The 55,024-nt window shown below is 40.8% G+C and overlaps 2 protein-coding genes across 13 annotated transcripts; one reads left to right on the top strand and one right to left on the bottom strand.

Annotated features, from left to right (window-relative positions):
* The first annotated feature begins 1,347 nt into the window (after window positions 1-1,347).
* On the top strand, window positions 1,348-13,272 carry fhl1a (four and a half LIM domains 1a). 2 transcript variants are annotated; one of them, XM_029511733.1, is made up of 6 exons: window positions 1,348-1,483; window positions 9,899-10,080; window positions 10,450-10,627; window positions 11,442-11,611; window positions 11,713-11,899; window positions 12,486-13,272. In XM_029511733.1, the coding sequence occupies exons 2-6, from the start codon at window positions 9,925-9,927 to the stop codon at window positions 12,638-12,640; spliced, it is 846 nt and encodes a 281-aa protein (XP_029367593.1). In that variant the 5' UTR covers window positions 1,348-1,483; window positions 9,899-9,924; the 3' UTR covers window positions 12,641-13,272. The 2 variants fall into 2 exon arrangements, with proteins under 2 accessions (XP_029367593.1, XP_029367591.1); XM_029511731.1 differs by lacking the exon at window positions 1,348-1,483 and adding an exon at window positions 7,019-7,172.
* Window positions 13,273-15,962: 2,690 nt separating this feature from the next.
* Window positions 15,963-38,825, bottom strand: map7d3 (MAP7 domain containing 3). 11 transcript variants are annotated; one of them, XM_029511720.1, is made up of 20 exons: window positions 38,702-38,825; window positions 31,923-32,024; window positions 31,513-31,593; window positions 31,010-31,173; window positions 30,491-30,602; window positions 29,755-29,838; window positions 28,932-29,039; window positions 28,029-28,130; window positions 27,483-27,581; window positions 25,406-25,531; window positions 23,498-23,637; window positions 20,284-20,402; window positions 19,973-20,193; window positions 18,521-18,650; window positions 18,006-18,291; window positions 17,825-17,878; window positions 17,668-17,731; window positions 17,311-17,494; window positions 16,206-16,498; window positions 15,963-16,120 (listed from the first exon to the last, which is right to left on the bottom strand). In XM_029511720.1, exons 1-20 carry the CDS (start codon window positions 38,745-38,747, stop codon window positions 16,113-16,115), a joined length of 2,523 nt encoding a protein of 840 aa, XP_029367580.1. In that variant the 5' UTR covers window positions 38,748-38,825; the 3' UTR covers window positions 15,963-16,112. The 11 variants fall into 11 exon arrangements, with proteins under 11 accessions (XP_029367580.1, XP_029367581.1, XP_029367583.1 ...); XM_029511721.1 differs by having other exon boundaries at window positions 23,498-23,613; XM_029511723.1 differs by lacking the exon at window positions 25,406-25,531.
* Window positions 38,826-55,024: the final 16,199 nt, after the last annotated feature.

The following is a 55,024-nucleotide window of genomic DNA, read 5'->3' as shown; positions in this document are numbered from 1 at the left end:
TTATCTATTATTTCTCCAGTAGAACACAATAAAATGATCATGAATTGTCACACACTGAGGATTTAATGAACAACAAAAAGAAATGTTTGGATATTTGATATCACAGATTTCATTCATCTCTCCCTGGTGGTGGTGGTGTTAATGTGAAAAGCCACGCCCAGTGCAGCTGAGCTGATGGAGCTTTTTCCCCTTCAGGCCTGATTTGTACCAGATATCAGGTAACATGTTCCTAATATGGACACAACTCCCTCCAGTACGCTCAAGAATGTCAGTGTAGTGGAGCAACTGTCCGGAGAGGAAATGGTAGTTTTAAAAAGTCACTTAGTTCAGACTCTCTCTCTCTCTCTCTCTCTCTCTCTCTCTCCAACTGTGTGTCCTGAACATGTTTCCCACTCATTCGTGACATTTCCGAGAATTGCTATTTTTGAGACCAAAACTCTTTTGCAACGTGCTCTGACTTGAATTCATCCTGGCACCTTCTTTACTTGGTTAAATGCTGCTTTGATAAAACGAAAGGTGGCCTTTGTGTGGACAGTAGAGTTTGAGACGGCAGCTCATCAGCACTGATGTAAAGTAACAACAGTCTTGATGTGATGATGCTAATGCACGCAGGTATCCCGTACTTGCTGTTGTATAAAGGATTAACAAGTTGATGCATGTTCAGACAACTTATTTGCCTGATGTTTAAGTAACGGTGGCACTTTTAACATGATAAAATTGGCCGCACCACCATAAAATCCTCCTTTAGCCTCTCCATCCTCCTCGGCTCAGAAAGGTGCATCCTTGCCTTCATCTGATTCTCATCCCTGCAGATGGATACACTTTGGATATAATTCAAACTGCGATGCAAAAAGCTGTTTTGTCTCAGTCACACGCCTGATATATGGGAGCTGGCATCTGTGTTGTATAACAGGAACGGCTAATGAGCATTAAATCATGGATTTGTAATTATAATGGATTAACTTTGAGGGTTAAGTTTGGAGGCTCCAAGTATTTACTTTGTGCTTAAGAATGAGTCATCTTGGTGTAATTCCTCAAGTCACTACCAAAGAAGGAGATGATTGAGGCCAACACAGAAGTTGGATAAAATGTGTGAACTTGACGCGGGACTCTTTATTCTGTAAAAAGGCAGCGATGAATGCACAATATGGGTGGAATAAGAGATTATCTCACTGGAGGTCTGACTGCAGACGTGCCTTCTACACAAAAAGGTCATTTTTTAAGTCTCAGGATAGAGAAAAGTCTACGGCCAACAAGAACTCTACAAGAAGAACTTGTAAATTCCTCGTTGAGGTCATTGTTTGTGAGTGCTTACAGAGGTTTGGCTCAGGTCCTGCATGTTCTCTCTCCCTCTCTCTCTCTCTCTCTCTCTCTCTCTGTCCTTTAAAGCTGCCTTGCCTCCTCAGATTTTACCTCTGGACAAACTGGCCGGACACACACTGCTGCTGTCGACTTTGAGGCACTTCATCAGTCCGTCTGTGAGGTGAGTCCAAGACGCAGCCGCTTCACATCCAACAGGTAGCACCGGGATGTTGATGTCCACTTCAGCGCTTTCATCGTGTCATTGCAGCTCCTGTCTAATCGGATTTACAACATTTGAGTCAGTAACATTAGTGGGTTTAACCAAAAACTGCTAAAAAAAAATAAAAATAAAAAAGTTTGTTTGCACCGTACAGGACTCTGGTTTTGCGCTGCGCGTCAGGTGATGCGCTTTTTTTGGCACAGCACCAGCGCGTCTTCTTCTTTTTTTTTTTTTAAGACATCCGTATGAATCTAAATTTTGCCATCAAACTCACTCACTTTTTCATGTTTTGTGAAGCAGCTCAGCTTTTGAACGTTCAGTATCAGGAATAAAGTTTCCTTTCCCATTTCCTGCCGATCCGCACTTCGATCTGAATTGAAATTGAGGATTAGAGCCACAGGAAGAGCTTGTAAACTCCCAGCTGAGGTCATTGTTGAGAAGTTTTCCACTGATGCTGCTCCCTCTCTAATGGAGGGCAGGACACAAAGGTGGCCCGCTCCTCCCTTTGGCTTTTGGGCCTCTGCCAAGCCAGATGTATGATGTCATTTTAGGAGACCTGGATCAGAGTCCTCTTTCTGCCACTCCGGCCCTCCTTCGGGCTCCAGCATGACTTCACCACACTTCAGAGCCCACAAAAACTTCATGCTTGACCGAGACATGAACGAACCCACTTTCACTGGTCTTTCCTTAGTGCACCATTTTAGAAATCACTTTCAAGGCAACGACAGGCTTTTACGTTTTAAAATTTTGATGTAATATTGGCACAAAGGTGCTGTCCAAGTCCACAGTTGGAGATTATACATTCATATAGAGCTCAGGATGTGTATAATTTATAAAAGCTTCAATGAAGTTGTCAAGTCAGTGCCTGTGAGGTCTCCTCATCAGGCCTCCAGCAGGATATTTACCGCGCTCAGATGGCTGAGAGCTTCTGTGACTGCAGTTTACTCAGGCAGAGACATGCCAGGAGGGCTGTTTCATCATCTCTTTTATTCTTTCAAATGAAGCTGAGAGACGGAGAGGATGCGTCTGTGTGTGGATGACTGAGTCGATGAAACACACTCAACAGCTCGGCGCAAGATGCCTAAATAGGCAATGCTGGCTGTTTGTCTGCAGGACAAAGTGGAGGCAGAATCGTCTCGTCTGGATGCTGAGCTCTTCCGGCCTCAGCTGAACAGCACATGATGACTCTCTGAGTAAAAGAGAAAGAGAAATGAAACAGATACGGGGAAAAGACAGAGAGATGTACGGGGGGAGAATGTGAGGTGTTTTTGTTTTTTTTTTTTTTTTTTTTTTGGATCGTTACTCTTTTGGGGCACCACCAGCGTTAAAAATGTCCCCTTTAGTATCAACATCTACTGGGTTCGCTGAATTTGGCTAACTTTTCTTTTTTTTTTAACTTCTGTTTAACACATTTAAAGTGCTATTTCTCTTTTTTTTTTAATCCTTGTGTCCTTTTTTTCAACACAAACTTTAGATAAATCTATAAGTATGTCTATCCTGGCAGTCTAATAAAGCAAACAGATGCCAGGAAGACATAACCATCTATACAAATATTTAGCAATAATCACTCCAAATATGACGGCTAGAGCACACAATACTACACAAAAATACAATATGTAATGTCACAAATAAAACTACAATACAGTCTATGGACATGTGGCTTTAATCTGGACTTTTGTGGCTTTTTCATTTTGACGTCTGAGAAACTTGTGTAAAGCCTCATATCAGAACCAAGAGCTGGTTTCTAAGTACATAACATTCTCTTACGGACGGCGAAATGTGCTCAGATTTCAAACTGTGAATGAACAAATTCATTTGTAGCAAAAGTATGCATCATAAAATGTTTTTGAGCATGTTGTTGTTGTAGCTGCTCAGGGTGGAGCGAATTTAAACAGCTCTAGAATTCGTTGGAGCTCCGACTATAACAAACCATACTTTAGAAAAGAAGACTAAACTTCATACTTGGAAGTAAATCTTCTCTCTGTGTCCATTTTTTTTGCTTTATGGTCAAACTGCACAGGCTAACGAGGACATGGCCTAAGTAACTGAGACGTCATTGTGTCTGCTCCATGTTCCCGCTCAGTTACTCCAGTTCAGTCCCACTGAAACCTCTTCTTCTTCCCTTCTGATGATACTGATGATATTTACCGGTGCGTCTTCCATCAGTCAGCGTATGTTCTTCTCTTCTCCCGTTCTTGTTCTCTCTCCATCCCTCTACTGACCCCCCCCCTCCCTCCTTCACATTCACTCTCACTGCCTCTGCCTCTCTCCCTGCCCCCCCCCCCCCAATCCGCCCATCTCTCCCTCTTTCAACCCAACCAGTCGAGGCAGATAGCCCCCCCGAGCCTGGTTCTGCCCCGGGTTCCTGCCTCTTAAAGAAAGTTTCTCCTTGCCACCGCACTTGGAGGGATCTGCTGGGTCTCTTTAACAACTCCACAAAGACTTTGGTCAGTGTGTAAAGCGCCCGGATGTAACTTTGTCATGATTTCATTTGATTTGATTCATTGTTGGGAGACAAAGGCACGAAGATTTTGGTCATCGTTATGTGCAAACAGAAAGCGTAACTTGGTTTTCACATACTGCCTTCAGTGCGAGTGAAGCATCTCTTGAGAGCAGCACGCTCTGTCCATGAATACTTTCATTTTGGTTTGTCGGTCCGTGCTGTGGCTGGAGTCATGTGAAACCGAAGTGCTGCTGGCCTACAATGAGGGCTTTATCTGCAAGTGCTTGTATGAATGTGTTTGTGTTTTGGCAGCACTCCTTTCCAAGCCACATCCTTCCAGCAGGAGTGTTGCTGTGTTGATAGGCCTCCCCTCATAGCTCTTTGTCCACATATATTTGACCTCCATGTGTCTGGGTCCTGCAGCCACACGTTGGTTACTTCAGCTGTTTTCTGACCTTATGTCCACAGTGTAAATCAGCTCAGCTCTGCCTGTGGACTTCTGGCAGCTTGTGTCTTGTTGCTGTGTATTTCTCCGTGTCCACGGTGAGTCATTGTTCCCTTGACAGAGATAGTGTGGTCGAGTCTGCCACTTGTCTGTTTCCCTGCTAACCAGATTTGGAGGGTGACAGAGACGCACGGATCTGCAGGGCGAAAGGTCACGTTGGAAAACAAGCTCTCAGACACACAAGCTAACAGTAACAGGGACAGTGAGGACGGTGCCGCTGCCCGTTCCGGCGATTCAGCGATATCTGCTCTTATTTTTTTAAGTCAGACTTAAAATAAAAAAAAAATTAAAAAAAAAAAATACTGTTTTTATCGTGCTGCACAATCTTAAATCCCCCCAATTCATGACCTGCAGTGTATTTCCTGATAATCAGGGTTTGTCTGTTTTCATGCTAAGGACACATTTAAAGTTTTAAAGTTTTAAAAAGGAAACTCAGTAACAATACCAGCTACACAATTTACATAACTGGGAGAAAAGATTTTTATAGATTAATTTTTTGTCCCGATGATCAGGAGTTATTTTTGCTCCCTTAAATGTGTGGGCTTTAGAGATGGCAAGCGGGGAGGAGGACACTAGATACTGGCTGTATTATTTTTCCGTCCTGGTGCACTTATCAAGATCACCCTGAGACATTTATTATACACCACACAGTGTGAAGCCAAATGCACTCTGTATTAGTGCTGTAACTAAAGCAGAACAGGAAGGCAGTTCATAAACAAGCATGGCCTGGGTTTATTTAAATAAGCATTTGTTACAATAGTATGATAAACATGTAATAAATAACCTTAAGTGGGTTTTTGTTTTTGTTTTTTTTAAGAAAGATTACATTTTTATTGCCAAGTTTTTCTTCATCTAATTATTTCACCACTTAACTTTTGGCTTAAATATCAAACATCAGACCTTTATATTTTAAAGTTTATTATTGACTAGTACAAGAAACTTTCCATCCACTCCACTTGTTCATTCAGTTCCAGTATCACTTTGAGTTAAATGATTGATGGTAAATCTGCAGATTTATGATGAATTCGATTAAAATTAAATTGCCATAATCACATTATTTCTGCGTGATGCGAGGTTTACATATTAATTCAAAGCTGTCATTGATATATTGGAGAGGAGTTCATTATTATGCCATCTCTTAATTGCTTGTTATGAAAGGGTCTTTCCAGTGTTTTGCACAAGTGTTCGGGAATGAATCGCCGTGCAGAGATTTTAAATTAAAATCATCAAAAATCAAAGCATTTGGAATTGAAACAACCCAAATTTAAAGAGGATTTTAAAGATAAAGAGAAAGAGCTGCTGTTGGTTGGGTTAGGTAGGCTGGGACTGGGAGTCGGGGCGCCTTCCTGCACATTAATTAGTCTCAGGGGCTTCCTAACAATTCGGTGATAGATTATAAAAGGGGAGAGATGTAATGTGTGTTCCATGTTAACGGACCAAATCAAATCTGTAATTACAGCCAGATGTCATTTAAACATCTGAACACAAACGCACACAGACACACACACCAGCTAGCTCAGTATACTGATTTGTTTGGTGTCTAATAGAAGAGGAAGGCTATTTAATACAGTTAAAAGATAAGTCTCCCTACCGCTCATTCTCTTTCTCCTCCGGAGAGTAAAATATTATTGTTCTCACCGAGGTCAATGAGTTTACTGTGAGGCAGATTAAGTGATTTATTTCTAGTTTCCTGAGGCTCTCGGTTTTCGCCAATTGCCCTAATGATCCCATATTTCTGTATTTAAGCTCATCTGACTCTAAAGGCCAAAACCAATCAGAGTTAAGTGTCCTCTCTAGTGCCACAATAGCCTTACTGTGGAATAGATCATGGTCATGTTGATTATGATGGTTTTGATCCCAACATGGAAATAGAGATAATGATAATTAACTGAATCTAATCATTATTATTCTAAATTTGGAAAAAAAAAAAAAAAAAATTGCATAATGTCTTCAAGTGTCGCACAAAGCTGCACTGTTTTAGTTCACTTGTGCAGATAGATTGTGATTATGATGAGTGTTAGCTGCTCACAACCAGACAGCGGGGCATCTAAAGAGCCAAACAGTTCCCAAGATGGTGGTGGAGACCAAAGAAAGAGCTAAGAGATAGTGATTTCTGGACTTAGTCTCACTAAATGGCCAGGAGCACATTCCCAAATGAATGTGGCTATAAATTTTCCGGGACGGGAAAATACAGTTACAGTTGTGAAGCGTGAAATAACACGCCGATGCTCTTTGTCTGTCCTCAGTGTGAGTCATCGCTTGGAGTTGTGTTGTGAAGCGATCCAACATGTCATCTATAGACGTCCGGAGCAATAACAAAACTTTTTATTTCGGGGCAGTGGGAGTATCTTTCATCCCTCATGTTCATGTTTCAGAATCTTCAGACTGTGTTTTCCTTTTTTAACATCCTGATATTACACCAGTGGTATCTAATCTCACATAATCTATCGGAGGCCGTCTCATCCCCTCTGTGCATACCCTAAAAAGGACCTGAGGGGCAGAAGGTTGGATTTGGACGTGGGGCCGGGGTGTGTTTGGGTCACAGAGGGGTATATACAGGCCCCATAACTTAGTGAGATGTGCACTCTCAGGTTTTGACCTTTTGTGGATGCTACTGTATCCTTCGGCCTTTGTGTTGTCTTTCTTTTCTCCTTCTTCTCCCTCCTGACTGGAAGCAAACATGACTTTCTACAAACACTCAGGTAAAAATAAGACAATTAGCTTCAGCGATCAGGTGGAAGGTTTGAAACTGGTTTCCTGTTTGAGGCGAAAGTTCTGGAGGAATAGTGAATTTGCGAAAGGATTTTTTTAAGATGCTGTCTCTCGCCTGTGAAAATGCTTTTGTCGCTGAATTGTTTTCTAAGCTGAGAAAAACTGCCCCGTTTTCACCTTTTCGAAATCATACTTCCAGGTAGTTCCAGATAGATTTGAATTTTTTTATTTAGCTTGAAAAGTGAGACGATTTCCTCTACCTTTAAAGGAGAACTCCTTTCAGACATGTGAAAGGTTTGGGAGTTTTTGTTGATATTTCATTGAGCTGAAATTTGCTCAACAACCTCCTTCCTTTTATCTTTAAATCTGTACAGCTGATCCATCAGGGTCATGAGGGTCCAATTGCAGCTGACACTGGATGAGGGCACCACTAACTGGTTGCCAGTCTATCACAGGGCCAACATACCGTAGTCCACGGCCATTTTAGACTCACTAATTAAACTAAACATGTACGTCTTTTGACTGCGGGAGGAAGTTGGATTATGAAAGGAGTCTTAAACCAATTTTACGCATGCTTGATGACCAAATAATTTTAGATTCTAAAATGATAAAGATAATTTAGTGTTTTATAGTATTTATAATAAAAACTGGGGCACAGCGGTGCAGCAGTTTGCATGTCATCTAACAGACAGCTCTTGGTTTGAACCTGGGGAATTGGTTCAGCTTCTAATTTCTCAACGGTGTGAATATTTGCATCTCCATGTCTCGGCCGTATAAGACAGCTGAACTGTACAGTGGATACGTAATGTCAGCTGAGATTGAGTGCAACCTCCAGGGGGATAAGTGGTGGATGGAGGGATGACATTAAACGTGTGATCTTGGAGGGCAAATCTGTGTGAGCTTGCCCCCATTTTCTGTTTCTTGATGTGTAGTGGGGGGTAAAAGAGCAGCTAATTGTATTAACGTGTTCATTGTATTAAATTTCTTTTACATTGTTAAAATAATTTTTTCTATGCACAGTATCCAGATAATTTAATATTCTAATGTTCCATTAGAAATTATGATCTACAATAAAGACAGCTGGCTGCCGTAATTCGAGGGTTTCAAATCCAACTGTTGATTTGGCTGCTGCGCTCTCGGGGTCAGTCTGTCTTCGATCCACTTTATCCAGTTTCTGACTCACCTCTCAAACTGGCTTCACTGACCTTTCCGGCTAAAGCGGACTTGACCGCTGGGATTTGTGGCTCTCTCTCGCGTTGGCACATGCTGTGCCTGTTTGACAGCGAGCAGCTGTCACCCTGTTCGTAACAAAAGATTAAAGCCCTGGACACATCTCAACTGGAACCACAATAGGAACAAAGTCCCAGTAGCCAACACTCGCCATCCTTCCCCGCTGGGTGGGCCTTGGGAAGGTCAATGTACTTTATATAGACAGTCTGAGTCTAAAATAGATCTTGCTCAGTGATGGGGGTATGTGTATTTTGTACGTTTTGAGGGGATGGAGTGTGTTGGATTTTGCTGCCAGGAAATGGAGGTCGGTGGGCGGACTGGGGAGTGCCCGGCCTCGGTCCAGTCTTTATTCCTGCTGCACAGCTGCCGACAGTTCTCCTCCACAACCCTCTCTCATCAGTCCGTCCACGCTCTGCAGGGACACATACCTCGCTCTGGGAGGCTCATATCTTTCACATGGCTGCGGAGCACATCCCACTTAAATAGCTGCAGTCCCCTGTCATAAATATTTGCCTTGTTCCTATGGTTACTGGGAGAAAATGCCATTCCACCCATTCCATCCATCGCTCGTGTTGTCCTAACCGGATTTAATGATAGGTGTCACGCTGAATAAATTGCTTTTTCTAAAGTACACACAGTGTTCAGCTGCTCATTGTGACATCCTGTGAGAACGAGAGGGGGGCTTTAAAGTGATGCAGATAAGGCGCCCCACCCTGCGCACAGTTGTTCCAGGAAAAGGCTCAGTCCGCTCCCAGTGGATGCCGCCTGAGATGGGAGAGCAGGAATGTTGATGAATGAAGGAGCAGAGCAAACTTAGTTTAGGGTGTTTACAGTAAGAGCCAATAAAACGGCCTACTCCAAATGCAGTGTGGGCCAGACTCGTGTGGTGGCAGTAAAGGAGCTGAGAGGAACGAGCCAGTCCAAAAATATGAGCTAAGATTTTGTCAGTCTTTTTTTTTTTTTTTTTCTCTCACATCAGTCTCGTTCCCCCTCATCAATTTGGTATGCTGCTGTTACTGATGCATCCCACTGTGTCTCACAGGGACAGCAGAAAACCCTGAAATGTGCTTCCTCCACTTCAGACTTCAGTCTCTGTTTGCATTTGTTTTATTTCTAAGGTCACATCGACAGTACAGTATCTGCCGCCGGCATAATTCTGGAGTCCTAAATGTGTGGGATTTGTTTTGTTTTGTTTTGTTTTTTTTGTTTTTTTGCTCATCTTGAACTTTGTCCCTCATTTCTTTTGTTCATATTTCCCCCGCACTGCAAAGCACTTTGAACCAAGTGTATGACGTTTCACATGCTCACCTAGATGAAGAAAGGATTTCAGATGTTGCTGAACAGGACCTTTTGGCTCTGGCTTGTTTTGCTCACAGACTCTCTGATGTGATATCAAAGGCAACACTGTCCCCATCTGGCCTCTAATGGAAAAAATCCCCCTTCACGATGGACAGACTCTGTCTCACAGTCTCTTGTGCTTCCACAGGTCCCAGGAGTTATCTCACCTCCACCATGACCGACCGCTTCGACTGCTACTACTGCCGCGACAACCTGCACGGGAAGAAGTACGTGAAGAAGGACGAGAAGCACGTGTGCACCAAGTGTTTCGAAAAGCTCTGTGCCAACACCTGTGCCGAGTGTAAACGCCCCATTGGTGCCGATTCCAAGGTGATACACGAGTGAGCGAGTGATGGAGAATAGATGAATGAGTGAAGGTCTCAAATGAGCACACAGCAGCCTGTTCTTCCAAACCACATTCACCACTCAGCCACAGTCAGTTAAATGTGTGAAAGACTTAGTTGTTGCCATCAATGGGGTTTAAATGCTTTGTATGGCATTTCCACCATTCGAATCCCCCCAAAACTCCCTCTTGGCTCACCACATCCCAGTTCGCTTTGATTCCTGCCACATGGGCCTGTTGTTGTAGTTTGGCCCCGAGCCTTTGTCCACATGATGAGTAAACAAAGTCCACTTTAATGAGTGCTCAGTGTCAGTGAGGGCCCCTCTGCTCACCCTGCGCCTCCTGTCTGTGCTCAGGAGCTGCACCATAAGAACCGCTACTGGCACGAGGACTGTTTCCGCTGTGCCAAGTGCTACAAGCCTTTGGCCAGCGAGCCGTTCAGCGCACGGGATGATGGCAAGATAATGTGTGGCAAGTGCGGCTCCCGGGAGGACGGCAATCGGTGTCAGGGCTGCTATAAGGTTGTCATGCCAGGTGGGTTTGCTTTCATACTTTTGTGTTCTAAAGACTCTGGAAGTCTTTTTTGTCTGCTGGTTGATTACTGATCGATTATGGGCCTGAGTACAGATGACTTTATGGTTTATGGGTTTCTTTATGGGTAAGGTTTGACAAACACTTTCATATCTGTCAGAATTCAGATTTTTAATCAGAAAGTAACCGAAAATATGGTTGGCCTTTACTTTTGATGGCAAATATTGTCCATTGACTTCAAGTACACTCATTTCTGATGAAACAGATTAGTTGAGCATTTTTTTTGTGATTTTCAAGAAAGAAGCTGCAGATAGGTTCAGACTCATGTCAGGGATTCAGCTGTGAGGTTTTGAGATTTACCACATCTGTATTTGTGAATCTATTTGCTTTTTGTAGTGCTATTTTGCTGCTTTTGACCTCTTTTTTAAATCTCCTGATCTCTCTTTGGTATTGTTTTTCAAAACAAAGCAGTATTAAATTGAATTGAATTGTAGTGCTTAAATGTTAATTATTATTAGCCTAAGCCCCAAGAATAGACATCAGCAGGTAACCATTAAAACCTCCTCAACAAGAAGTGGCCTATGCAGGTGGATCATCCATTAAAAACTTATACTGTGGTTGTAAACTTTGAATCCAACGTTTCCTGCCAGACTCTGGGTTTGAACATTTCTCCCAGCATAAAGAACAAGATGAGACAAAGTGATAAAGTTAGACAGAGCAGAATAAAATCAATAACAGGAACATGTACTGTATGTGAAGAACGGACAGTTCTATTTACCTTCAGTTCAGATGGTTTTATTTTGTGTTTGTGTGTCAGGAGCCAAGAGCGTGGAGTACAAGAACAAGATGTGGCACGAGGAGTGCTTCACCTGCTTTGAATGCAAGCAGCCGATTCGCACGCAGAGTTTCCTGACCAAGGGCGACGACATGTACTGTGTCCCCTGCCATGACAAAAAGTTTGCAAAGAAATGCTTCCACTGCAAGCAGGTACAAGTTCAGCACCTTTGTTTTTGTGAAAATATTCAGCCGTTTGCTCGGAAAGCCGCCGCGCATCACCTGTTTGTCATCATGATCTGACTGTCTCTCAGCCCATCACCTCCGGAGGGATCAGCTACCAGGACCAGCCTTGGCACTCTGAGTGTTTTGTGTGCCACACCTGCCGCAAACCTCTGGCAGGAGCTCGCTTCACTTCCCACGAGAACAACATTTACTGCGTGGACTGCTACAAGACCGATGTGGCCAAGAAGTGCCACGGCTGCAAGAACCCCATCACAGGTTAGTGGGGATGGATAGTAAAACAGTAGTGGAACAAAATTTTGAAGTTCCTCTCTTCTTTAGGGTGACACCTGCACAGAGAAAATTACCTCCCCGTAGATCTGTAATGTTGAATGATTTCCTAATGGTCTCAAAAAATGCTTTCTGAAAAGAACAACTAAATACAAAGGGTTGAAACATCTGAAACAAATATGAACAAAGGTACCATTCAAACAAAAATTTCTTTTTTTCTGATAGTAAACAAGTAACGAAAAAGTGAGATGTAAAAAACTGAGAGATGCAAGAGGGATTTTAAGGTGATATAAATAAGTGAAGTGTATTTTTTCTGCTCTCTCTTTTAGAAAAAACATGCAATGCTGTAAAGTTTAACATCCTTTACAGCCATCAAAGAAAATATTTTGAATTCTCCAATACAGTGAAATGCCCAGGCACTGAAATGAAATCTATAAACCTGTTTAAATAAGCAAATAAAGAAGAAGACTGCCTGATTTCACATTTTAGTTTTCATTGTTTTGCCATTTAAGAGCAGTCTGGGATTCTGGATATATTGTAGAATCAGGGCAGTCCTCCTTTCTGTCCTCTGCAGGGTTCGGCCATGGCACCAACGTGGTGAATTACGAGGGCTACTCCTGGCACGAGTACTGCTTCAACTGCAAGAAGTGCAGCCTCTCTTTGGCCAACAAGCGCTTTGTCATCAACGCAGAGCTTGTCTACTGCCCTGACTGCGCCAAGAAGCTGTGAGCTGCACAATCAGCGGCTCAGATGATCACTGTTTAAAGTGGAGTTCCACCAAAACTGACTTTTAGACTGACGAAAAAAAAAAACAAAAGATATTTTCACATGAAAGGCCAATTTTGGGAATTTTTCAGAGTAGCAGAGCTCTTGTGAAAGAAATATTAGTTTCTGAATTTGCTTTGAAATTGTCACATCAGTCAGTTTTGGTGAAGTATCTCTTTAAGAAGTTGACATTGAAGGTGTTATTTCAACTAAATATGCACTAGCTTTGATTTCATTTATCTGCGTACACATTACTACAACTTGTTTTCGTGTCAGGATACTAACAGAATACATTTAGTGGGATGAGATTAAGCGCATCGGTCTACTGCAGGACTGTGTGCAGCCTTTTCAGTGCCTTACTGGAATCTGACAGAATGAAATGCTTTTCCGTGCATACTGCTGCTCATACATACCAGCCTCCATTAATAATCTATAATGAATGCTTGAATGAGCTGAAAATATTCAAAAATGTTTTGCATGAATTTAAATTTCAAATTAGGATTTTTGAGATTGATGCTGAAATACAATCTGCTCAAGTAATCAAGACTTGTGAAGTGAAGAATTTATGTAAAACAAGAATAAAAGACGAAGCCAAGTGGGAGCTGTTGCATCTTTACATGAAGAAATGCCATATAAAAATGTATACTTTTGCAAGACTTTATTGTTTTAACAGTTTGTATCATCTCAGTACACTTTAGATATATATTTACAGTACAGATTTTTTTTTTGTGGTCAGGTCATTGTTAGGTTTGTAAATCTTCCAGAGAAACGTTCATATTCACACCGTTGCCCTAGTTGGGTGGACTGATTGTCGAGGCTGAGGTAAAGACAAACTCTCTTCGTTAGCTGTAATACAATAAAAATACTAAATCTTAATTCTAAGGCACCGTTCTATCCTATTGTTATAAACAACATTGAGGACTCGTACTGAAGACCTCAAAAACGCAGCAGGAACCTGGAATAGATGTAGTTCCTCTTCAAGCAGCAGCTACAACAGCCCCCCCAACAGGTGCTACTCATGAGTGGGAAAGGCAAGTTTTTGGGTTTGGAACATCTCACTGGGGAGGGGGGGGGGGGGGGGAAACCCAACTTTGTTACAGATGATCACACAGCTCTCGTACAGGTCTGCACAGTAAAGCTACACCTCAGTAACCATTCCTTAAACACAGCACAGCATCTGTGACAGCGCAAATAGCCTTGTGTTTCTAGATGAATAGTGAATGAGAGCTAAAAGTGGGCAGCTTTGAGAGACATGGTAAATAATGAAGGACGGTTTATGAAGTCTGTTACAATTTTGAGCTTATTAATCAAAGCTAAGATCTAAAAGCAGACTAGTTTTTACGTAGAAAGAGATTTTAGCTAGCCAGGAGAAAACAAGGCCAAAACAAAAACAAACAAACAAAAAAAGGTCCCCAAACCTTTTGCTTATTCGAGCAGTTAGAATTTCAAAATCTCAAAACAGTTCGTTATAATAAAAAAAATGTAGATCCGACAGAAAACTATATGGGAAAACAAGTCTGTCCAACGTCAGACGTTGTTTGGTGGATATGCACTGCCTCATGCAAAATGAGCTGATATGCTGATGAGAAAAACATCCCCACATCATTTACCATTGCACAGAACATGTTTTGATTTATTTTTTATTTATTTATTTTAAAGTATGTTGAGACACAGAGACGTGTCTTCATGGGTCAGACTCGGGGGTGTGAGAGTTCTGTACACCATCGAAATGTCAGCTTTGTTTCGTCTGTGAGGGAGAGTCACAACTTGGGCCCGGAAATCGCACAAATATACACACAATCACATCTGCCACATTTCGGGAAAACATTTAGTGGGTCCCCGCTTGGCCCCTTGTTTTGCAGGTCTTAATGTAAATGTTAGCTTTCCAAAGCTAACATGACTCCCTCGTCAAAGGACAGGTGTCAACAGAAACTTTAAACTTAAAGCACATACACATTCACAGAGACTTCAATTATCCACATCCTGACACCACTCCCTCCTAAACATGGCTTCACTTGCCTAATACTGATTATATACACAATACAATAACACTTAAATATTATGTAGAAATGTATTTTCATATATAAACAAAGAGCCAGATTTCATATTATATATATATTAAAAAAAATATGTTGAAATGAATTTTGTGGATGCAGCAGCTGGTGTGATGGGAATTTTAGAAGACGGCTAGTGTGAAATAAGTGGAGTTATTGACAGAGCGATGCAGACAGAGAGACAGAGGGATGGATGAAGAGTGCGTGGTGTGTTGGTAAAGTTCAAAACTAGATAACTGATAGTCTGATTAGTAGTTTCGGTAAAGGTTCAGTAAAGAATCTCAGAAGCATCTTTCAATGAATCTAAAGGACTGAATTAGTGTGTCACAGTTACAGTTTTTCATTACTGCTGGGTGTTACAGCTGCAGATGAGACTGAGACTCAGATTACAATGACGTTAGTAAACATGCCGTCTATAAACGTGTAAAAATAAAAACTCAATGGAATAGGGAGACTAAATCAACAAACTGCCGACACTTCAGCGGTGTTAAGAAGTAATTCCTGACTGTCGGTTTTAATCTCAACTCTCTCAAGATTCAAATGTAACAGCTGCACTTGTGATTCCATCTAGTGGCCAAAGAAAGAAACACAGGGAGAGAGGCGTTTGCATTGGGCATGAATAAAGGGGGTGAAAATGGACCTGGTCCAGCATGAATACAGAGTCTACTCCCAACTGTAAACACAAGATGGGAGACTTAAACTGTGTGTCTCAGAGCTTCAGCTCAAACTATTTACTACAGTCATACATACCAAATTAGAACAGGGAAAAACTGGTAAGGCCATATTGCTGGATGCTGCGGAACAAAGCAGCCGGTCCATCCCATCACAATGTATTCACTCTCCTTCCTCAACTCACGATATTTACCTCATGTTCAGTTTACACAGCCTGATGTGCATGTGTCCTGGAATATGCTCGTAGAAGAGAAAAAAATAAACATATAATAACAATAATTACAGTAACAAATAAGCCAAAATTAATAAATTACAACAATGCACCCCTGACAGAGACATAGCGCTTAAAAAACATTGTCAAATTTGGACACAAAATAGAAAAAAAAAAAAAAAATCTGGAGAACTACACACAAGAGAAAGAGGAAAGAGACCTGAAGCAAGGATGTTAAAGGAGTATATGGAATTTCCCTGAAGAATAACATTTTTAATATACTTGTTAATTTGTTTCCTCATCAAGTACGGTGCAAACGTAGCACTCATGGTGATCTTTCCACTTCACCTTGTTCTCCTCCCTCCGGAAAAGGAGGACAAAGAGGAGGAAGCTGTTTGAAACTGATAAAGGACTTTTTTTTTTTTTCCTCAAAGGAGCTCAGCTAGACAGGAACTTTAGGAGTGCAACAATGAGAGGCTTCTCAGAAACGGCTGCAGCATCAAATCTCTATAGAGACACAGGGGGAAAAAGAGTTAAGGTTAAATTTGGAGCTATGTATTCCCAAGAAATGAAGAAGTGACCGACTCCACACCTGAAAGGGCTTCTATGGGTTGATTAGAGGAATGCAGAGGACTGACAGGAGTTCCCTTGTCCTCGAAGGCTACCCTGGTCCCATCTGAGCTCCCGTCACAGTTGATCAGGACTTGGTTACAGTCCTCGGCCTCCATGAGGGGCCGAGTCTTGGAGTGGACGTTGAGGTCAATGAGTTCCTCAAAGCTCCACTGGTTGGATTTGCCATTCAGGCTGGAAACCAAGCCCACTTTGGCAGAGTCCTGCTCATTCAGGAACTCTGAGCCCTCGACCAGGTGGCCTTTAGGGACTGGACTAGAGGGGGATAAAGGGAAAATGGAAATGAGTATTTACGTGATGACAGAAGGAAATCCACTACAAAAAGGGATCAGGCTGATGTTATTACATATACTTCAGCAAACAAGTGATCCCACAGAAAGGCAAATGCCAACAATTAGTTAGTTCATCTCTCATTTTCTTTCCCTACCCAGTTTGTGGCACTGAGCCCCAAGCCATTCATTCCTACAGAAGAAGAAAATCCTTAAATACGGGTCACACGCACATAGTTTAATTTTTGAAAGGCAATTTCAAGCTCTACCCCCTAGAGGTTTGTGATTCTTCAACTGTCTTCAAGTCTGACTTCGTGGAAATCTAATGTTTTCAAATTGATGAAGAAAAGCAATCCCGTTGGAGTTTCGTGTGCATGGCTTGGACTGATGCCACGTGCACAGAAAATATTTCTCATGTTTCAAGATACAGTGTGATATGTCCGGTGCTTTCCTGGAGTTAATGTGTAGCTGCTGGTGTTTGGGCTTTATCACACCAACCAAAAACTAAACAAATCCATACTCTTGATCTATGAGACTGTGCATGCAGTTGTTTTTGTTCTTATTTTTCTTTCTAGTCCGTTGTTAGGATCTATGTGCTGTTGATGCCTTTGCAGTGTCGTGTACTGAAGGCCACAAAGGCTCACAAACACCCACCCTCATATAAAACTGGCATCACTCACACCCAGGCAGGTTGCCAATGTATGAGGTTTAACACTAATTTATACCTGCTTCCTCAATAATGTTTGGATTAAGAGTGACTTTTTTCTACTGGTGGTATTTTTGTGTCAGCATTCTTACCTTACTGCCTGAGTTTCAAGTGTGCTTATGCCATTATTATTCTCCTTGTCGTCAGTCTCTGGTTTTCCGTTGACACCGTCTAGGGACCCCTCTTGTTTCCCCAGAGGCTCACCGGAGGACAGATTAGACTCATCTTTGTTGTCCTCCATGGCGATATCATCATCGATCTGGGCTGTGCCGTCAACTGAACAAATATATTTGAATGAGACAAGTCATATATTACATAGAAAGCCCTGTTTATGTTAAGTAATGCAAATAAATACAAAGAGTCACACCCAGTGACAAAATATCAGCTGTCTAGGTGTTCACATATACTGAATGCCAGAAAAGCGAAAGCAAGAGGATGAGAGCACTTACTCTTTTCACAGTTTATCTGGTCCCCTTCTTCGTCCCCATTTTCTTGTGCTTTATCCTCATCTCTCTACAAAAGTGAAAAAGACAGATAAGATCAACATGGTAATACTCAGTATAGAGCATTTCCTCTACAGACACAAAATAGTTGATGTGAGCTTACCTTCAAGTCATTTGGATCACCTTTTCTGGTCCTTTTCATTATTTCTTCAATTCTCTGAAATGGATAAATTTGAAAACATTTTTCTTGATTTCTTCTGATGCTGCTGTAACATGATGACACATTCACTGTTTTCTAAGACTGAACATGAAAGAATACTCTCTCCTTCATTTATACATCTTACCTTCTTTCGCTCCATTCGCTCTTGCTGGTTCTGCTGCATAATGCGGTCCCTCTCCTGACGGACTCTCTCTGCCTCCTCCTGAGCTTTGGCCTCAGCCTCCTCCCGCTCCTTCTGGAGCTCGGCCTGTTTCACTGCCTCCTCTTCTGCCAGTCGCACCTTCTCCTCTTCAGCCAGGCGAGCATCTTCTATTTCTTTGAGTTTTCTCTCCTCAGCGAGTTTTTTCTCCTCCTCCAGGCGTTTCAGTCGAGCCTCCTCTGCTAAACGCTTTTCTTCTTCCCTTTTCACCCTGGATGAAAAATAGCAGAAAATGCTTAATAATATCATCATGAAAAAGTACAGCAGATTTCTTGAAATGAACATACAGGATGCTTTTTATTAACCTGGGTCGCTGTCTTTTTAGGACTCAATTTTTAATTTACATCTACAGTTCACTTGAGCACATCAGTGGTTTTTACGGTACCACTTTTAGATGTACATTCTCCTGGCCCAGTATCACATTACTTTAATATTCTCACCTCTCCTCTTCCTCTCTCTGTACCCTGAGCTGCTCCTCTTTCTCCTTCTGCTCTCGCATCAGCCGGCGATTCTCTGCCAGGATCTTTGCTGCCTCAGCAGCAGAGTTGGTACCCGGAGCGGCCTTAGAGTCTGACAGGTGAAAAAGATAAATATTGAAAGATGTTTAGCACTTTATGTCAATCTGTCATACATTTCTCATCGGAGTGATGAGCTGAGGCCAAAGCATCTGTACATAGTGACTGGAGGATGACTGATGACAAGAGAGAAGAAGGAAAACCTGACTGTGGAGGAGGCAAACTGTGAGGGAGAGAGACAGCAGCAGGAAGAACGAGAAAAGCGACCTGATACCGAGTTGTCATTCACATCACAAGCTCTGGTTTCTTAGAGGCAACTAACTCTCTTCAATTATTTTGAACAAGAAGAAACATTAGATAAAATGATATATCCAAATAGCGCAATAATAAAATTTTATGTATAAATATGTGGTTAAGGCTTCATTTTGGTTTGTATATTGACCGATTAAATAAAAATCTGAGAGAAAAAAAAAAAAAACAGCATGCCCTCAAAGTATCAAGCCATTGCTCAGCAATTTTATCTTGTAGGGCGTTATTCTCTCCAGGAGGGGGCAGCAGCAACAACAACCACCTCACACTGGTAACAGGATGTGACTCCAGCTGGGAGTTAATAGGTCTCATGCTCCCCTAAGATTTACTGCAAACTGAGCCTCAGCCATGTCAGTTTTCTGGACATTAACAGAAATTCACAAACAACAGGGCTTATGGTCTTTCTTTTACAATGGATGCTAACTAAGATGCTGGGAGAAAGTGGACAAATTGGTAAAGATTATGTAACATATGATAATATTGAGAACAACATTGCAAAGATTTTCTGCAGTTGGTTTTACTGAACTACATTTTCCTTTTTCTTCTGAAAAAGGACAGTTATTAATGCACAAAATGAATATCCAAGAGGTTTTATTTTCTCCTTTTATGTCATGCTAAGTATGAATGGAACAGGTCCCTGGACAATGAATAGATAGGGGATAAATAGAAGGTTTTGTGTAACAACAAAATTCACTTGCATCAGATCAAGAGAGCCAAGCATTCACATGAGTAAGTGGTAAGTAAAATGCCAAAGACCAATGAAATGACTTTTGTCTTTTGTGGGCTTGACCCTTTATGGCGAAAAACTTCAGTGATTTCCATTTTTTATATCTGATGAAAAAGAATTCAACTTGCCCTGATGGATCACGGCGCTCTTTGAAATTGACATTAGACCTGGATGCACCAGTGCAAACATATTGTTTGCCAGAATATCACACTATGCAAATATTGATACTGACTGGCTGTTGACAGCAGCTGTTATATAGAGCTTTGTCATATGTTTTGTACAAACATGGAACGGCTTGCACACGCACAACGTTTTGTGCTTTCTGACTGAGTTTTGCTCACCATCTTTCTCTTTGGTCTTGCTGGTGTCAGAGGACTGTGAAGCCACAGCAAGGACAGGACACATCTCCTTGGATTTGGAGTCTCTCTTCCGCAAAGTAGGGGGGCCTGTTGGAGTAAGAGCTTGTTTCTGTATGGGTGGGGGTTTGGTTGATGCAGGTTGGGGTGATGGGGGGCGTTGTTTCATTGCACCAGGTGATGGCGGACGTGTCTTGGAACTTTGCCTGTAAAAAATAGAGTGTAGCTTGTGTCTTTTTGTGTTCTACAATTCAATTAAAATGACATCACTAAAGTTTAAGGCTGAGAGGTCTTACTTGGATGCTGATGGGGAGGGGGTCCTCTTTGGAGCTGGATTGGGGGCTGGTGATGGTGAGCGGTTGCGCCCCAAGGGGGTGGATGGGGAGGCAGGACGTGGTGTTGACTGCTTGTCCTTCTGTAGTTTCACAGAAAAGGGAGAGAGGTAGGAAACACAATTTATGGCAATCTCTGGAGTAGGAATAGTTCAAGAGTGCAAAACTGAACCCCATATTACAAAATGCTATTGTCTGTTAATGAGTTTTATTGACATCAGCTTGAGAGGTGATCAAGTATATAAATAATGACCCCGAAGTCCAAACTTCTCAGACTGTTTCATTTGCATTATTTTAGCAGTACCAAAGAAGAAATGGTGGAAAGTGACAACACTATATATAAAATCCCATTTATGATTTTCTGACTTCAAACGTTGATATTGGAAACCATTTGTACACACAAATGAACTTTCCTTCTATATGCACAGATTTAAAGGGTCAGGGTTATGTGGGGAGAAAAAAAAAGAAAACTATACCAAACTAAACCTTTAAAAAAAAATACACAAGTAAGTAATAAAGTAATAAAGTAATAAATTACTAGTAATAAATAATAAGTAATACATTTTTTTATTTAATTTTATTTATCATTTAACCCGTTTTTAAGTCTCTCTTTTTGTTTCACTTGCATGTCATATTCACATTGCTCAATTAAGGGAAGACATGGGTCAAATTCTAATTCATCTATTTTTAATGCCCTTGTGCTATGTTTGGCGCTATAAATGTGACAAGAGCAGGGCATAGCAAGGGCAACCATGTGGCACTCAGACAGACACAAACATACAGACTGTTAGCAGTGAATACCAAGGGGGCAGAAATTAAATATAACGCATTTTCTTTGTCTACATAAGACACTGGTCTCACAAACAACTATCTGAGGTCCCACAGCTTGAACATTATCCTCTGGAGAGAACACAAAAGGACATTACATGTGACTTCACAGTTTCATAACAAGCGTAAGAGGTTCATCTCCTACTCATGTCAGTGAAGCACTAACAACAACCCTATACAGTCAGAGCCATTGTATGACGTTGACTTAACAGGGCTCATAACATTATTATTATTAGTGCATGCTGAGGGGGAAAGAAAGGGGAGAGATTTCTTTCTCAATTTAGGACATTGCAGAAACTGTGTAAAAGGAAGGGAAGATATTTGATGCAATGCTCGTAGTCACCCATTCCATAAAAATTGGCAAGAATGAATGTTTTTTTCAAATACATAGAATAAACCTGATAAAAGCAAACTGACACCTTTTCCACTGCTGAAGAATCTGCCTCTCTGCTCAGACAGAGGTCATCCCAGCATACACACAAACAAGGGCAGGGAAGAGAGGGAGTTATGAGCTGCTGTGCAAACTGATACCAGTATCGATCTGTCATGTCTCATCTCTGGACTCCTGTTTCTTAAAAAGAGCCAGAGGTTCCGCAAGATGCTTCGATCTGTGACTGTGTGTTTTAACAAGTTATTTCTGCTTTAGTTAACCTTTAGACAAAGGTCAGAGAAGGTGGTGTTTCATAGACATGGGTCTACTGCAGAGTTATTTGAATCCCACTTGACAGAGCACTCTGCTGCTCTATAATGTCCTGTGATCTGACGTGTCAAAGTATACTTTTATGCTTGCACTTAGCACCACAGAAAAGAGATGAAGGAGAGCCACATTTATCACAGCTGCAGCTTGAGAACAGATCTGACCTGTGAACAGTGCTGGAGTTTCCTGGTTTGCAGATATATGATATTCAAAATGCCTGAAACACTCAGCGATCCACCTTCTGGTAACATCACAAATGATGTTAAACGAAAGATCAAATAGGACAGAATTGATTGCAAACAGAACAGTGACAGCAATTTACTTTAACAAAACTGCTGATATTATTCTATGATAAAAGGAAGTCTGCAGAAACCAATGTTTCTTTTTGCATATCTTATACAGCTTTTGATCAGCTGTTAAAAGAAATCTACTCACTGTAGGCAGAGAGCTGAGTTCAGCTAACTTAAAAGAAAATTTAACCCAAAAGTCACACAATGACTGAACTGTTGCTATGAAGCTGTGAATAACGATTATCTCCACACCAATCTGCACATGTGGAGAAGAGAAGAAAATGAGATTGCGATGTTAAAAGGCTTTTGACATCAGACCCAGGGTGGAGTTTGTTTTGCATGAGCTGATCAGTCCATAATCAGGCCACTGTGAATCCCTTTGTATCATTCTTTGACAATGAGGGCCTTCACTGCCACAAAGGAGGAGGAAGAAAGACAGGTTATAAGAAAACCCAGCACCCTGGGTCACCAGTGGAGAAAAGAAAGAAAGAAATAAAATCAGCTTTGTAGAACTTTATAGACTGTAAACAGGATAAAATTCTGCCAGTGTTCACAATCAAACAGTGAGCCATCAGTAAAGGCCAGAGAACAGCTGACGGAGAAACATTTCCCTATGGTTAGCATCCGACAGAAGTACTTTGACAGGCAAATGTAGCCGGATATGCGCATATAAATCAGAGTCCTCGTGCCACACTTAAGATGATGTTTCACTGTAACAATGCATGCCTTTAATGGCATCAGTTCACTTTCACCATGTTTTCTAGTCAACTTCTGCGAAAACAATTCCTCTGAACAATTACATGAACAACTAAATGTTTTCCCAGTCTATCCATTCCTTCCAAGGAAAATTTTAAGATTTGCAGATGAAAATAAGACAATGTCTAATCATGTAAGGAATTAAAATCATCGAAAGGCCTGCATTCAGGTTACCCCATTATTGGAAGAAACTGAACTGAGTGTAAAACAATGCATAATCATTAGAGCTGTATGGTGTTATTAGTAAAATTCTCAAACTTGGATATCATTGTTGATATTGTTCATACAACACTGATACATGTGAGTATGTGTGACTTAATCTATTAAATGCAATGTTATCAAATAACTGACTCTCTTCTCTGGGAAACAATATTAGCCTGTTTACTACCTCATGGGTTGCTACTGTTTTACACACATATTCATTATATTTGACATAGATATTTGCATCATTGATATAAGAATGCAGCTCAAGGAAAAGGAAGCACGGAGGACAGGGGAAAAACAATAAATAAATTAATCACAAATATTGACAATGAAAGCTTTTACCTCAGATGATCATAAACAGTATGCAATCTGTAAACGTTTGATTCAAACTGTAACTCCTCACCAGTGATGGGTCGAGGGCTCCATCAGCTGAAACAGAGGTGGTCATGCCGCTCTTCTGTCGGTCGATGCTACGGCTGCGCACAGGTCCACGCGGTGGGTGCAGGGGACTGGCAGAGGCTGAGCGAGGACACAGGTGACACTCTGGTAAAGGACACAGTCATCGCAGGGCCAGGGGAGCACAACCAATGGGAGGCATGATAAGCAGCCGAGTTGAGCAGCAAAGCAGCAAAGAGCAAAAGGAAGAAGAAAGACATTGTTGGGAAAGATGGGAGGGGAAATGGGAGATGAAAAGAGAGAGGGAAAGGTGGGCAGATGATAGTTGAAAGAAAGAAATGCAGAAGAGGGTTTTCATGAGGGGACAAGAGCACAAAAAAGCGATTTGTTAGGTATAGAACTTAAGGCAAGCAACAGCTTGATATCTCGAGGCTTGATTAGGCTGGAGATTACTGGAGACATGGGGACACAAGGAGCAGAGAGCAACAGTCTCAAAAGACACTCCACTGGTGCCAAATCTGCTGGACACAACATGAACAAACCTGAACACCAAACATCACAGTAGAGGACACACTACATAATACCTACCACCAATGGCGTACAACCAACATTGACACTATACAAACACACATCACACAGATTTATTAGTACACACAATCAGTGCTGACAGAGTCAGTGGTTGTGTTCAGTTACACTAACTGAAATTATTGCAAATTGTGGTCTAAGTCCTTTTCCTGAATGAAAACCTGTTGTCAACGGTTTATGTGATTGCTGTGTCAGATTGAGGGATTAGCCTTGATAATCCTGAGACCTGGCGAACTCTCTCTAGCCTGGTCTCGAATGTGTTCTGTAATTAATTCTGACTGCATGCTGAACAGCTATGGGGACTGTGAACTTTACCCTGCTATGAGCTGCCGCTGCTGCTGCTAATGCAGATGTGTCATTTTTCTACTAGGGTTATATTTAGCTGAAGATCTATAGCGGCTAATGGGTTTGTAATGTCCAATCAATATACACCACAACCGTTTACAGCTTTGAAATTAATCAGTGAGGTCTCAAAAGTAAACCATTAGTGTGGTTGTTCATCCTAACCCGATCCTTAAAATACAGCCAACTATGTAAATCTTCAGCAAAAGTTCATGTACTGAAGACAATCCCAGTTTTCCCCTCAGAGAAGTGGTTAATCTATAATCAAAGTCATGTGCACCATATAGGGGCATTAAATCCTCAGATCATATTCAACATCAACTAACATCTGGTGGCAGAACAGGGCTATACCGATTATCATGATTTCAATCAAATACAGACTATGGAAATGCCTCTTATTTTTTAAGGGCCATGAATTACGGTCCCCAGCACTCCCTGTGAGAGCACATGCAATAGCACAACAGTCTTGTCCTGACACAACAAGAACCAACAGGTAATCAGCTTACAGTAAATCTCCCAGCATGGACCCCGAGGCTCCTCAGATGCAGAGAAATGCTGTTGGCCAAGTCTGGCCTGCTCAGCCCAGCTCAGTACACAAGAGCCAATTGTGCGAGATCTGAGTTTTCTTGTGAGCTGGACTCATGAGTCTTCAATATTACTGAGTAACTATACTCAGTAACACCACATGACCGTACTTGCTGCAAGTAATTACTGTTCATACATAACATAAACAGCTGATCATGACAATGGTTGCCTTTAAACAAAAGCTGTGCTGTAATGTCTGTGAGTCTAACAGCACCAAAAACCCACCATCTACTTTAAAAGCATGAGGATTGGCAGTGGAGCACTGGAGTAAGCTCATATCTACTGAAGTGATGCTGGTAATGAATAAACTGACTTTTTACTGATAAAATAAGTAACTAGAGAAGCTCGGGATCTGCATCTAGCCATCCTTCCTCTCCCTCAGGAACTCCTGTGTGGAGGTTACCTTGAGCATCTGTTCCTTCAGCGGACAGGGCAGCGGCGCTCTTGCTCCTAGCTAGTGAGGCCTGGGTGGGGGTGAGCAGGCGACTAAGGACCCCTCCATCCATAGTGCTGGACGGTGGCCTGCGAGCTACATGGCCGAAAAATCACCCGAAAATAGTGAACAACAAGGAAAGAGTGGAGAAGAATGGGGAGTGAAAAGACAAAACAAAGAGGGGGGGGGGGGGGGGGGGGTTCAATCAAGTTTATAAAAGGTAACCATGTGATTTAACCAACACTACAGAATAAACATGAAGAACCCACAGGTATGTCTCAATAATGTTATAAGTGCTTCTTATCAACTGTCTATCCTGTTAATAAAATGAGGATTGTCAGTAAAAGACAGTAAGGAATAGGCACTGTGGACAAATACTGAGACAGACCGTATAACAGAGTCTTGTAACTGCTGATCAGTTAAAAGAAACGCCAAACAAAGTAGAAAATGAGGTCAAATCAATGGTTCCTTGAGACAGAGGAAGGTGTGCTGATGGGGAAAAGAAAACCATTAGTGACCTTCTAAGCTGAGGAATACTGGGTAGGCTGATGAGAAGTGAAACAGACCCAAGACTTATGGTGATAGCCCAAGGGAATGTGACCAGACAAGAGTTCTTTAGCTTCTACCAACCAAGCTTTCTTTCTCCTTTTTTTTTTTTTTTTTTTTTTTTTTTTAAATAGCTGAGATAAAACGTTAAATCATCAAGTTGAAATCAAGGGGCTGAGTATAACTAGTCTGACAGTACAAAGGCCAGTACTGAACAATCCAGCATGTTTGAAAAGAACTATTGTGTGGCTTGCTTTCACAGCAGGAACAAAGAGCTCTTGCGTTCATGAAATAAAATAATTAGCAGTTTCTTATTAAGGTCGCTGTTACCTAAGCTACAAAGTAGAAATCATTCCAAGAGAACATTTGAAGTGTTGACAGTTTGATTTTGCCAAAAGTGCCTAAACGCTATGCCTTGAAAAAGAGATTGCCGAGTCACACTTCCTTTTGGAGCCCCATTCTCAGAGGACATCTGTTGTTGACAGACTAGTTTTCATTAGCTGATGAGTGTTAGCCCCTGAAGCATGGCAGCATGACTTCCCTACTCTGCAAGTATGAAGCTTCTGGGTTATTAGTCCAAGATAAAGTTATAGTTATTTAGAAAATAGTGCATGGGAGACTTTGGGAGAAATATTCTTTTTAACCAAATAACATTAATGGAGATGAGATATGGTGAGTCATAAGAATGATGGTAGCTGTGTTGTATTATTGCTGAGGTTAATCACACAGAACAGAGATCTGCACAAGACATGAACGTTTTTACAACTCATCGGCACAGACAGGCTGACATAGCTATAAAATGAACAAAAGAACTGGTGGTCAATTGTGGCACACAGACTGCAGTGAGGTGCTTTGGTGGGATGACACTGACACACACCACACTGAAGCACGAGCCCAGTAATTTAAATCCAACCATGACGTCATCTGGGAGAGAGAAAACAATCCACACTCTGTGACAACATAACAATATGCTGTGTTATTCCAGACAAACACACAGAAACCATTCCCGTTTTGACATTCAAGAAGAAAAAAAAAATAAATAAAAAAGGGTTAATGGAAAATCAGCTGTCAGTCTGAAAAACCGCATGCTACAGGATCTGGTAAGGCATGGCAGCAGAAAGGTTAAGGGGGTGAGCACAGCATTTCCAGAAAATATTGAACAAATGAGTGCTCAGCAGCATAATTCAGAGGTAGGCATAATTCAGTAGTCGGTGACAGTGAGAGACTTTTAGGTGAAGAATATGGAGGGATAGACTGAATAAATAGCAATAGCTGGCTCCATGACACTGAAAACAGCCAAATGAAAATGTTATCTCAGAAACCTTAGTGTTATTAGATTTATATATTTTTTTTTATAAATGACATTGTTTGAAACTAAGCAGGGTGAAGAAGAGCAAGTCACTGGCATCAGAGCAACATGCTTGTTACTCAAAGATCGAGGTCTTAGCAATGCACACATAGGTGTTAAAAAAAAAGACTGCTGACAGTTCATGCTAGCCACCTTGCTCATCCGTCGTCCCCTTATCAGGCTTGGCAGGGGTCTGTGCTCTGCCCACACTTACTCGAGTAAGGGAGGAACTTCTCTTCTTGACAGAATGGCCTACAGACATGAAAGTGGAGTTATAGCCAAGCAGGCGCTGAGAGGGAATCAACAAAGAATCCCAAAAGGAAAGTTTCACATCATGTGCACTTCATTTGGCTGTATGTGACACAACAGGCTGGCAGCAGCTGATGTCCCAGTTTAAATAATAAAGGCTAAAGAGCTGTACCCAGCTGATCATATTCCTGGTGATACATCTTAATCAGATTACTATAATATTAGTATTAATTTAACACAAATATTGGCACAACAGGGAACCTGTTGCTATGAGTGTTAGGGCTAATAGCATGCACAAAGGCAGCTTGCCATGTGGTCATCATAGCCACAACAAAACTAAATGTAATGGAAATATTTTCTCTATATTTTGTAGTGGTTGAGAAAATTGATCACTATACACAATCATAGTTATGAATTTACAGGGTAAGATAGAGTGAAGATCGTTTGCACCTGTCTGTTCCACCTGAAGCTTTTTGCCCTCTTCCTTACTGGCCTGAGCAGCATTGCCATTGCTAGGCAACCGGTTACAAGATGAACTCCTCGGCTTAATACCTGAGGGATAATGATGAAACACCCAATGGTGAATTGGCACAACAGTCTCCTATTAATAGCACAAAAGTCTCTCGGACTTTTGAGAATGAATTCATAGGCCTGGAAAAGGAAGAGTGGTCATGTGATTATTAATCAAACAGAGAGAGTTTGTCAATATTCGGAGAGGGAAAATGTCTCGTAGAAACTGTGGAAAGAAGTGAATCAGCTGTGGAGCGATTATTTTCTGGAGCAATCAAATGGTTTTGAATCAAATCACACTTTTTGTGATAGCCTTCTATACCACTATAAGAGTGCATTTATTAACAAATCACAGACTGGTGCTGGTGTGTGGGACCCCCTTCTTGATTCAAATATTTTGATTGACTGAATATTTCAAAAAGGTGCACAGTGAACGGATGCAGTAGAATTGGAAAATAACGCTAATTTATTATTAGCTGGAACCAAAGACAGAGAGCTAAATCTTTTTCTTTTACCAGTCTGTCTGTGTTCCATTGAGCCTGTGTGCGAAATCCTGGACATGAAGAGGACAGAGGTCAAAGTTCACTCAAAGCTTAAGAGCTGGTAGACAAAATGGGTTCTGGATTATGTACAATTTTATCTCTTTGTAGATTTCAGTACACAAATAATCACAGACATTTACACAACCATTTACCTGGCTGAAAAAAAAAAAAAGACCCTCTGGGAGGTACTATGTTGGTTAGGACAGCACTGGAATGCAGGGCGAATAGGAGGGAAGTGGGAAGGAGGAAGTGTGGGAGAGGTAGCAAAGGAAGGAGTAGGAGGAGGGTGGGGAAGACTTACTTTTGTCAGGAGATTTGATGAGGGTAGCAGAGGAGGAGGATAGGCGTTTGCTGATGCCAGCCTCGGATGGCTGTTTCAGGTTCATGGTGGATGTGGAGCGTTTGTCCACTAAGAGGGAGGAGGAGAGACAAACAAGGGAGGCGGGATTTATATTTGAGGCCAGCCAATCAGGGAGGGCAGCCGGGTTCACATGAGGGAGCACAAGGTACTGCAAGATCCTAATACCCCTGATAAGCAAATGGTGACAGATTTTTTCATCAATGCACCCAAAATAAAATTACATAAAACCTTTATATGCTGATAAATCACCATTCACCCACCGAGCTAAAGTGCTACTAATGCAGGCGTACACGCACTTCATGGTAAATATCATATTTAAACAAGAAAATATCAATTTTTTAACAAACCATAAAATAGTTGTGCTTTTAGAGCCAGGCAGTCAGTTAGTAAACAGTAGGCGCTAATCTGACCGCAAAAGCATGAGAGCATTAGTGCCAATTCAGTGAGAATCAAGAAATTATATTAGTCCACTTTGCTTTAGGTCCATCTGATTGGACTCCCATGTGAAGTCACACATGTCACCTGGAAGTGTTGGAAGAGTGTGAATGACAAACCTAAGGCTCACTTTCCAGCAATTCACCCAGAACAAGCGCACATTCAAAATGCAGGCCATATACAGTGATTGTTAGTGTGAAATTGCCAGTTAGATTGCAGGTGGGGCGGTGCTGGTAGGAGGAACAGTAGGTAACCATGCTCTCTGGTGCACCAGTGCTCATCCATGCTGTGTTTCTACATTGGTGAGTAAATCATTAACAAACAAAACCTTGTCGATTCCTTGGTGGCTTTTCTGGTGAGGCATGGGAGATAACTATAGTTACTGGAGATGAGGTGCTGGCATCAGAGTCTCCTGTGGGAAAAGACATCTCTCAGAGAGGAGCGATAAAACGCAAGACCACGGGGCACATCCTTCTCATGAAGTGAGAGATGAAAGTGAAACCTGGCTGTCAGCCATTGGACACCTAGTGACTGAAGAAATAAACGCACTGCCCTGATCATTTACACTTTTGGCCTCAAATTAACTTGGGCAGATAAGCTAACAATATAACATAAATGTCATCAATGGGAACAACAGGAAAGACTGTAACAAGACGTAGTTAGGGGATGTTGAATTGAAGCTGTTAATTTGTCAAGGTTAAAAAAATTTTGTGTTCTGCACTTGAGCTTGACTATCTGTTAACAAAGCTTCATTAATAGAACTGTGGTGTAAGTGATATAATTTAACCTGAAAGCAGGGGGAGAAGCACAGCACCAAATCTGAAACTTGTGTTACACATTTTTTTGTAAAGTAATCTTGCTTTAGTATGTGTTGGACAACAAAATCAAAGGTGGCCTTGTGTTCTACTTTACATAATCTCTGAGACACCTGAACCTAAATCATCAAGGCACTCTTGGTAGATCTCAACTGGCTCTTTAATGGGCCACAACAAGTAGATGATAAAAGTAAAAAAAAAAAAAAAGGGGGGGGGGTTGAATTCCTAAGGTGAAGCAAACATCTCTACCTGTTCGTCCATCTGAGTCTGTGGACAGTCCTCCCCAAGACCATCTTTTCTGTCTCTGTTCCACTCGCTGATTACGCTCCAATGTCCGCCGCATCACTGCTTCATAGTGCTCCTGCAGCACAGCAGGCGCCGCCAAAGAGAAACATGCGAGTCATTTAGAACAAATTTAATCTCTAAACCAGGCGCCTTCTGGTATTTCTTAAACTATTATTACATCTCTGCTTTGTTTGGTTTTTGAAATCATTTTTCCTCTATAGTGCCTGATATTATAGTCAACAGAAAGTGACAGAGGGAATGCCATTTGATTTCCCAGCATACTGACTACAGCATGAGGATGGAATAGCAATAGATTTTATCTTGAGGAACATGAGATCATATGGTACCACTTTGTTATTTCACTTTTTTTTCTTGAATCTATAATGAAACTACAACATAAGCCTGTGTCTGAAATTCTCACAAGTCAAATTAACTGAGCAACCACAGAGCTCGAGACTCTACTTCCAGCTGTGCTGCAGCTACCTTTTCCTCTTCCTGTTTCTGCTTCCTCTTTTCCTCCACAGCCAATCGTTTCTGCTCCTCCTTTCTTCGCTGTTCCTCCACCTTTTTCTGACGCTCCTCCATCTGACGCTCCACTTGCAGCTTGGCCTTGCGTTCCCGTTCCATAATCTGAGAGTCTCGCAAAGCTGATTGCACATTCAGATTGAGCATGCATTGAGATGAAAAGCCAACCTATTAGTAGGTTATGTTGTTATAGGCATCAGGAGCATTAAAATACAAATCCTTTTGTTAAGAACCAAAGAAGAATAAAAAGGACTTAAATATCTAAGCCTCAATTGATATGAACTATATTCATTATCAATTAGCTTAGTGGAACTGTATGATTTTACATTTAGTTTCTTTGTTTTAACAAGAACAATATCATTTGTCACCTCTTTCTATGTAACAAGGAAAATTTCAAAAATAGTGAAAGAGGTTAGAGCCACCAAAAAAAAATCCACAAAAAAATTTGATTGCCCCCTTACCCTGTTGTCTTTCTGCTTCCTCTCGTCGTTCTTTTGCCACTCGCAGGCGGTCGTCTATTCTAAGTGTGGCCCCGTCAAGGACTGTAGACACGAACATGTAAATAAAGTATGTATTGAAAAAGTAACACATGTACAACAATGCATACATAGAAAACAATTATTACAGTGCAGCATAGTATTACAAAGGCTTTGAATAAGGCAGCTATACGTATGCATGTGACTCTGTGTAATGAGCTTTGACAACTGTTACAGTAATAAGATGATGACTAAGGTTTACTTGCAGTAAACCAATAGTAAGAGGGAGGTGGAAGTGGATTGTGTTGCATCCAATTACGGATGACTGCTTTTGATGAACGTGGAAGATAATAAAGTCTTGATAGGTCTCTGTGCCAACATGTGGTGTCTTTTACCTGGTTTAGACCCCTGAGGTTTAGCTGGTATGCCGCCTGTAGGTCCTGGACTGTTCCCTGCCAGGCTACGCCGCTCCTCGGCTTGTGCCTGTGCAGCTGCAGCTGTATGTATGAAAACAAACAGAGACTCATAATTTACACTCGGAGAACCTGAGTTACATAATACCATGTATGACATGGTAGATATAATCACATAGCATCAGGGAAAACAGAAGTGCTTTAGATACTCCAAGGCAATAATTCAAAATCAGCCGTTTTCTTCTGTGCTTTGTATGCGATCCATATGAATGCTAGTTCTAGAGAGATCCCGCAGATTTGAAGCTACAGAACAATCCAGCTATTCAGCCATCAGACCCCCCCCAGTCAACTCTGTAGCCTCTCTTCTGTGACAAACTGCGAGGGATGGGCTGATTTGACAAATATGAGTGGAATCAAACCCTTTGTGAACATCCTGGTATTCAGCTAACATGCCTATGGGTGCACAACAAATGTATGAATTTCATAAAATGTCAAGAATTTATTAACGCTCTTTATTACAAAAATCTGCACATATACAACCCCTTCTGCACTGGTTCATCCATCTACTGGAAGCCTGAATATGTTAAAGTCCTCCCTTTCCCAATGTGTATGCCACCCTTAAGCCAAACTGATTTCTTTGCTTGCAAACAGTTTTACTCTCAAAGGCAAGCAATTTTAGATTGAGACAGGTTACGAACAAGCTTTGAAGAGGTAACAAATACATCAAAACCAAGACCATCACCGGATAATCAGTATTTTCTTCAACCATAACTTTTAACAAGCAACCAATGGATAAGATATACAGGGTCAGGAAGGAAGGAAATAGGTAGGACATGATGAAGCTTTATGAGCCGCAGTATCAGCCTTTTCTTTGGGCTCTTTCCTTGTCCATTGGTGTATATTCAGCATTACAGAACTGCTGACAAAAAGGCAAAACTGTGGTCAGTCATGTGATATTCATGTTGCTGATTGACTTTTAGCGGTAAATGTAAAAATGACTGGAGGATTCAGAAAGCTCTGATTTTTAAGAGTTTTGCAAGTAAGCTGCTGAAAAACATCATATTTAAACAGATTTATTTGTGAATAGAAATTTATCAAGTTTCATTCTTGAATCAATTCTTTCGTTGAACAACAAAAACATGAATGCTAAGTATTACTCATCCCTCCTCCACCCAATGAAAATGAAATTGATCATATTCATCTACCACATAATATTATCAAAACTTGCTTTACTTTATGTAATCTGTAGGCTCAAATGTAAGGCCTAGAAATGTAAGGTTTCTAGAAATCATCAGTGCACATGATGGATGAATACACAGTGCATTAAGGGCTGTGGCCTAAACAGACCTGCAGTGTGTTGTGTGCATGTGATTGAGGAATTGCATAAATATTCAGGTGTACTTGCATTAAATCTTGTTGTTTTAGCCAAGCTTAGAGGGTCCAACCCTCAGTTTTTTAAGTTTCTTTTTTATGCACATTCCTCTCAAATCTCATGGAACGTTACCAACTTCCAACTACCAAATTCACTGTATTTTGCAACGTGAATACTAAATCATGTATAGATTGTACGCAATTTTTAATAAATGCACTTTTAGATGACTGGTTATAGAACGAAGCATTAGGACGCTGTTGACGTTGCAATGTGAGGGAGAAAGAACTGTGCAATACAGTACCACAATAAAGCCTAACCATTGTTGAGCACATTCTAAAAGACAGAAATGCAATGCTGCTTCATCTGTCATGTGTCAGAGGACACAAGATAAGAAAAGTCCAATTTATATTTTCTTGGTATGGCCATGATCATGTGTAACATCTTTAAGGGTTTGCTAAGTTTGCAATTTTCCGCTACATTTATTCTTTCTTTCCAACAGAAACTAAAAGCTACTTCCTGATTTGCTTTTCTTTGCCATAGTTAGTACAGAAATAACTAGGCAAATGTATATGTTCACCCTGTAATAACATTATATTTCCTATATCTGATTACAACTATTTAAATGAAACCCCATATTTGACACCATCAAAGCAAGCAATACATTTAAGTGTATATTCTTAATATGTAGAAAACACTGAACTGTGATCTCTACAAAGCTCTCTGGAAAGCAAACAGAATAAGAAGTCCTACTTAGATGAAGTGATACCAATAATTTAGCTCAGTTCCTTGTTTGTGCACCTGAACCAATGGAAGATGTTAGAGTGCAGACAAGAAGATGTATGAATTTCTGTGGTATCTGCATAGATCTTTTGAAAACTGATAACATATGCACACATTTTGACAAAACAGTTCTCTTTACACAACTGTTGCCAACAATACAGCATAACGAAGAGCCGAACATGAGGGGTGGGGGGGGGAGTGGGACAATGGAGGACGCAGTGCATCAATGCTCTTCAATCAGAGCAGACAATGAAAGGCCAAAGTCTGCAGCTAATTCCCAATATGATCCCTCCTCCAGCCACAATGGTTATTTGGCCAAATGTTGAGCAAATGGAGATGTGATTTGACTGCAATTTACAGCTTTTAAATACACAAGAGGAACTTATCTTATTTAACTATCGATCACCACTTCATGCGATAGGACTCGTACAATTACACACAGAGTATAAACTGAATGCACAGCATAGATGATAAATAGGAAAAGCTTGTTATAATCCAAATTTGTTATGTTATTATGTAGCAGAATAAGTTGCATGCAAACAGTGAATGTTGACAGGACAGTATGACATTGCAGGAAGACTTTGCCACTTCATATCTTTTATTCAAAAGACCATCTATGCATGAATGAATAACAACCAACATAAAGCCCATATATCTTTCCAGAAAGCGAGAGCAAGCCTCTCTGGTTTTCTCCACCTTTATATAAATACAAAAAGGTTTGAACAAAATAAAAGCCAAACACCCTAGCAAGTATCAAACAGTTGAAACCAGCTCACTGACTGAGCAGACAAGAGTCACCTTACAAGTGATTATCTATGAACAGTATAATCTTTTGATATTGCACGTAATTATCAGCAGATTAAGGATAAATTCCATTTTGTGCCTCCTCAAATTGTGCGGCCACAAAATACAATAAAACAACTTACTTAAGAAACTATAACCTTCTTCCATGGCATGATAGGCTTTAGAGCTCAAGATAACTGACATTAGCAAATATTGCTATGCTGTTATAAGAAAGGAGGAAAGCTAAAGGGGCTGAGCAGGTTAAAGCTGTTAGGTCTGTGTGGGCAGATACGAACAACAGTCTTTTTCAGGGGCAATTCATCTGGAGTAATATCCATTAAATTAGCCTTTTTGCCAAAAACACTGATACCGCAAAGGTTTTACTGAATCTCTGGGTGTCAAAATCACTTGAAATGTAACTTCACTGTTCTAAGGGCATAAGAAAGCAGAAAAAAGAAATCAGAAACAGCAGCTTGGAATAATAATGAGTCATGGTGGGCGGTTTGGGGGGGGGGGGGGGGGCATTTTTACAACAGTCCACAAGAGAGCCAGGTGTGCTCGCAGAAATGAAAGGAGCCAATCAGACAAACAGTCGCTCACCACTCCATCACTATGGAGATTTCCATATATTAGCATTCATAGCTGCTGCAGCACATCAACAGGCTGTTACATCAGGCTAAAAAGGACACAACCACTTGAAGTTTAACACCCAGTCCGTGTTATATCATAATGAATCATCAAAAAGAGCCATCATGGAGGAACAGCCTGTCTGCTGCACATCTGCATATTGAAGGCTGCTGGGTCATGATGGCAGCAGCAAAGACCACCAAAGGTTCTTGAGCTGCAGTCCAGACAAAAACGTTCACCAAAAGACAAGCCAGCGTGTGTTACATCATAACACTTGTAGCTGAATGCTAACACTGAACAAATGCTAGTTCCCTAAATAGGCTTGCAAACAGGATATTTATATCTTGGGAGTCTCTGTATGACATACACACAGTCTCACATGTATAACAGAAGTAACAGTTAAATCAGTGAATCGGGTCTTTTTCTGCCCCTCATTCCAACTGCAGCCTTCACTGTGCCTGGGGCATCATACAATTAAGGAGATTGCTGCACAGGAAGTGTCGGCACTCATTTAAGTATAAGTGGATAGTTTGTTTAAGAAGAAATGGTATGCAGGGACTTCACACTGAGCACATTACAAGTAACTAATTCGCCATTAAAATCCTTGAACTAACAATCCGTTCTTCATCTTAATTAAATTTTATTCACATCAGAGAGACAGCGTTATAATATGCTTGGCCTCAAAGAAAACATTTCCATGGCACAGATTCTGGCTGAAGATTTCAGATCCTCAGATAACACGGATGCACACTAGCAAACACGCACACACAGACCCACACTAGATCTTCTATGGGATTACCCAAGACCTGTTCATGCAAACGTAAGCTCTGGCTATTTGCAGTACTAGCAGGATAATGATGATACATCCCAGGTTCATAGGCAGTCTCCTTCTTCAGGTGGACAACATTCCTGATGGGCAGATATGGGCATTAAAGGTGCTTAATCATTTCCAAATCCACCATTAATACAGATCTCCACTCTTATCTGTCTCTTTGTAATGAAGTGTCGGGAGCTAAAGCAAAGTACCTAGAGTTACAAGTTAAGTTGCAGTCAGTTGCCTTTGTGGAAACAACTAATTTAAGATTGTAACTATGCTTCATATATCCATTACAACTGCAATAGTATTCAAGGTCTTATTGAACAAAAAAAAAAAAAAAAAAAAAGAAAAAAGAAAAAAGTTTGAACTCAGTGAAACCAAACTCAATACCCTGTTTCAATGTTGTGACCCTCCAAAAGAACAATTTAACTGGTTAAAAATTGGAATTTAGAGCAAATGGTAAAATAAATGAAAACAACAACATCCCAAAAGAACATACAAAATGATTACAAACTAATGCTTCATGAGTAAGCATATTCTAATGGCATGTTATAGTTATACCCTATACAAATGACCATGTTTTGCTATTCAAATTTTTGGTCTGTTCTTGTGCACACTCCTTACACATCAGATCAGTCAATATATTGGCAAATTTATGCTCAAGGAGAGAAGTTAAGTCAACAGATCCTAGACACAACACAACGTGAGGCTAGTCCCTTTTCTTCTCTGGTTAAATCCAACCATTTCAGAAATGTTTCTCGTGCTTTTAATTCTGCAGCAGTTATTACTGAGCCAGGATCGAGATAACCTTGCGATGTGACTTGCAGTGGTGTCATCTCCCTTTATAATAGCAGGGTATATTTGCAATTTTGCTCACATTCTTGTGGAAATGGCCATGCACATGCACTAAATGCCTAACATTATCTTATTGTTGTCAGACTCAACCTTGAGCCTGAATTTTTTGTTATGCTTAGGGCCACCATTTCACTCCTCACAAAGCCAGGTCTCCAACAATCTCACATCAGTTTAAACTTGGTAGATATTTTCATAAAACCACAGAATTGGGTGGATGTAAATTCCAGATAGAAAATACTTAATGGAAAAGTGTGGGGGGGTGCAGGAACATGAGCAGCACTAAATATGGCCCAGTTGTTGCCAGAAGTAAAACATGCCTACACCCACAGTGGGTATGCAGAAAACTCCCCCTTACCCCAAAAACACTAGAAAACTGTCAGCCCAACAGCAATTCAAGTCATAACAATCTGTGCATTCATGCCTGCAGATGCAGACACAGTAAACATCAATGTCTGAGTCTGGAAGAGGCCAGCTGAGGCTCTGATACGGAGGAATGACAGCCCTGCACAATCTGACTTACAGTGCAGCTCCTGCTTAAGATAAATGTTGCCGGTCCAACCAAAACTGTCTTATCACTTCATCGGGACACTTACAGAGGAGCACCCATTGCAGACATATTATCCTATCTGGCAATCCAGCTTTGTCTAAAATTCAGGTCAGACATTGTCAGAGTTGCCCTTCCTGGAAAGTGGAGGGGGGGGGGGGGGGGTGTGTGTGTGGTGGAGGGGGGGGGGGGTCGTTCCATATGTCAATAAATATGCACAACTGGAGGCCAAAGGGAAAGCAGAGAAAGAAGAGCACTTCACATGATAATCTGAATTTGGGGTGGTGTCGGAAATCTACAGCTGTATCTGTGGCTGGAGAGAACAAGCAGCTATGTTCCTAATGTCAGGTCAGACGGATGTCACCTTTGACCCGGCAGCCCTGAACTCTCTCTGATCTGACCGGCAGATCACTTTTGACATTAATCCTCCGGAGAGGAGCGACTTTATCCGAGCTAACAAACAGTTAGCTTCGTTTTCAGCCCGCCGACAGTTCAATCCACCTTCTTCCTCACACTCATAAATCAGCACTTCAACGGACAACATGATTAAAATGTCATAAACTGAAGCGAAAGATTAGCTATCTGATCCGAGGAGGGGTTTTTTGGGGGGGGGGGGGTTAGGTCGTGATCTATCAGCCGGCTCAACTTTAGCTAACAACAAGTACATTTTTTTTTAACTCAGTCGGAGCTTCTGCAGAAATAAAAAAACATCGGTCTGTTCAATCTGATAAAGTCAAACAAATGTGCTGAATTTTAATGAAGAGCTGAAAGTTTGTTTGGTTTTTGGGTTGTTTTTTTTTTTTTTTTTTTTTTTGTGGCGTCCATTGTCAGCAGATAACAGGACCGGGAGCTAACGCGGCTAACCGGGAAAGAGCTGTCCGCGCTGGGACTCGTTCAAAAAGCCGATAACGGCAGAAAGTGACGGTCTCAACCGTCACACACCGATGAGATAAACAACAAGCCGCAGACGATACTTTTCTTACCCATTTGTGCTCGTAAGCCTTTGAGACTCGTTGCACCCTCCGCCATTTCTATGAAGTTTCCTCCTGTCTCTGTGTGTGTGCGTGTGTGTGTGTGTGTGTTTTCTAAAGCTGGGGCGCGTAACACCTCTCAGCCGGCAGGACTCGGACACCGCGGGGACGTGGACATCGGAGATAGGTCGGAAATCAGGAGATCTCACTCTGACGGATTTTTAGGCCCCCAAAAGACAAAAAAAAATAAAAAATAAAAAAACTACCTGAAGCGCTGCTGTGGGATCGGATGGTTGGGAAGTGTAGCAGTAATATTTAACTAATGAATCAATCTGCATCTTGAGATTACTGAAACACAACAATAACGAGGTTTTTTTTGTTTGTTTTTTTTTGTTTGTTTTTTTTAATTTTGTTTGTTTGTTAGAGGAAAAACATTCATCACATGATTATCGGGAGAAAATTATAAGTTTTTTTAAACAAACATGAATTCTGACCTTTTTTCTTAATATTTGATTTTTTTGAAAAATGTTACATCTTTAAACATTCAATGAAATACAACTATGTAGTGAAGTAAAAAAAAAACACACACAACATGGAGATTCGTGAACTAAGACCACCAGCCAAATACTCACTGAAGTGGAAACTGAAAATAACACAAAGTGGAAATATTCAAATTAGGAAGTTCACAAGCGCACCGAGGAAGATCTCTCGTTGTTCAATATTGTGCGAAGGAGCCAAACATGACTTGGTAGTGATTCATCTTTTTAATATACGATCTAAAATGGGCGCTAAAAAAATGTTAGACACTTTTCCGAAAGGAGTCAAAAGCGCCTCCCAGTGTTTATGGTTGTTGTATGTCAAACCCCCAACCAAAGAGAGGCCAGTTAAGTCCCAAAGTAAATGAGAAAACAGACACAAAAGTTACATTAGGAGCGTTCAATTAAATGTGCACAGAAGTTTAATCATAAAATATTAAACTCGAGATTCAGGGAATTTTCAGAGAAGACAGAGACTAGATCTTAAGTAAAATTGTAATCTTCACTGAATATGTGTTTGTCATTTATTTTTAGTTAAAATAAAATGAAAAAAAAAAGAAAGAAAAGACATCAAAACCTTACCAGATTTTAGTGTGCTGAAGATAGTGCAGAGCTGGAGATTGAGGAAAATCGGTCAGAATGCAAACTTCTCCCAGTGAGAGAATAACATTTTCTCAGAGCTCTATGTTTTTTCTCTTACCACGAACACTGTATCCTCTGTCCTGGTCTTTATCACATGCTTTAGCCAGAGGGCCGCTCATCTGTTTTACACGGTAAACAGGAAGTTACACCGCATGTAAGGTTCAGCTGAAATGTCCTGGATATTGTGTTATATTCATACAAAGCAAAAATAATAACCTCTTCTCTGTGTATTATTTAATGTCTATATAATCTATTCTTCTATTGAGAGAGAAGTTGTGAACAAATAAAATGGATAAAACGTTTTGAGAAAGGTCACTACCTGGGAGATTGCCTTCATGCCACTTGGCCTATTGTAACTTACAGTCATATCACATTTCACTCCCATTCAGCTTGTTTCTGTATGAAACTGTATTTGTGTCCCAGCAGTAAGTATCAGGCATATTGAGTTGGTAACAGTGTTATGCAAAGTGGGTCAGAAATACTGGATAACAGTTGATGTCATGGAAACACATCCTTAGGGTCTAAGTGGCCACTTGTTCACCACAGCTTTGTGTATCCGGGCAACAACCTCAGGATTAGGCATCAGTGCAGCAGCCTGAGCCAGCTGGGGCAGCAGAGTGTAGGTGGAAGTCCGCAGGTACTGAAAGAGGTTTTGGAAGCCTTGGAGGTGAGCGATGGCCTGAGGTGGGACGCCCAACGACTGTGCTAGTTTTCTCAACGTGCCCCTGTTTTCAACGGAGTCAAGCAGCAAGGACAGGTCATGGACTGAGTCATAGTCCAGCACCTCAATACTGTGACCTGGGCAGAGTCGAAATGACCAGCGTCAGCTTAAGCTTGTTTGCACCAAACTCATCCCCGGAGGAATCATGCTGCAAAATTTAGGAGGTCTTGTGTGGTCAAAATGAAGAGCCAAATTCAGTTGTCCTGCATGCTTGTATTGTGTGTTAGGGCTTGACAAAAACAAACGTACCTTGAGCCATCTCCCATATTGTCTGCAAATGTTGCTCCATCTGATAATTACATAGAAAGTAAGACATTAAGACAAAGGTACAACTTCCTCTGGTATGATCCATACTTTAATTAACTGATAAATAATGAAAGAATTAAGTCCTTTGCTAATTTAACAACTTCCTTAAGTTTTATGTTGGCTGTGACTTTTTGTTCAGTAGGTCAAAGCCTAATGATATACTGAGTTTGTCATTTTACCTTTTCAAAAAATAGTGTTTTGATGTTTAAGTCTGTTCACATATGATAAAACTGAACCTGTTGTATGAAGAGAATGAATATTCAAATTCTGGCAGAAGTGAGTTTTTTTTATGAAGAGTATATTATGTCTAACAGAAGTTACATTGGAAGAAGAACACATCTTTAGCTGACTTTGCCATCATTACAGCTAAGAGCCTCAGATACATTTTACCACTTCACCTGTTCTGTGACAAAGCTCCTGCTGCACTCGTCCTTCTTTGTGATGTTCTCTTTTTCTTGGCTGGAGGGTGTGAGGGTTGTGGTGACATTAATCACAATAGAAGTAGGATGCACCTCGTTCTCATTGCTCAGTGAGTGTAGGCCTCTGGAAAGACGTGATTAATGAATCAGAGGAAACCTCGAATGATGAATCATACAGGATGTGGCATTTGCAAAGCACCTTGAGGTATCTTCAGCCGGAGCAGATGTCAGAGAAGAGGCCTCTGGTTGTTTCACTGGTTTCTCTGTGTGGCTGAATAAAGGTGTGTGCTGAAGGCCTGCTGCAGCCTGTAGTCCCTCAGGTTCATGATGATACTCAGGAATCTGCTCTAAATAGTGAAAAAAGTGTTTTGTTTAGTTTTTTTTTAATCCAAATTTAGCCAAGCAAACAAAGGACAGATGGGGAGAAAAAAAGCAAAAGTATCAAAAATTATGTGTTTCACTTACTGTATCTCTCAGCAGCCAACAGAGAAGCCCAAAGCAGAAAAGCAACGAGGAAAATTGAAGAAGCTGTTGCTGAACCAATCAGGACCATTGAATACGCTTTTTCTTTAACTTCTGGGTTAAACATAAAAAAAATTCTAAGTCAAATTGAACACAAGAAATTAAAAATTAGGCCGAAAAAGTTCACAGTTACGGTGACTGACTTTTTTCTTCAGGTTGTCTGAAACTTCGCCTGGGCACAGTGACAGCACTCTCTGTTAAAGAATGGTACATATAACTTTACCCCGACGACATCTGCAGAATCACCAGTCAGTAAAACTATTTTCACAGGTGTAATAACATTGTACAGTCATTCGGTCCGGGCTGGTTTCTGGAGCTTACCTGTTTTAGAGGCCTGAGCTGTGAAAAGCAAACACTCTTTATGGATTGTGTCATGGCGGTAACAAGACACACAAGGCAGCTCCACTACTCCAGTTATGCTCCTGAGTTCATAATACCTGTATTATCAAACACAAAATGTTAGCACTTAATGAGCGGTTAGTCTGGTACTGTGGGTGCAGCTCACCCTGGAAGACAGTGCCCGCACAGGGCGTCATTGGTGGCTGAGCATGCTGTCCTCTCCAGGCGGTTGAGCATATTGCACTGTGTGCATCTTCTGCAGGGGTCCACGCTTACATCAGAGCTAAACTTCCCTCTTTCACACAGCACACAGACTCCGTCGCCACCATCTCCAAAGCCACAGTCCTGAAAAGGATGGACAAATTGAAATGCAGTAACGTAGCGAGAATAAAAACGAAAGGAAAGCGAACGGAGAATGTAGTGCTGCCACGGTTTCGGTGTTGTGTGTTACCTGTGAGAGCTGCTCTCCAGGGCCACATACAGGACATGCAATGCAGCTGCCGTTAGAATGTAAGAACTCTGTTGGCTCACAGTTCTGATCAGATTGCACCTGGACACACAAAAACTGAGTAAAACCCCTGCATGTAAAGTTTCACTTTAGTACAAGAGCAGAATTATTATGAGGAAAATGTACTTAAAACAGTAGTTTCTTTCCACCTCTGATAATTATGATATCTGGAAATAATAGACCATCACAAAGTCAAAATTGTATAAATCTGTAAAAGACTATTTATTTAGGGTCAGACTCACCATAAACAGAGCAGCACAGAAACAAGCCCCCACTGCCAAAGAGTTCATGGTCTTTCTCTCTGAACTTTCCGGCTACAGTGGAACTGCAACACTAAAAATAACTGCCTGTATTATCATTTGAACAAAAATTTGGGAACACCTGATCAGACTTTACTCCTGAACACAAATAGATAGACAGCGATAACCAAATGCTACAAATTCCAAGAGACCCATGTGTAGGAGAGTAAAGCAATTCAAACTTACTGTGAAACTTTTAACTGATCCATATTATCAATGTATTGCCCTTCTTAAACTAATCCGATATCTGCAGCTTGGACCAGCTATGCGGTCTGCCTTTCTCCCTCTGATTCAGCTGTGGTGCAGTGGTGGGTGGTGGGACTGGTCTTTGGGAATCCCCTTCATTCTACATCACATGTGACGCAGGAGAGGTTCCCAACCAGACCATCTACGTACAGGACCAAGCAACAAAAGATTTCCAGGTCTGGCACCTGGGCCCCTCACGTCATACCTGGTCTTCTCACATTCCCTCCAGGGAACCCACTTATTTGGGCCACAGTTTCTCAGACATGGCGGGAATTAGGAGGAGGGAGGGGATTTATAATGCGTGAATGGGACCCTTGTTAACAAACCTGTTTGCAACAAAGGCACAGTGTGTGTGACTGTGTGTGCATAACTGTGCAGACAGGGAATAAAAAATCAGTTAAAGCTAATGTTTTGTCCTCTTACTCCCTCAAGGAGAGCAAGCAAAATTGGAGCAACGACCTTTGCTGTAAATCTTCGTAATAGTTATACAGTTGCAATATACAGTTTGGCCACTTTGCGGTAGCATGGGGCCATAAAACATAAAAACATAATCTTCCCACCCAGACAGGATATTATAGGTGGAGTTATTGACAAACACTGACTGTCTATATACCATGAACTGGCTGACATGCAGACGTGACCTTTACACATCACACAGAAAAGCCAATTAAATTTGTTTGACTACATATCTGACTTATCGGTTATCTGTAAAGGGACGAAAGCAGTACAAGAATATTACTCTCTAAATTTACAACAGCCACAACCTGACATGGAACACACACACTTATACCCACAATCATGTTCACGGTCAGGATCCAATTTCTTCTACATTTGTTGCTTATAGCGAATGTCTTGGTCTATGTTCATGTTTTATGTTTAGGTCATGCCCTCTTCTACTTCTTAGCCAATGAATGCCATCAGTGCTCATTAAAATAATTTCTCAGAAAGAAAAATACTACAGTAAAAAATAAAATAAAATAAAATAAGAAGAAACTAGAAGAAGCAGCTTACATAACAACCCTGATATATGAAGCTTACTATGTAGAAGAATTCATCTGTGTCATCAACATTTTTACCAACAGGGTGTGTGTCAAGTCAGAGTATTTCTCAACATCCCTCCAAATGTCATTAAATTTTAAGCCTTGTAAGGATGATCATCCACATTAACAAAACTCTGACCAAAAACTCCAACAGCATTTCCAGGGGTCATTCAAAGTGAGCGCAGAAAACTGATTTGTGTTATTGGGAGAGTTGTGAGAATGGCAAACGGTTGGATTTGTGGTTTTAATGTTATCGTGCTTTGTTGGTGATGTTTATTGCCAGTGATTAATGAATAACTGACTGAACTGTAGTGAGAGGGCGTGGAGGTCTTCCTATAGAGGGGAAAAAAAAAAGAGTGTTGTCGACTCACAGCTCAGCCACCTTCCCCTAAACTGATATTCGATCCCTCAATTTCTCCTGACAAAGCTTTTGGAGTTGAACATTGCAGACAGAAGAGCATGGTAAGTCTGAGTTATTTATGCAGCTACGCAGATATAACTTAATCCCCGTGCCGTTTCTTCATTGCGAATGCACTCTTTCAGTTAATATCACCTTTCTGTAGATGACCACTTGAGTGACATTGCAAGTTGGTTCCTTTGGTTGCTGCCTTAAACTGCCTGCCTGCTCTAACCATGCGTCTGTGCATACCGTTATCAGTCTGTCTTCTGGGTTCAAGTAAGTCTTGAGAGCAATTAAACATTTTTAAGGACAAGGCTTTTGTTATTATTTGTGTGACTGTACCAATGAATGTTGGGTGGCTTGTATCGTGGCAAGTCAGCTCTCTTTTTGATTCTTGTCATGACTGTTATGATGACACCATATTTACAAACCTGGTTTTAAGTCTTTGTTGGTCATTGTTCTCCCTACCTCTCATTTCAGTTGCCTTTGCTGGTGCCAGCTTGTGGGGTAAAAAAGTACATTTCAGCCGTCAATGCATGTGGCAGCTAAAACCACATGTTGTGATACCAGCCCTTCAAGAGTTGAGCGTATGCATGCTCTTACGTCATAACTATGTAACAGAGTGGACAGGCTTTGCCTACAAAGCACCAGGAGGTAGAAACATAGAGCTGGGACTTGGGGGCCAGGGGAAAAACCTCACAGTGTGGCTGTTTGGAGAAGCACACCATCTGACATGGGAACTAAAAACACACGAATGGTCCTCTGTCTGTTTCACTTGGTCGGCTAGAGCTCAGAGGCTGAGGACCTACATCAATGGAACCGTCCGATACGACGCCCCTGTCAAGCCCAACCCGCCCAAACATTTGGCCCCAAATGGCACGCTCACTCTAGGAGTTTCTCATTATGTAGATGCACACGGTAAAGTACAGTCAGAGGATGGGAATAACTTGCTTGGTGAGGTTGGTCTGTTCAGAATATCGTCCAGGGAATGGAGCTCTCAGGAGATGAGCAGCAGGAGCTGTGCCGATGGAGATGTGCTGAGCTGGGACAGCCAGCAGTGGAATTACGAGTGCTCTCCTCAGACTGACCGCAGCCTATCTTGTAGTAAATACAATATGATCTCTTTCTATTGACATTTATTGTTGATTTCGAGCTATATGAATTTCTTAGATGCTTTCCTTCCTGACTCACATAACAAATTAACCTCCAGCAGGGGAGAGTCGAATGACGGCCGTTCAGTAGCTGTAGTTAATCTAGAACAAGTGCATTTGGCAAGTTAAAAAAATGTTGATATGTATCACATTTGTCTTTGTAAATATTTCATATTTTTCTTCTCTTTGTTTTAAGCATGGTCACATTACAAAATTGAGATGCTGGCAGCCATTGTTAACTCTACGGAGACTGGAAACTGTCCAGTTTCACTGCATGATGTCATAAGACACTGGGTATGGAGGACCAACTGAGTTTGCCACTGAAACTGACCAATCAGGGCAGTCACAGTTTCACTTAGAAATAATCCACGCTTGCTGTCATCTCTTATCAGCTGGAGAAAGTTTTCCCTCACAACATTTTCATCCACGACATCCACGTATCATCGAAAAGGTAATACAACATAAAAAACTCCTCTCAGATGGAAGTGGTGGAGGACTTTGATAAAAGCAAATACACAAGTCAAAGTACAAGCCCTGCGCTAAAAGTGTCATTTAATTTACATTGAGCAGATCTTTTTGTACTTTAAGTATCAAAAGTAACAGTATTCAGTGTAAAAGAATACCTCCCATACAGTATTATTGGATCATTACAGTACAAGTACTGATGCGCCATTCAGTTAGTATCTCATTCAGACAGGGAGGATGGTATTTGTATTGGCCAGAATGGTTTCTCAGAATATGACTGACATACCAGCCAAGCACGTCTGTCATTAATGTTATCTGTGTTCCCATACAGCCCAGCCTGCCACGGGGTTAATAATTCTGCTGTTCTCCATGTGCAACGTCAGGTACAGCAATATTAAAAGTCCTTAGTGTGATTTTCCATGGACAGACACAGCAATGCCCTCAAATGCCAGCTGATTAAAGACTTCTTTTTTTTTTTAGACTGTGACAATATTATTTTCCAGGTAAATGAATGATGTACGAGAGCACTATGGTTAGCTGCAGGCCAGAGTGTGTGCACTTACACAACAATCAGTCAGGGTAATGCAACATTATCTTTTCCAGGGATCTTCACACTCTACCTGTGACCAGTGGTAAGATGTTTCTAATACCTACAAAAACTTTAGGACCTGTAATTGAATACAAAAGATGGAAAAAAAAAATTCCCCAAATCCAGAAGTATCGTAGATTTATCTTGTGTTTTTGTGTTTTATCTCTAGTTTCAGCTGTGATGTCCACGTGAATGTGGATCCTGCTGCTAATGTTGAAGCAGTGCAGGCAAATATCACTGCATTACTCTTTCGGACTTTCCCTTACAACTTCCTTTTCCTGACAGCCGACCCAAATAACATCAGAATACTTCCTGTGGGTATGTATTGACTTTACAACACGTCAGTCTTTGTCTTGTGCACATAAATGCGCTCTTATGTTTCAAGAATTACCAGCCGCTGCCACAGATTGGCTGAACAGTTTTATAAGCATGATTATTGCTTTAAAAAAATAATTAATATTCATGTCACATGATTTTGACCCCTCTGTAGTTGTATGTACATGATATTATTTCAATACATATAGACAAAGCAGACTTGATGTGTGAAGGGACATGTTGAGGCGTCTTTTAATTCACTGTTGACTACACGCACTGAAAACAAGCACATTTCTGCATTTTTAAAAATACTCAACAAGAACTGAGCTATTATTCATTTCCATAATTTGTATATGTGTAATTTAAAATGTAAAATTTTACTTGGGATTAGTTTTTTAAGGTTTTCCAATCCAGGACTTTATTTGTTGCTTTCAGAGGTTTTGCCTGTTGTGACAGAACCACCACCCACTCGACCAACGGGTATGACTACATCGGGTGAGAATGCGAGTAAGGATTAAACATTACGTTTACTCATGCGGCAGTCACTTTGACTCAAAGTGATTTGCAAGTGAACACTACTAATGCTTCAGTGCTGGAGGAAACTTAGGTGGAAGAACTACCAGACGCTTAGCCAGAAGCTCTTACCGGTGTTTTTCCTCTCTCTGCACCGGTTACCAGTTGAATTACTGGTTCATTTTAACATGCTGCAGCCAAACTTGAAGGCCTCACACAGTCAAGGTCCTGCTTGCATTATTTACCCTACAAGACTAGTCAGACTCTGAGTCCTCTGATCAGTTACTGTTGTCAGTTCCTCCCTCCTGTTTTGCTACTCATGGAGATTGAGCCGGATCATGTGACCCCTTCAGAAAACTAATGAAGACTGTTTAGAGCGGCTTTGGTTCAATCTTTCTGTACCATCTATTGTTGGGCTGCGTCTGCTGTTTTATTGTTGTTTTTATTGTTGTTTTCTGTGTTTTTTTTTTTTTACTGAAAAGCACTTTAGTATTCTAAGGCTGACTACGCAAATATATATTCAATTAAGCTTTGCGTATTTATTTTCTATGTACTGATTCTATTTAATAAATGCTAGTTAGGTTCCACGTGCAGTGACTGGTTCATCTACTCATAGTGGAATTGATATTCTATTATTTTTTTTATATTTTTAATTAATTCACAGGAACAGACATGACTCAAAGTGTGCCAGCTCAACCCACTAAAATGTCGACCACAGCAGAGCCTTTGGAGCTCAATGAAACTTCTTGTGAGTTCACCACACTACCCTGATGAATTGACCTTCATTCTTCATTTCCATTTCCAAATCATATTAGTCAGACTGAAAAACACTAAAAAGTAAAATCTAGTGTTGATGTGATGACAGTTAAAGGTTAATGTGATGATGATGACAGCAGTTAGAATGGAGATGAAGAAAGCTGTCTTTTCATTCCTGCAGTTGGACCAGATACGTTCTTCAGAATTAATATGACCTTAAGTGTGACCAGCAGTCAAACAAACCCAGAGACTTCTATTGAGAAATGGGTAAGAAACTCACACAATTACCCTTAAAAACATTTTTTTAATCCTACAAATGTCTTCATGTAGCTTCTTTACTGTCTGGCAAAAGGTGAAAGAAGTACTTGAGGTGAAAGGGACTATGTTTGTGCTGAATCTCATCATAAATGCTGGCAGGTGAGTGACATGACATTCTATCATTAAATAACTCGCTTCCTGTTTTTTTTTTTTTTTCTTAAACTGCAATTTATTTATATCTATCATAATATTTCATAGGAACATGGAGCTAAACAGTGGGCTGAACGTGAGTACACATATTTGAGGCAGTAAATATCACTTACCCCACAACAGTTCTTACTAACAATTTATCTTCTCTTGGGTTTCTTTTTTGTTCGACTTCCTATGACCAGCAAAAAAAGTAGGTGATTTAAAGGAGATAAAGATACCTATACTGCCCGTTTTGTTATAATGGATACAGCTTCTCTTGAATTGCATTCAAAGCCAGCGTTGTTGTTAGTTGTTACCACTAATTGTGCATCTCATCAACAGATACTACTGCACCTTCCATGTTCAAGAGTACAACACAAAGAGTGTTGCAGAAAGTATAACTTTCATTAATACTACATTAAAATCAAAGTATGAAAATGGCTCCATTACCATTCAAACTATGGATGTGGCAATAAAGCACATAAGTAAGATGGATATCTAACATAAGTAACATAGAAAAATATGTTTAGCTGAGAATAAGGTATTGCAATTTTTTTTCTCCCAGTGCTTGAAAACTGCTTAGAAGAAGCTGTATCAACAATCTATGGACAATATATTTGGCCTGAGACATTTCCACAAGTCAGACAAGAAATGAGATGCAGAAAGCCAGAATCAAACCAAGCTTACAGGCTTTGGTAAGTTATTAAACTATTTCTTTTTACGTAGCAGATTTTGTATTTGACCAGAGACAATTAAAATTGAAACAAAAACAAACAAACAAAAAAAAAAACTACAAACATTTTATTTTTCTTAAGAAGCATTTCTTATCATATGGCCTAGTAAGATTTTTTGTTACTGGAAAGCCGAGGATCTCACAGTGCCTTTGATATTACAATAAAGGGTATTGGTGTAACAATATTCAGGGCTTAATTAACACCACCCTGTGAGTTATCTGGACTGATACGAGACATGAGGAAAAAGAAGGGGCTTTATAGTACCTTGCACTATTTACTTGTGCAGATCCTGAGATCTGTTTCCATAGAAACAGCTCAGCAAGCTCTGATCCAACATCAATTTCCTTCAAGTGAATTATTAGCGTAATGGAGGGCTTCAATCTTCCTTGTGTAATTTGATGAAAATATCACTCACTGACTGAGTAATTTGGGTTATCAATTTTATGGTCTCTTTGTGTAACACTGGGCTGATGCTTATGAACTAAATCATCTACAGTTGACAGGTGTTTTTTTTTTTTTTTTTTCACCTCCTTTATTGGAAGCCGGCAATTCGTCTCATAAACAGTCCAGGGATAATATTTATTGTCTTCTGCCTCTTTGATTTCAGTTTAATCTGATTCATTCCTCTTTTCAGTAAGTTAAACATTGAAACTGACATGACCAGCTGGGCTGAGCCCGACATGACAGGCTGCAGCCAACTGGTGACGATATCAGACCTCGACAACATCACAGTCACTACTGGTAAGAATATTGCTCACATTAACTACGCTTATGATGGCTTACTATATAAAAAGGATTAACCGCAATGTCAAGAAAATCATTAAACAAAGCTTTCAAGGTAAAACTGTTTGCTCTTCTCATAACAAAAACAACATGGCATAAAAAAAAACCAAGGGGGTTAATGACATTATTGATTTCTAGGTAACGCAGCTGAGGTTGTGGACGTAATTCAGAACCTTGTGGATGTTCAGTTAGCTAACAGTACAGAGCTCTCCTTCTCTGAGTTGAAATCGGTGGTGGGGAAGCTCAGAGAAGTCGTTAATATCAGCATCATCAAAGCTGCTGTTGGTGCTGACATTGTCAGTATGATTGCTGATATCCTGCTTTCCAAAACCAATGTCACACCACTGGCTAATATGTAAGTCCCGAGTCTGGAAGTCAGCCTGGCCAATGGTGGTAAAGATGAGCAATCTGGTTTCTAAAAATTTTCCCTTATTGTGCTCTTATGTTATTGATAATTCGTGTTTTGTTTTTGTCTCTCATGAAAGCGTCCTTAATCTGATGGATAAAATGGGGGATAACGTGGATTTCACAGGTGAATCTGTAACTTTAACAGCTCCATCACTAGCTCTCTCCATGGTCAACGCAGACACAGATGGATTTGGTGGCCTCACTTTTGGTGTATCCTTTGATTCACCTCTCCTGCTTCCAAACGTAAGACATCATGATTGTGACATGTTATAATGAGGCCGGACAATCTGACTGAGCTGTACATGTGGACTGCAAAGGTCAGATGTCCACGGGTTTTTTTTGCTCTTTTAAATCAAACTCTCTCTTCAACTGGACCATTTGCCAACAACTCGTTTCACATGAATGTCCTTGAACAATAAGGCAATGCAGGAAACTGTTAATGAACAGACGTGCCTTTAAGCATTCACAGCACATTAAACCCCAGGAAGCATAACAATGGAAAACCTGGATCAACCTGGTCAACTGAAAGCAATAAAAAAAAAAAAAAAATTAAAATTAAAAGTCCGTATTTATGGTTTGAAACACCTTCCTCAGATTGCTTCATGGCGCTGCAGATCTAAATAATAAATACCAAGTAACAGTGTGATTCAAGAATATCCCAGTCAGAATTATTATTATTGTTTTTCAGACTTTCTTAAACCAGGCGTTTGTGAATGAACCACTCCCCGACACAAATGCAACTATTTCTCTGCCATCGACACTACACCACGTATTCAGCAGAAACAAAACTCGTATTCAGTTTCATTTCTATGGGACAGATGACCTTTTTCAGGTACTCTCATTGTTACTATTTCACATATTTGTATTCTCTTGTTTTCATTGTTGCCCTCATAGTTATCTGTTTTCTTCCTTCTTTTTTAAGATGAGATAAGAAAAATGTTGGAGTGCTTGAGTGCTTGAGTATGTGTGTGTGTGTGTGTGTGTGTGTGTGTGTTTAAGTGAAAAAGAAAATGTTGTCTTTTACCGGAAGTTGTGTGGATATTAATATTTCCTGGTTTGACTGCTGCTTGTCAAGAAAAACTTCAGTTTGATATAACAATAAAAACGGTCATATATATCTATAACTTTAAATGTATCACAGATAATTTAAATATATTAAATTATTTCCAGGAACCAAAGACAACTGAGGGAAAACAGAGGAAATTGAACTCCTATATCATATCTGCAAGTATTAATAACAGTCTTGTTAGTAACCTGAAGGACCGAGTGGTGGTGACCTTCAGCCATCTAACACCCACAAAGGTGAAATTACTGCACTGCGTTTTAGTTTATTAGTATGAATAAGGGATCTGAATTTGACTCATTTCCCCCTTTTCCTTTTTTCTTACAGCTAGAAGACAATGTGCTATGTACGTTCTGGGATTTTCAGAAGAATGGTGAGTTTGGCATTATTTAGCACATTATTAACAGTTGAATTTAGATTATTCACACTAAAAGAGTCTTCGGGAACATTACAAGAACCAGTCACATGAAGGAGTCCGTGAAGGTCCCTAAAAATATGAATGATTTAATGAAACGTGTCTTTTCAATCAAAACTTGTCAGATGGTCAAGGTGGCTGGGACAGCAGAGGGTGTGAAGTTCAGAGCGTTTCTTCCAATCAGACCAGCTGTCTCTGTGATCACCTCACACATTTTGCTGTGCTCCTGGTGAGTCATTGATGAGCTTTTTAGATATTAAAGCTAGAGAACAAGCGGCAGGATCAAGCACTCACATAATCTGTACAGAGCGATCAGTTGGAAACTGCTTTCTGTTCTGCCAAGCCCCAATGTTGGATTTTTTTTTTTTCACCTATAAACTTAAAACATGAGAATAATTTTTACAGTTGTCATTCAACTTTTCTCAACTTGCGCTCTGTTTGGTTTTTTAATAATATCGGTCTGCTAATATTGAATATTGAACACCGACTTTAAATATTGATTTTGTCCTGTTGGCATATTGTATTTCAGGATGTGTCCCGAACCTCCATCGGAGAGACAGACAGACAGATTCTGACAGTAATTTCATATGTTGGTTGCGGTGTATCCTCCATCTTTTTGGGCATCACTCTGATCACCTACCTCGCTTTTGAGTAAGATGCATACTAAGATGTATGCCATCAATTTAGTGAGCTTATCATGTTGAAACACAATGAAAAATGGGCTGGAGGAGAAGTGCATTTATTAAATTTATGGTTGTACTCTCGATATTATCTGTTCGGCACTCCAGAAAAGTGAGCATGCCTTTATTGCAATTTCTTTGCCAGCAAAGTGACATGATTGTTGATTATATTTAAGCATTGTTAATAATATTTAAAGAAATGCAGTTATTGATAGCTTAGGGCACACGATCTTGAGACTTTGTGCAAGACTTTAAATTTATTTTTGGGCCACTGAGTCTCAGTCTTCATCTCAAATAAACTTCAGGAAGCTGCGTCGGGACTACCCATCTAAGATCCTCATCAACCTGTCAGCTGCCCTGCTGGGGCTGAACACGGTCTTCCTTCTTAATGGCTGGCTCTCATCATTCTCAATCTACGGTCTGTGCATTGCCACTGCTGCAACTCTGCACTATTTTATGTTGGCCTCAATCACCTGGATGGGCCTGGAGTCTGTCCACATGTACTTTGCGCTGGTCAAAGTCTTCAACATCTATGTTCCTTGCTACATCCTCAAGTTTTGCGTAGCAGGATGGGGTAAGTCCTAAAAGGCAAGAGTTCAGGATCAGTTGTCCTTCATTTAAGGACTGGGCTCGAGACTGACTTTTGTTACTTGTGAATAATTTGTTCTGAATATTGCTGTTGCCTCACAACAAGGTTGCGGGTTCTGTTCCCAGGCCTGGGGCCTTTCTGTGTGAAGTTTGCATGTTCTCCCTGTGCGTGGCTTTCCTCCCATCCTAAGACATGCAACTTTAGGTAAATTGGCGACTCTAAATTGTCTGTAGGTCTGAGTGGCTGTTTGTCTTTGTCTGTCACTGTATGTGGCGTCCTGTCCAGGGTGTAGCCCGCTCTCACCCATTGTAAGCTGGGACTGACTCCAACCCTCGTGACCTGGACACGGATCAGCGGTGGAAGATGAATGAACAAATTAATAATTTTTAAGTATCCCAGAAAAAAAGAGATTTTGAGAAAAAAATGATTTTGTAGTGATTATAGGAATGCCATTGACAAAAAAAGAAAATAAGTCAAAATGTGTGTTTTCATAGGTATTCCTATGGTCATAATCAGTCTGGTCCTGGCTATAGATAGAGATGCCTATGGCAACACTGCTGCTGATGAGACTGCCCAGCTTCAATCCACTGACCAATTGTAAGAGGCTTTATGTCAAGAGCGCCTGATAAAATGTGTAACCTGAAATATGCACCAGGGAAGCAGAGAAAAAACAAAAGAACATGGGAACATTTGAAAAAGACAAGACAAAGTAGAAATAAAACCAAATAATGGCTGTCTTTCTACCTCCAGCTGCTGGCTGCAGAATGACGTCTTCTTCTATGTGACGGTGGTGGCATTTGTTCTCCTGATCCTGTTGTGCAACATCTCTGTATTTATCCTGGTTCTGATTCAGATCAGACAGATGGGGGCCAATAAGTCCTCAGCAAACAGCCGCAGCTCTCTGCAGGATCTGAAGGCAGTGACCAGTATCACTATCCTGGTAGGGCTGACGTGGTCGGTCGGCTTCTTTTCCTTTGGACCGGGCAAAGTGGTCACGATGTACCTGTTCTGTATCTTGAACACCTCACAGGGTAAATAAGCACTGCAGTTAGTATTAAAAAGACATTTTCTTCAACAGAGGTAGTCATTTTCAATAAATTTGGACCTATGATAATATGCGAGTGACTTTTTAGACTCAGGATTTCTTTTGGATTTGGATCTTTTTTGGAAATGACTGAGGACTTTCTACTATCTCCGCTCCTGTGTCCCAGGTTTCTTTGTTTTTTTGTTCCACTGTTTGATGAAGGAAAATGTGAGGAAACAGTGGAGAATCCATTTGTGCTGTGGACGTTTCAGACTTAGTGATTACTCAGGTACATCTTAGAAATCAAAGCAATGCATGTGATCATACAATTTTAAAGGATAATGGCCACTAACTGTCTTCTATTTTCTGCTCCCTGTGTCCAGGTTGGAGCCACTCTGTAACGGTAGGTGGCCAAAGCAAAAAGA

This window comes from Echeneis naucrates, chromosome 10, assembly GCF_900963305.1.
Source record: "Echeneis naucrates chromosome 10, fEcheNa1.1, whole genome shotgun sequence".
Classification (NCBI taxonomy): Eukaryota; Metazoa; Chordata; class Actinopteri; order Carangiformes; family Echeneidae; genus Echeneis; species Echeneis naucrates.
Note: the sequence above shows the minus strand (reverse complement) of the source record. Positions and strands in the feature narration are given on the sequence as shown.

What these genes read in the sequence shown, in the direction of transcription:
- fhl1a (XM_029511731.1), top strand. Translation starts at nt 7,151, where the DNA reads ATGACTTTCTACAAACACTCAG. An exon ending in CCATTGGTGCCGATTCCAAG is followed by an intron (nt 10,081 to 10,449) that starts GTGATACACGAG and finishes GTCTGTGCTCAG; the next exon opens with GAGCTGCACCATAAGAACCG. An exon ending in CTGCAAGAACCCCATCACAG is followed by an intron (nt 11,900 to 12,485) that starts GTTAGTGGGGAT and finishes TGTCCTCTGCAG; the next exon opens with GGTTCGGCCATGGCACCAAC.
- map7d3 (XM_029511720.1), bottom strand. Translation starts at nt 38,747, where the DNA reads ATGGCGGAGGGTGCAACGAGTCTCAAAGGCTTACGAGCACAAATGG. An exon ending in CATCAAATCTCCTGACAAAA is followed by an intron (nt 28,131 to 28,931) that starts GTAAGTCTTCCC and finishes ATTATCCCTCAG; the next exon opens with GTATTAAGCCGAGGAGTTCA. An exon ending in GGGGACGACGGATGAGCAAG is followed by an intron (nt 25,532 to 27,482) that starts GTGGCTAGCATG and finishes TCGGCCATGTAG; the next exon opens with CTCGCAGGCCACCGTCCAGC.